Source organism: Melozone crissalis, unplaced genomic scaffold (genome assembly GCF_028551555.1).
Source record: "Melozone crissalis strain CALT ecotype California unplaced genomic scaffold, PUWL_Pcris_2 ptg000005l_1, whole genome shotgun sequence".
NCBI lineage: Eukaryota > Metazoa > Chordata > Aves > Passeriformes > Passerellidae > Melozone > Melozone crissalis.
In genome coordinates this window covers 51,761,897-51,832,834 of record NW_026535783.1, presented here as the reverse complement: position 1 = coordinate 51,832,834, position 70,938 = coordinate 51,761,897, and positions in this window count along the sequence as shown.

The window sequence follows — 70,938 nt, the reverse complement described above, 5'->3', positions numbered from 1 at the left end:
CTTTGTTGAGACACAATCTGTCTTTATCATTAAACCATGTTTCTTCCACTTTGTCTTTTGGTCTGTGTGAAATCACTCCGGCAATCAAACACGCCACTTGCCCTGAGAGGAGAATCTGGGCACGCACCACCTCCCCCAGGCCCAGCCCCTTGCTCAGCTGGCAGGACTGGCAAAGGCGTGTCTCCTTTACTGCCAGGGAAATAACGCTGGCGCTTCATCCTTTGATTCCTAAAAATCTCAGCTGCGAGTGGAAAGGGAGGCTTTGTTTAATTCAATGAATTGGATCCAAATGACTTGTCTGCTCTCACCATCTTTTCTGGCCTAAAAGCAACGGCTTTAGTCCTTTTTGTAGCCCAGCAACATAACTTTGTTTCATTTTGGGGGACTGATGCACCTGACCACCTTGGAGGACGTTTCTAGAAGCCCTGCCATTCTATCCAATTCATATCCACCTGCACCACAAAGGCATCAGCAGTTCAGTTTCAGTTTCTCTTGAAAGGACCCCTCTCCCGCTCGTGGCCTCCACCCATCTCCTTAGCTAAAGCAGAGCGCCTGGCATCATTATCCTCTCTCTGGCTTCCCACAGCTTAGGTATTTGCACCAAAGAAGAAGCAAAGTCCCTCTTTCATCTAGCCCAGCAAATGGCACTGCCCAGCAAGGCTTTGGTGGCAGGGGCTGTGCAGGGTGGAGAGGGGGCCAGGCAGGGGGCGATTGCCAGGCTGCTTCTGGGAAGCCCAGGGAAGCTTGCCCTTGTCTGATGGAGCCAGTGCAGCTGGCCTTTGGAGCCTACAAAGGATCTGCCTTGCAGTGGCACTTGTTACAGCTGCCCCCTCACTTTGCTGCCCTGTGGCCAACATGCAGCCTGGCAAGGAAGCAAGATTGGCACTGAAGCAAGATTTGCTTTGCCTTAACAATAGGCCGGAAAGCAGCAAAACTGGCTGGCTTTTGTCCTATCTGGCATCTAAGTATTAAAAGAAACGCAAAGGCCATCAGTGTGGAAAGGTAATTCCATCAGTGTTCCTTTCTTAGAGGAATCCCTGAGTCTTTTTCGACAAACAGCTACTTTCTCCAAGGCAGCTGGAAGAGACATATAGAAATTCTGCATTAATGTTTGCTACAGAAATGCCACTCTGCTGTCCCTGTCTCTGTGTCCCCATCAGTTCCCCTGAGAAACATCCTCTTTCTCTAAGTTTCAAGGAAGGAGTGATGAGGTGAGTGACCAGCTCAGAGGCCCAAAGGAGGGAAAACATCAAGTGACATTATTGGGCACCAAAAGGAGATGTGAGAAAGGGGGCAGCATGAATGCCTCCACTTTGAGAGGAAGCTTTGGAGTTGGCTCTCGGCTGAACAACTTGCAAATTCTAGCTCCTCTCAGAGCTGCAGGAGAGCCAGTGGCAGCAGTCCTGCTGGTTCTCCAGGCCAGGAGATGACGTTCTGGGCCCTTGGACACAGCCAGGCTCCTGGGCACGTTCAGCTGGAGACACCTTGCAGAGAAGCACCCAGAAGAGCCAGGGCTGTCCCTGCACTGCTTTTGCCCGTCTCCTCAGACGACTCAGGAGAAAAGCCCAATGGCAAGGCTCTCAGAGCAAGCTTGCAGCAGCAGAAGTAAAAGGGCCAGAGGTGGCCCATGCCTCTTTCTGTCCCATGGCTCCCCTGGGCTTCTACATGGAATGTTGGGCTGTGCCCATAGCAACGGTCGTTGTCTCCTGCTCCTGCGGCACTTGGTGGAAAGGCTGGTGGAGCAGCGCTGGAGCAGCAGCTGCAGGATCAGCTCCTGGACTGTCCCTGACCAGTCACCTCCCGCACTCAGCGCCACACCCGGCCTCTGCACCCACATCCTCGTCTCCTCGGCTGCCTCCAGGCATCCCCACAGCACTTGGGCACCGTCAAAGGTAAGAAAATCCCTGTTTGCCCTCAAAGCACTAACACAAGGGCACGAGGCTCCAGCTGCCTCTCCCACCAACCACCACACACAGCCTGCGTGCTCACTTTCCCCAGACCAGGTTCCACCTCAAAGCGGGCTGCACCTTCCAAAGGAGTCATCTTGCCTCCCGGGCAAACACAGACCTTTCCATAGGGGATGTAGAGAGCTGTCGCAGTGCACTTGCCGATCCTCCTCCACACATCACCTGCTTCAAAGTTCTTGCCACCCATTTCAGTCCTAAACCTAGCTTGTGCTGACCCCAAAACAAATTCTTCATGGCTGAGCACTTCAGGGCTTCAGTGTCAACAAATCCCCTTATGCCCTGACTCAGCTCACACCTGCTCCAAAGCTGCAAAAACCAGAAGGATGGCACTTCTCCTCTGGGATCCCTCTCATTCAGCCCATGGAGCCATTTGACTGGGCTTGTCCTCAAACACACGTGTTCAACTTCAAAAATGATCTGGTATCAGCAATCCTTATGTGCTTCCATAGTTACATCTCTGATAGATACATTCTAGTTTCATATCCTATAGATACTTTTTTCAATGCATGCTGGGCTGCTTCTACCTCATGCTCAGGGGCAGCTGTCAAATGCCATCTTCTCAAGAACACAATCACAGTACCAGAGAATTTTCTGCCTTGCAAGGGATTCTCAAAGATCACTGAGCCCAACTCCAGGGCCTGCCCAGGGCAGCCTCAACAATCACACCCTGTGCCCAAGAGCGCTGTCCAAACACTTTTGCAGCTCAGTCAGCCTTGGTGCTCTCACCCCTTCCCTGCAGAGCCTGTTCCAGTGGCCAAGCAGCCTCTGCGTGAAGAGCCTTTTCCTTCTATCCACCCTAAGCCTGCACTGCCACATCTTGCAGGCCATTCTCTTGCCTCTTGCCAGTGGCCCCAGGACTGAAGACAGTAGTGCATGGCCTTCTGCTTCCCCTCCTGAGGAAGCTGCTGACTGCTAGAGGCCACTGCCTAGGCAATTCCACCTCAAAACCACGGCAATGACAGCAAACAGAAAGGAGCTGGGACAGAGGAGCTCAGGGTTTGCAACCATGAGGTTGAGAAGGAAGCCTACTGACACATCCTTGGCGGAACCATTTCTAACTGGAGCATTCTTTGGATCTTTTTCAGGTGGAAAGGGGAGGCACAATGAAAAGGAAAGCAAGAGCCAACAATCAGCCGTGAGTTTTGGCCTAGGCTTAAAGGACAGCAAACTGGAGCAATGGCCACGAGGAGAGCTGCTCTTTCAGAGTCAGCCTGGGATTGCTTCAAGCCTGTGCATCCACAGGAAGGCTCTCTCCAGCACTTGCCTTTCTTACCTCCACCTCTTTCTTCCTTTAGACACATCAATGTTGGCAGCGACTTTCAGGCTGAGCTGCCAGAGCTGCAGAGCAGAGCACCAAGTGAGGATGAAGAGCCTGCAAGCCTGCTCTGGAAGCCCTGGCGGGAAGATGACTCTGACATGGAGAAACCTGACCGAGGTAGCTTCTCTTCAAGCTTTTCTTCCACCCCTGACATACTTGGATCTTTCCAAGTCTCCTTTTGCATAGAAAGGCAGCTTTTTGCAGCCTCCGCTTCTCTCCCTGTCTCGCCCATCTTCCCATCTACAAGTCTTAGAGGCAAGGAGAATGCTCTGCTTCTGCAGCAGAGCAGGAAAAAGAGCAAGCATCTTGCTCTCCAAATTGCTCAGGCCCATTTGCCACTGGAAGAGGGGACATTGGCCTCCACTTCTTCTTCCACAAGCTGCTTTGAAGGGAGAGCCAGCACTGCGGGGGCCCTTGCTTCAGCTGGCCCTGTCTTTGCTCTCCTTTTCATGCTCTCCAAGCTGCTGCCTTTAGCTCCTGGCCTTTCCTTCCGCCTTGCATGGCAACCTTTGCCCTTGCTGGCCTCAAGCCTGACTTTGCCTGGGTTTTTCTTCTGCTTGCAGTAAGAGAACTGCTGGACATGGCCAGCTCCCGTGGCATTCCCGGGCCAGCAGCTGACCTGGAGCGCGCCCTGCACTGCCTGCACCAGGCACGCGGCAGCCTTCCGGTAAGAAGCGGCTCTGTGGGCGCACACAACAGGGCACAGGGAATGCACAAGGCCCGGCCACTGGCACAGCCTTTCCTGCCTGCTCCTTGATGAAGGCTCTTAACAGGGAGCAGAGCACGTGCTGCCTCCTGGGTCTCCTCCAGCTGCGTCACGGCTGAGCCCAAACGCCTCCAGCAGGGAGAATCTCCCTCCTGGAGGCGGCGGCGCAAGCTCCTGCAGCCTGCTGCCTTGGAAATGGCCTGCACCTCTGGCTTCTCTAAGACATTTGGAGGGGAAATTCCCAGAAGCCTCAGTCAGCTGAGGCCATTCTGGCTCAGGAGCCGCAAAATCATTGGGTTGGTGAGCAAAATGCCACTCTTGGGGACCAGCATCAAAGGGCGCGGCAGCAAAAACTAGGCACTGGGATCAAATCCCAGGCTTTCACCCACATGGCATACAGTTGCTTGAAGGTCTGAAGAGGCAAAGTAGCTGAAAGGCAGCATCTGTGATTTTTGGCTCATTTTGGATGTGGTGGGGCGGCTAAAGCCTTTTCCCCTTGCATCTTGCAGGAGGCTCTGGAGATGTTGCTCTCGGGGGGGCCTGCAACACCTCAAGGCCATCCCTTGGCTGGTTATCATTACGCAGGTAAGCAAAGCAGAGCTTCTTCCTTCACTCACAGATGCTGCCGTCCCCTTCAGTGTTGCGGCATGCGTTTCTGCTTCAACAAATTGTGCTTAACACCAGCACAAGCTCTTGTCTTCTCGCGGGCTGGGGAAAGCACCAGCATCTAGTCCTTCAGCTTGACTTCTATTCCAATCCTTTGCCCTGGGCAATGCCTGCTCTTGTCTTCATCACCTTCTCAGGGACCAGACATCTACTCACACGTCAATGATGGCCTGCCACCATTTGCTTTCGGCAGCCAGTGCGATCTACTTCATGTGCATCGAGGGATCCATTTACCTGCTGCTTTTTATTGCCAGGCTCTGACAGATGGACACCTGAGGAGAAGGACTCCTTCCAAAAGGCTTTCCACACCTACGGCAAGGATTTTCATCTCATCCAGAAGCAGGTAAAGCCGCAGCACATTCTTTACCTGAGCAGATCATCACGAGGAAAGCTTGCTTCTATCTGCTAACAAACACTGGGCTTCCGTCTCTCTCTTCTCAAGTACCAAAACTGCTCAAGTAGGAACAAAACGGGACATCAAAGGCCTGTGTCAAAAGGATCATCCTGTCTCTCCAGCCCTTTTCTCCAAGCTCCTTTGCAATATGATGATTTCTTCTCCCAGACTTGTCGCACAGCTCTGCTGGTGCTCCCACAAGACATTGTGCTGCCATAACTGGAGTGAACCCGGGAAAGAAGACCTGTGCTAGATGCATTTGTTGTTGATCTGTGCATTACCTGTGTTACCACCTAGCATGATACACGGTTTACTACATTGCATGATGCCTCTCTTTCTCCATCTGGATTTCATTTTACACCCTACTCCATTTACTTCATGATTTTACTTCCTAGTTTACTCCATCTTCTACTTTTTCCCCAATGCACCCTACCAAGGAAGTTTAGATTCCTTCTTTTTCTCTTCACAACAGATCCAGACTAAGACCGTGGCACAGTGTGTGGAATACTACTACACCTGGAAAAAGGAGCATAAAATTGCCAGCACTCTTGCTCAGGTGAGGGGGAAGAAAATCCAGGCCTGCCAGCAGGGTGCAGAAACTGGGAGAAGGGGAGAAAACCTGCTGGCCAGCCATGCCAGGCGCCACTTTGCCACCATCACATCGTCCCATGCGCTGGGAAAGGCGCAGCAGATGCTGCCCAGGCCTTCCTTGTGCTGCTGCCCTGAAATACGCCATTCTGGAGCCTAACTTGGAGCCAAGAAAGCCGCACCACCACCCAAATGGGCTTTGACTCTCTACAGATGGCTTTCTCAAGGGCTGCCACCTTTGCTGACTCCAGTCACACCCTTCATTCCCCACTTCACTCCTCCTGACATCAGCAATCCCTGTCTTCAGGGAGATGTTGCAGATTTGCAGGCACTTTTTGCAGCATCCCAGCATACTCCCCAAGAAGGAGCTGCCAGTGCTGTGGCTCCCCTCAGACTTTCCTTACCAGCAAAGAGCAATTCCGTTGGCAATAGTGAGAGAGAGAGAGAGAAAGAGAGAGAGAGAGATTCTTCTGGCTTGTATAAAACGTAGAACCATCTGTCTTCCCTAATTTGACTGCATTTCCATCCCATTCCCTAGACTTTTCTGGAGGAAAACCCGAGGGAAATAGATGTTAGGCAGTGAGGTAGAAATAAGAAATGTAGAATTCTAGAGAGCCACACATTTATCCCACCCCTTTGGCCAGTAGAAAAGAGGAGCATTTCCCTTCAACCTCTGCCTTGGCAGCCCGCCGCAGCCCGCTGGCAAAGGCAGCCGTTTCCTCAGCGCTTGAGGATTTGGAAGGATTTGCTTAGGCCAAGAGATTTTTGTGCTGGACGCAGGCATCTCCAGCTTTCTGAGGGGAAGGAAACATTGAAACAGCATTCTTTGATTTCCAGGCTGTGAGCGAAGCCAAGAGGAGCAAAAGCCCCCCCAGAAAGGAGGATGGGCAGACAGGGAAGAGAAGCCGCAAGAGGGCTGGCAGCGCCCAGTGTCCCTGCTGCCAACCGCGCCAGACGCCCCCTTCGGCGGGAGGCCCCTTTCCCTGCGGCCAGTGCAAACGGTGCGCAAGTTCCTGCTCTTTCTGCTCCAACCTGCGCCTTGGCACTAAAACAGCCAGACCCTTTGCAAAGGCGCCGCAGGGCGACCTCAGGCCGCTTGCACCATCGCCCCTCGCAGCCCTGCTCAAGCTTACAACCCACCTCAAACCCAAACAGCTCCCTTAAAACCCAGCGTTCACAATGAAACCTTGCCCTGCCCCAACAACAACACACACTGCATACAAGTAGGAACAGATCCATCAAAGCTTGCTTTGATGCTGCTGATCAAATTCCAAAGAGGATGCAGCAAAAGGAGGAAGACATTTCAAGGCATTGAAACAAGAAAGATCGGACTCATGCTCTGATCAATTCACAACGTGCCACTGCCCAAAAAGACAGAAATTCATACTAAAAGGGAGATCTTGCCGCTTGCTTTAATGGTGTGTACTCCATTGACCAATGGATGGTTTCTTTCCTATCTTCCAGGCTGTTTGAAACCATGAAGGAAAGGAACAAACACAGGAGAAGACATCGCCCTCGCAAAGAAGCAGAGCCTCTCCCCAAGAAGAAAAGACCAAATTAGACAAGCCTGCAGCTTTAACAGGCAGGCCTAGCAAGGGTTAGGCGTCAATAGGACTAGATAGGAATAGGACTGCTTTTTAAGCTTTCACACTGCTTGAAATTCTATTTAGTTAGTTTACATGATAGGAATCTCCTCAATTTCTTAGTTAAGCTAGATGAGTATTATTCAAGATTCATTAGTAGTATTAGATTTATCAGGAAATGTTAGAGGCTTGGTGTTGGCTATGCTCCGACTTTTGTCATTTTGCCTTTGTTGAGACACAATCTGTCTTTATCATTAAACCATGTTTCTTCCACTTTGTCTTTTGGTCTGTGTGAAATCACTCCGGCAATCAAACACGCCACTTGCCCTGAGAGGAGAATCTGGGCACGCACCACCTCCCCCAGGCCCAGCCCCTTGCTCAGCTGGCAGGACTGGCAAAGGCGTGTCTCCTTTACTGCCAGGGAAATAACGCTGGCGCTTCATCCTTTGATTCCTAAAAATCTCAGCTGCGAGTGGAAAGGGAGGCTTTGTTTAATTCAATGAATTGGATCCAAATGACTTGTCTGCTCTCACCATCTTTTCTGGCCTAAAAGCAACGGCTTTAGTCCTTTTTGTAGCCCAGCAACATAACTTTGTTTCATTTTGGGGGACTGATGCACCTGACCACCTTGGAGGACGTTTCTAGAAGCCCTGCCATTCTATCCAATTCATATCCACCTGCACCACAAAGGCATCAGCAGTTCAGTTTCAGTTTCTCTTGAAAGGACCACTCTCCCGCTCTGGGCCTCCACCCATCTCCTTAGCTAAAGCAGAGCGCCTGGCATCATTATCCTCTCTCTGGCTTCCCACAGCTTAGGTATTTGCACCAAAGAAGAAGCAAAGTCCCTCTTTCATCTAGCCCAGCAAATGGCACTGCCCAGCAAGGCTTTGGTGGCAGGGGCTGTGCAGGGTGGAGAGGGGGCCAGGCAGGGGGCGATTGCCAGGCTGCTTCTGGGAAGCCCAGGGAAGCTTGACCTTGTCTGATGGAGCCAGTGCAGCTGGCCTTTGGAGCCTACAAAGGATCTGCCTTGCAGTGGCACTTGTTACAGCTGCCCCCTCACTTTGCTGCCCTGTGGCCAACATGCAGCCTGGCAAGGAAGCAAGATTGGCACTGAAGCAAGATTTGCTTTGCCTTAACAATAGGCCGGAAAGCAGCAAAACTGGCTGGCTTTTGTCCTATCTGGCATCTAAGTATTAAAAGAAACGCAAAGGCCATCAGTGTGGAAAGGTAATTCCATCAGTGTTCCTTTCTTAGAGGAATCCCTGAGTCTTTTTCGACAAACAGCTACTTTCTCCAAGGCAGCTGGAAGAGACATATAGAAATTCTGCATTAATGTTTGCTACAGAAATGCCACTCTGCTGTCCCTGTCTCTGTGTCCCCATCAGTTCCCCTGAGAAACATCCTCTTTCTCTAAGTTTCAAGGAAGGAGTGATGAGGTGAGTGACCAGCTCAGAGGCCCAAAGGAGGGAAAACATCAAGTGACATTATTGGGCACCAAAAGGAGATGGGAGAAAGGGGGCAGCATGAATGCCTCCACTTTGAGAGGAAGCTTTGGAGTTGGCTCTCGGCTGAACAACTTGCAAATTCTAGCTCCTCTCAGAGCTGCAGGAGAGCCAGTGGCAGCAGTCCTGCTGGTTCTCCAGGCCAGGAGATGACGTTCTGGGCCCTTGGACACAGCCAGGCTCCTGGGCACGTTCAGCTGGAGACACCTTGCAGAGAAGCACCCAGAAGAGCCAGGGCTGTCCCTGCACTGCTTTTGCCCGTCTCCTCAGACGACTCAGGAGAAAAGCCCAATGGCAAGGCTCTCAGAGCAAGCTTGCAGCAGCAGAAGTAAAAGGGCCAGAGGTGGCCCACGCCTCTTTCTGTCCCATGGCTCCCCTGGGCTTCTACATGGAATGTTGGGCTGTGCCCATAGCAACGGTCGTTGTCTCCTGCTCCTGCGGCACTTGGTGGAAAGGCTGGTGGAGCAGCGCTGGAGCAGCAGCTGCAGGATCAGCTCCTGGACTGTCCCTGACCAGTCACCTCCCGCACTCAGCGCCACACCCGGCCTCTGCACCCACATCCTCGTCTCCTCGGCTGCCTCCAGGCATCCCCACAGCACTTGGGCACCGTCAAAGGTAAGAAAATCCCTGTTTGCCCTCAAAGCACTAACACAAGGGCACGAGGCTCCAGCTGCCTCTCCCACCAACCACCACACACAGCCTGCGTGCTCACTTTCCCCAGACCAGGTTCCACCTCAAAGCGGGCTGCACCTTCCAAAGGAGTCATCTTGCCTCCCGGGCAAACACAGACCTTTCCATAGGGGATGTAGAGAGCTGTCGCAGTGCACTTGCCGATCCTCCTCCACACATCACCTGCTTCAAAGTTTTTGCCACCCATTTCAGTCCTAAACCTAGCTTGTGCTGACCCCAAAACAAATTCTTCATGGCTGAGCACTTCAGGGCTTCAGTGTCAACAAATCCCCTTATGCCCTGACTCAGCTCACACCTGCTCCAAACCTGCAAAAACCAGAAGGATGGAACTTCTCCTCTGGGATCCCTCTCATTCAGCCCATGGAGCCATTTGACTGGGCTTGTCCTCAAACACACGTGTTCAACTTCAAAAATGATCTGGTATCAGCAATCCTTATGTGCTTCCATAGTTACATCTCTGATAGATACATTCTAGTTTCATATCCTATAGATACTTTTTTCAATGCATGCTGGGCTGCTTCTACCTCATGCTCAGGGGCAGCTGTCAAATGCCATCTTCTCAAGAACACAATCACAGTACCAGAGAATTTTCTGCCTTGCAAGGGATTCTCAAAGATCACTGAGCCCAACTCCAGGGCCTGCCCAGGGCAGCCTCAACAATCACACCCTGTGCCCAAGAGCGCTGTCCAAACACTTTTGCAGCTCAGTCAGCCTTGGTGCTCTCACCCCTTCCCTGCAGAGCCTGTTCCAGTGGCCAAGCAGCCTCTGCGTGAAGAGCCTTTTCCTTCTATCCACCCTAAGCCTGCACTGCCACATCTTGCAGGCCATTCTCTTGCCTCTTGCCAGTGGCCCCAGGACTGAAGACAGTAGTGCATGGCCTTCTGCTTCCCCTCCTGAGGAAGCTGCTGACTGCTAGAGGCTCCTGCCTAGGCAATTCCACCTCAAAACCACGGCAATGACAGCAAACAGAAAGGAGCTGGCACAGAGGAGCTCAGGGTTTGCAACCATGAGGTTGAGAAGGAAGCCTACTGACACATCCTTGGCGGAACCATTTCTAACTGGAGCATTCTTTGGATCTTTTTCAGGTGGAAAGGGGAGGCACAATGAAAAGGAAAGCAAGAGCCAACAATCAGCCGTGAGTTTTGGCCTAGGCTTAAAGGACAGCAAACTGGAGCAATGGCCACGAGGAGAGCTGCTCTTTCAGAGTCAGCCTGGGATTGCTTCAAGCCTGTGCATCCACAGGAAGGCTCTCTCCAGCACTTGCCTTTCTTACCTCCACCTCTTTCTTCCTTTAGACACATCAATGTTGGCAGCGACTTTCAGGCTGAGCTGCCAGAGCTGCAGAGCAGAGCACCAAGTGAGGATGAAGAGCCTGCAAGCCTGCTCTGGAAGCCCTGGCGGGAAGATGACTCTGACATGGAGAAACCTGACCGAGGTAGCTTCTCTTCAAGCTTTTCTTCCACCCCTGACATACTTGGATCTTTCCAAGTCTCCTTTTGCATAGAAAGGCAGCTTTTTGCAGCCTCCGCTTCTCTCCCTGTCTCGCCCATCTTCCCATCTACAAGTCTTAGAGGCAAGGAGAATGCTCTGCTTCTGCAGCAGAGCAGGAAAAAGAGCAAGCATCTTGCTCTCCAAATTGCTCAGGCCCATTTGCCACTGGAAGAGGGGACATTGGCCTCCACTTCTTCTTCCACAAGCTGCTTTGAAGGGAGAGCCAGCACTGCGGGGGCCCTTGCTTCAGCTGGCCCTGTCTTTGCTCTCCTTTTCATGCTCTCCAAGCTGCTGCCTTTAGCTCCTGGCCTTTCCTTCCGCCTTGCATGGCAACCTTTGCCCTTGCTGGCCTCAAGCCTGACTTTGCCTGGGTTTTTCTTCTGCTTGCAGTAAGAGAACTGCTGGACATGGCCAGCTCCCGTGGCATTCCCGGGCCAGCAGCTGACCTGGAGCGCGCCCTGCACTGCCTGCACCAGGCACGCGGCAGCCTTCCGGAAAGAAGCGGCTCTGTGGGCGCACACAACAGGGCACAGGGAATGCACAAGGCCCGGCCACTGGCACAGCCTTTCCTGCCTGCTCCTTGATGAAGGCTCTTAACAGGGAGCAGAGCACGTGCTGCCTCCTGGGTCTCCTCCAGCTGCGTCACGGCTGAGCCCAAACGCCTCCAGCAGGGAGAATCTCCCTCCTGGAGGCGGCGGCGCAAGCTCCTGCAGCCTGCTGCCTTGGAAATGGCCTGCACCTCTGGCTTCTCTAAGACATTTGGAGGGGAAATTCCCAGAAGCCTCAGTCAGCTGAGGCCATTCTGGCTCAGGAGCCGCAAAATCATTGGGTTGGTGAGCAAAATGCCACTCTTGGGGACCAGCATCAAAGGGCGCGGCAGCAAAAACTAGGCACTGGGATCAAATCCCAGGCTTTCACCCACATGGCACACAGTTGCTTGAAGGTCTGAAGAGGCAAAGTAGCTGAAAGGCAGCATCTGTGATTTTTGGCTCATTTTGGATGTGGTGGGGCGGCTAAAGCCTTTTCCCCTTGCATCTTGCAGGAGGCTCTGGAGATGTTGCTCTCGGGGGGGCCTGCAACACCTCAAGGCCATCCCTTGGCTGGTTATCATTACGCAGGTAAGCAAAGCAGAGCTTCTTCCTTCACTCACAGATGCTGCCGTCCCCTTCAGTGTTACGGCATGCGTTTCTGCTTCAACAAATTGTGCTTAACACCAGCACAAGCTCTTGTCTTCTCGCGGGCTGGGGAAAGCACCAGCATCTAGTCCTTCAGCTTGACTTCTTTTCCAATCCTTTGCCCTGGGCAATGCCTGCTCTTGTCTTCATCACCTTCTCAGGGACCAGACATCTACTCACACGTCAATGATGGCCTGCCACCATTTGCTTTCGGCAGCCAGTGCGATCTACTTCATGTGCATCGAGGGATCCATTTACCTGCTGCTTTTTATTGCCAGGCTCTGACAGATGGACACCTGAGGAGAAGGACTCCTTCCAAAAGGCTTTCCACACCTACGGCAAGGATTTTCATCTCATCCAGAAGCAGGTCAAGCCGCAGCACATTCTTTACCTGAGCAGATCATCACGAGGAAAGCTTGCTTCTATCTGCTAACAAACACTGGGCTTCCGTCTCTCTCTTCTCAAGTACCAAAACTGCTCAAGTAGGAACAAAACGGGACATCAAAGGCCTGTGTCAAAAGGATCATCCTGTCTCTCCAGCCCTTTTCTCCAAGCTCCTTTGCAATATGATGATTTCTTCTCCCAGACTTGTCGCACAGCTCTGCTGGTGCTCCCACAAGACATTGTGCTGCCATAACTGGAGTGAACCCGGGAAAGAAGACCTGTGCTAGATGCATTTGTTGTTGATCTGTGCATTACCTGTGTTACCACCTAGCATGATACACGGTTTACTACATTGCATGATGCCTCTCTTTCTCCATCTGGATTTCATTTTACACCCTACTCCATTTACTTCATGATTTTACTTCCTAGTTTACTCCATCTTCTACTTTTTCCCCAATGCACCCTACCAAGGAAGTTTAGATTCCTTCTTTTTCTCTTCACAACAGATCCAGACTAAGACCGTGGCACAGTGTGTGGAATACTACTACACCTGGAAAAAGGAGCATAAAATTGCCAGCACTCTTGCTCAGGTGAGGGGGAAGAAAATCCAGGCCTGCCAGCAGGGTGCAGAAACTGGGAGAAGGGGAGAAAACCTGCTGGCCAGCCATGCCAGGCGCCACTTTTCCGCAATCACATCGTCCCATGCGCTGGGAAAGGCGCAGCAGATGCTGCCCAGGCCTTCCTTGCGCTGCTGCCCTGAAATACGCCATTCTGGAGCCTAACTTGGAGCCAAGAAAGCCGCACCACCACCCAAATGGGCTTTGACTCTCTACAGATGGCTTTCTCAAGGGCTGCCACCTTTGCTGACTCCAGTCACACCCTTCATTCCCCACTTCACTCCTCCTGACATCAGCAATCCCTGTCTTCAGGGAGATGTTGCAGATTTGCAGGCACTTTTTGCAGCATCCCAGCATACTCCCCAAGAAGGAGCTGCCAGTGCTGTGGCTCCCCTCAGACTTTCCTTACCAGCAAAGAGCAATTCCATTGGCAATAGTGAGAGAGAGAGAGAGAGAGAGAGAAAGAGAGAGAGAGAGATTCTTCTGGCTTGTATAAAACGTAGAACCATCTGTCTTCCCTAATTTGACTGCATTTCCATCCCATTCCCTAGACTTTTCTGGAGGAAAACCCGAGGGAAATAGATGTTAGGCAGTGAGGTAGAAATAAGAAATGTAGAATTCTAGAGAGCCACACATTTATCCCACCCCTTTGGCCAGTAGAAAAGAGGAGCATTTCCCTTCAACCTCTGCCTTGGCAGCCCGCCGCAGCCCGCTGGCAAAGGCAGCCGTTTCCTCAGCGCTTGAGGATTTGGAAGGATTTGCTTAGGCCAAGAGATTTTTGTGCTGGACGCAGGCATCTCCAGCTTTCTGAGGGGAAGGAAACATTGAAACAGCATTCTTTGATTTCTAGGCTGTGAGCGAAGCCAAGAGGAGCAAAAGCCCCCCCAGAAAGGAGGATGGGCAGACAGGGAAGAGAAGCCGCAAGAGGGCTGGCAGCGCCCAGTGTCCCTGCTGCCAACCGCGCCAGACGCCCCCTTCGGCGGGAGGCCCGTTTTCCTGCGGCCAGTGCAAACGGTGCGCAAGTTCCTGCTCTTTCTGCTCCAACCTGCGCCTTGGCACTAAAACAGCCAGACCCTTTGCAAAGGCGCCGCAGGGCGACCTCAGGCCGCTTGCACCATCGCCCCTCGCAGCTCTGCTCAAGCTTACAACCCACCTCAAACCCAAACAGCTCCCTTAAAACCCAGCGTTCACAATGAAACCTTGCCCTGCCCCAACAACAAGACACACTGCATACAAGTAGGAACAGATCCATCAAAGCTTGCTTTGATGCTGCTGATCAAATTCCAAAGAGGATGCAGCAAAAGGAGGAAGATATTTCAAGGCATTGAAACAAGAAAGATCGGACTCATGCTCTGATCAATTCACAACGTGCCACTGCCCAAAAAGACAGAAATTCATACTAAAAGGGAGATCTTGCCGCTTGCTTCAATGGTGTGTACTCCATTGACCAATGGATGGTTTCTTTCCTATCTTCCAGGGTGTTTGAAACCATGAAGGAAAGGAACAAACACAGGAGAAGACATCGCCCTCGCAAAGAAGCAGAGCCTCTCCCCAAGAAGAAAAGACCAAATTAGACAAGCCTGCAGCTTTAACAGGCAGGCCTAGCAAGGGTTAGGCGTCAATAGGACTAGATAGGAATAGGACTGCTTTTTAAGCTTTCACACTGCTTGAAATTCTATTTAGTTAGTTTACATGATAGGAATCTCCTCAATTTCTTAGTTAAGCTAGATGAGTATTATTCAAGATTCATTAGTAGTATTAGATTTATCAGGAAATGTTAGAGGCTTGGTGCTGGCTATGCTCCGACTTTTGTCATTTTGCCTTTGTTGAGACACAATCTGTCTTTATCATTAAACCATGTTTCTTCCACTTTGTCTTTTGGTCTGTGTGAAATCACTCTGGCAATCAAACACGCCACTTGCCCTGAGAGCAGAATCTGGGCACGCACCACCTCCCCCAGGCCCAGCCCCTTGCTCAGCTGGCAGGACTGGCAAAGGCGTGTCTCCTTTACTGCCAGGGAAATAACGCTGGCGCTTCATCCTTTGATTCCTAAAAATCTCAGCTGCGAGTGGAAAGGGAGGCTTTGTTTAATTCAATGAATTGGATCCAAATGACTTGTCTGCTCTCACCATCTTTTCTGGCCTAAAAGCAACGGCTTTAGTCCTTTTTGTAGCCCAGCAACATAACTTTGTTTCATTTTGGGGGACTGATGCACCTGACCACCTTGGAGGACGTTTCTAGAAGCCCTGCCATTCTATCCAATTCATATCCACCTGCACCACAAAGGCATCAGCAGTTCAGTTTCAGTTTCTCTTGAAAGGACCACTCTCCCGCTCTGGGCCTCCACCCATCTCCTTAGCTAAAGCAGAGCGCCTGGCATCATTATCCTCTCTCTGGCTTCCCACAGCTTAGGTATTTGCACCAAAGAAGAAGCAAAGTCCCTCTTTCATCTAGCCCAGCAAATGGCACTGCCCAGCAAGGCTTTGGTGGCAGGGGCTGTGCAGGGTGGAGAGGGGGCCAGGCAGGGGGCGATTGCCAGGCTGCTTCTGGGAAGCCCAGGGAAGCTTGCCCTTGTCTGATGGAGCCAGTGCAGCTGGCCTTTGGAGCCTACAAAGGATCTGCCTTGCAGTGGCACTTGTTACAGCTGCCCCCTCACTTTGCTGCCCTGTGGCCAACATGCAGCCTGGCAAGGAAGCAAGATTGGCACTGAAGCAAGATTTGCTTTGCCTTAACAATAGGCCGGAAAGCAGCAAAACTGGCTGGCTTTTGTCCTATCTGGCATCTAAGTATTAAAAGAAACGCAAAGGCCATCAGTGTGGAAAGGTAATTCCATCAGTGTTCCTTTCTTAGAGGAATCCCTGAGTCTTTTTCGACAAACAGCTACTTTCTCCAAGGCAGTTGGAAGAGACATATAGAAATTCTGCATTAATGTTTGCTACAGAAATGCCACTCTGCTGTCCCTGTCTCTGTGTCCCCATCAGTTCCCCTGAGAAACATCCTCTTTCTCTAAGTTTCAAGGAAGGAGTGATGAGGTGAGTGACCAGCTCAGAGGCCCAAAGGAGGGAAAACATCAAGTGACATTATTGGGCACCAAAAGGAGATGTGAGAAAGGGGGCAGCATGAATGCCTCCACTTTAAGAGGAAGCTTTGGAGTTGGCTCTCGGCTGAACAACTTGCAAATTCTAGCTCCTCTCAGAGCTGCAGGAGAGCCAGTGGCAGCAGTCCTGCTGGTTCTCCAGGCCAGGAGATGACGTTCTGGGCCCTTGGACACAGCCAGGCTCCTGGGCACGTTCAGCTGGAGACACCTTGCAGAGAAGCACCCAGAAGAGCCAGGGCTGTCCCTGCACTGCTTTTGCCCGTCTCCTCAGACGACTCAGGAGAAAAGCCCAATGGCAAGGCTCTCAGAGCAAGCTTGCAGCAGCAGAAGTAAAAGGGCCAGAGGTGGCCCACGCCTCTTTCTGTCCCATGGCTCCCCTGGGCTTCTACATGGAATGTTGGGCTGTGCCCATAGCAACGGTCGTTGTCTCCTGCTCCTGCGGCACTTGGTGGAAAGGCTGGTGGAGCAGCGCTGGAGCAGCAGCTGCAGGATCAGCTCCTGGACTGTCCCTGACCAGTCACCTCCCGCACTCAGTGCCACACCCGGCCTCTGCACCCACATCCTCGTCTCCTCGGCTGCCTCCAGGCATCCCCACAGCACTTGGGCACCGTCAAAGGTAAGAAAATCCCTGTTTGCCCTCAAAGCACTAACACAAGGGCACGAGGCTCCAGCTGCCTCTCCCACCAACCACCACACACAGCCTGCGTGCTCACTTTCCCCAGACCAGGTTCCACCTCAAAGCGGGCTGCACCTTCCAAAGGAGTCATCTTGCCTCCCGGGCAAACACAGACCTTTCCATAGGGGATGTAGAGAGCTGTCACAGTGCACTTGCCGATCCTCCTCCACACATCACCTGCTTCAAAGTTCTTGCCACCCATTTCAGTCCTAAACCTAGCTTGTGCTGACCCCAAAACAAATTCTTCATGGCTGAGCACTTCAGGGCTTCAGTGTCAACAAATCCCCTTATGCCCTGACTCAGCTCACACCTGCTCCAAACCTGCAAAAACCAGAAGGATGGCACTTCTCCTCTGGGATCCCTCTCATTCAGCCCATGGAGCCATTTGACTGGGCTTGTCCTCAAACACACGTGTTCAACTTCAAAAATGATCTGGTATCAGCAATCCTTATGTGCTTCCATAGTTACATCTCTGATAGATACATTCTAGTTTCATATCCTATAGATACTTTTTTCAATGCATGCTGGGCTGCTTCTACCTCATGCTCAGGGGCAGCTGTCAAATGCCATCTTCTCAAGAACACAATCACAGTACCAGAGAATTTTCTGCCTTGCAAGGGATTCTCAAAGATCACTGAGCCCAACTCCAGGGCCTGCCCAGGGCAGCCTCAACAATCACACCCTGTGCCCAAGAGCGCTGTCCAAACACTTTTGCAGCTCAGTCAGCCTTGGTGCTCTCACCCCTTCCCTGCAGAGCCTGTTCCAGTGGCCAAGCAGCCTCTGCGTGAAGAGCCTTTTCCTTCTATCCACCCTAAGCCTGCACTGCCACATCTTGCAGGCCATTCTCTTGCCTCTTGCCAGTGGCCCCAGGACTGAAGACAGTAGTGCATGGCCTTCTGCTTCCCCTCCTGAGGAAGCTGCTGACTGCTAGAGGCTCCTGCCTAGGCAATTCCACCTCAAAACCACGGCAATGACAGCAAACAGAAAGGAGCTGGCACAGAGGAGCTCAGGGTTTGCAACCATGAGGTTGAGAAGGAAGCCTACTGACACATCCTTGGCGGAACCATTTCTAACTGGAGCATTCTTTGGATCTTTTTCAGGTGGAAAGGGGAGGCACAATGAAAAGGAAAGCAAGAGCCAACAATCAGCCGTGAGTTTTGGCCTAGGCTTAAAGGACAGCAAACTGGAGCAATGGCCACGAGGAGAGCTGCTCTTTCAGAGTCAGCCTGGGATTGCTTCAAGCCTGTGCATCCACAGGAAGGCTCTCTCCAGCACTTGCCTTTCTTACCTCCACCTCTTTCTTCCTTTAGACACATCAATGTTGGCAGCGACTTTCAGGCTGAGCTGCCAGAGCTGCAGAGCAGAGCACCAAGTGAGGATGAAGAGCCTGCAAGCCTGCTCTGGAAGCCCTGGCGGGAAGATGACTCTGACATGGAGAAACCTGACCGAGGTAGCTTCTCTTCAAGCTTTTCTTCCACCCCTGACATACTTGGATCTTTCCAAGTCTCCTTTTGCATAGAAAGGCAGCTTTTTGCAGCCTCCGCTTCTCTCCCTGTCTCGCCCATCTTCCCATCTACAAGTCTTAGAGGCAAGGAGAATGCTCTGCTTCTGCAGCAGAGCAGGAAAAAGAGCAAGCATCTTGCTCTCCAAATTGCTCAGGCCCATTTGCCACTGGAAGAGGGGACATTGGCCTCCACTTCTTCTTCCACAAGCTGCTTTGAAGGGAGAGCCAGCACTGCGGGGGCTCTTGCTTCAGCTGGCCCTGTCTTTGCTCTCCTTTTCATGCTCTCCAAGCTGCTGCCTTTAGCTCCTGGCCTTTCCTTCCGCCTTGCATGGCAACCTTTGCCCTTGCTGGCCTCAAGCCTGACTTTGCCTGGGTTTTTCTTCTGCTTGCAGTAAGAGAACTGCTGGACATGGCCAGCTCCCGTGGCATTCCCGGGCCAGCAGCTGACCTGGAGCGCGCCCTGCACTGCCTGCACCAGGCACGCGGCAGCCTTCCGGTAAGAAGCGGCTCTGTGGGCGCACACAACAGGGCACAGGGAATGCACAAGGCCCGGCCACTGGCACAGCCTTTCCTGCCTGCTCCTTGATGAAGGCTCTTAACAGGGAGCAGAGCACGTGCTGCCTCCTGGGTCTCCTCCAGCTGCGTCACGGCTGAGCCCAAACGCCTCCAGCAGGGAGAATCTCCCTCCTGGAGGCGGCGGCGCAAGCTCCTGCAGCCTGCTGCCTTGGAAATGGCCTGCACCTCTGGCTTCTCTAAGACATTTGGAGGGGAAATTCCCAGAAGCCTCAGTCAGCTGAGGCCATTCTGGCTCAGGAGCCGCAAAATCATTGGGTTGGTGAGCAAAATGCCACTCTTGGGGACCAGCATCAAAGGGCGCGGCAGCAAAAACTAGGCACTGGGATCAAATCCCAGGCTTTCACCCACATGGCACACAGTTGCTTGAAGGTCTGAAGAGGCAAAGTAGCTGAAAGGCAGCATCTGTGATTTTTGGCTCATTTTGGATGTGGTGGGGCGGCTAAAGCCTTTTCCCCTTGCATCTTGCAGGAGGCTCTGGAGATGTTGCTCTCGGGGGGGCCTGCAACACCTCAAGGCCATCCCTTGGCTGGTTATCATTACGCAGGTAAGCAAAGCAGAGCTTCTTCCTTCACTCACAGATGCTGCCGTCCCCTTCAGTGTTACGGCATGCGTTTCTGCTTCAACAAATTGTGCTTAACACCAGCACAAGCTCTTGTCTTCTCGCGGGCTGGGGAAAGCACCAGCATCTAGTCCTTCAGCTTGACTTCTTTTCCAATCCTTTGCCCTGGGCAATGCCTGCTCTTGTCTTCATCACCTTCTCAGGGACCAGACATCTACTCACACGTCAATGATGGCCTGCCACCATTTGCTTTCGGCAGCCAATGCGATCTACTTCATGTGCATCGAGGGATCCATTTACCTGCTGCTTTTTATTGCCAGGCTCTGACAGATGGACACCTGAGGAGAAGGACTCCTTCCAAAAGGCTTTCCACACCTACGGCAAGGATTTTCATCTCATCCAGAAGCAGGTAAAGCCGCAGCACATTCTTTACCTGAGCAGATCATCACGAGGAAAGCTTGCTTCTATCTGCTAACAAACACTGGGCTTCCGTCTCTCTCTTCTCAAGTACCAAAACTGCTCAAGTAGGAACAAAACGGGACATCAAAGGCCTGTGTCAAAAGGATCATCCTGTCTCTCCAGCCCTTTTCTCCAAGCTCCTTTGCAATATGATGATTTCTTCTCCCAGACTTGTCGCACAGCTCTGCTGGTGCTCCCACAAGACATTGTGCTGCCATAACTGGAGTGAACCCGGGAAAGAAGACCTGTGCTAGATGCATTTGTTGTTGATCTGTGCATTACCTGTGTTACCACCTAGCATGATACACGGTTTACTACATTGCATGATGCCTCTCTTTCTCCATCTGGATTTCATTTTACACCCTACTCCATTTACTTCATGATTTTACTTCCTAGTTTACTCCATCTTCTACTTTTTCCCCAATGCACCCTACCAAGGAAGTTTAGATTCCTTCTTTTTCTCTTCACAACAGATCCAGACTAAGACCGTGGCACAGTGTGTGGAATACTACTACACCTGGAAAAAGGAGCATAAAATTGCCAGCACTCTTGCTCAGGTGAGGGGGAAGAAAATCCAGGCCTGCCAGCAGGGTGCAGAAACTGGGAGAAGGGGAGAAAACCTGCTGGCCAGCCATGCCAGGCGCCACTTTTCCGCAATCACATCGTCCCATGCGCTGGGAAAGGCGCAGCAGATGCTGCCCAGGCCTTCCTTGTGCTGCTGCCCTGAAATACGCCATTCTGGAGCCTAACTTGGAGCCAAGAAAGCCGCACCACCACCCAAATGGGCTTTGACTCTCTACAGATGGCTTTCTCAAGGGCTGCCACCTTTGCTGACTCCAGTCACACCCTTCATTCCCCACTTCACTCCTCCTGACATCAGCAATCCCTGTCTTCAGGGAGATGTTGCAGATTTGCAGGCACTTTTTGCAGCATCCCAGCATACTCCCCAAGAAGGAGCTGCCAGTGCTGTGGCTCCCCTCAGACTTTCCTTACCAGCAAAGAGCAATTCCATTGGCAATAGTGAGAGAGAGAGAGAGAGAGAGAGAGAAAGAGAGAGAGAGAGATTCTTCTGGCTTGTATAAAACGTAGAACCATCTGTCTTCCCTAATTTGACTGCATTTCCATCCCATTCCCTAGACTTTTCTGGAGGAAAACCCGAGGGAAATAGATGTTAGGCAGTGAGGTAGAAATAAGAAATGTAGAATTCTAGAGAGCCACACATTTATCCCACCCCTTTGGCCAGTAGAAAAGAGGAACATTTCCCTCCAAGCTCTGCCTTGGCAGCCCGCCGCAGCCCGCTGGCAAAGGCAGCCGTTTCCTCAGCGCTTGAGGATTTGGAAGGATTTGCTTAGGCCAAGAGATTTTTGTGCTGGACGCAGGCATCTCCAGCTTTCTGAGGGGAAGGAAACATTGAAACAGCATTCTTTGATTTCTAGGCTGTGAGCGAAGCCAAGAGGAGCAAAAGCCCCCCCAGAAAGGAGGATGGGCAGACAGGGAAGAGAAGCCGCAAGAGGGCTGGCAGCGCCCAGTGTCCCTGCTGCCAACCGCGCCAGACGCCCCCTTCGGCGGGAGGCCCCTTTCCCTGCGGCCAGTGCAAACGGTGCGCAAGTTCCTGCTCTTTCTGCTCCAACCTGCGCCTTGGCACTAAAACAGCCAGACCCTTTGCAAAGGCGCCGCAGGGCGACCTCAGGCCGCTTGCACCATCGCCCCTCGCAGCCCTGCTCAAGCTTACAACCCACCTCAAACCCAAACAGCTCCCTTAAAACCCAGCGTTCACAATGAAACCTTGCCCTGCCCCAACAACAACACACACTGCATACAAGTAGGAACAGATCCATCAAAGCTTGCTTTGATGCTGCTGATCAAATTCCAAAGAGGATGCAGCAAAAGGAGGAAGATATTTCAAGGCATTGAAACAAGAAAGATCGGACTCATGCTCTGATCAATTCACAACGTGCCACTGCCCAAAAAGACAGAAATTCATACTAAAAGGGAGATCTTGCTGCTTGCTTTAATGGTGTGTACTCCATTGACCAATGGATGGTTTCTTTCCTATCTTCCAGGCTGTTTGAAACCATGAAGGAAAGGAACAAACACAGGAGAAGACATCGCCCTCGCAAAGAAGCAGAGCCTCTCCCCAAGAAGAAAAGACCAAATTAGACAAGCCTGCAGCTTTAACAGGCAGGCCTAGCAAGGGTTAGGCGTCAATAGGACTAGATAGGAATAGGACTGCTTTTTAAGCTTTTACACTGCTTGAAATTCTATTTAGTTAGTTTACATGATAGGAATCTCCTCAATTTCTTAGTTAAGCTAGATGAGTATTATTCAAGATTCATTAGTAGTATTACATTTATCAGGAAATGTTAGGGTCTTGGTGTTGGCTATGCTCTGACTTTTGTCATTTTGCCTTTGTTGAGACACAATCTGTCTTTATCATTAAACCATGTTTCTTCCACTTTGTCTTTTGGTCTGTGTGAAATCACTCTGGCAATCAAACACGCCACTTGCCCTGAGAGGAGAATCTGGGCACGCACCACCTCCCCCAGGCCCAGCCCCTTGCTCAGCTGGCAGGACTGGCAAAGGCGTGTCTCCTTTACTGCCAGGGAAATAACGCTGGCGCTTCATCCTTTGATTCCTAAAAATCTCAGCTGCGAGTGGAAAGGGAGGCTTTGTTTAATTCAATGAATTGGATCCAAATGACTTGTCTGCTCTCACCATCTTTTCTGGCCTAAAAGCAACGGCTTTAGTCCTTTTTGTAGCCCAGCAACATAACTTTGTTTCATTTTGGGGGACTGATGCACCTGACCACCTTGGAGGACGTTTCTAGAAGCCCTGCCATTCTATCCAATTCATATCCACCTGCACCACAAAGGCATCAGCAGTTCAGTTTCAGTTTCTCTTGAAAGGACCCCTCTCCCGCTCGTGGCCTCCACCCATCTCCTTAGCTAAAGCAGAGCGCCTGGCATCATTATCCTCTCTCTGGCTTCCCACAGCTTAGGTATTTGCACCAAAGAAGAAGCAAAGTCCCTCTTTCATCTAGCCCAGCAAATGGCACTGCCCAGCAAGGCTTTGGTGGCAGGGGCTGTGCAGGGTGGAGAGGGGGCCAGGCAGGGGGCGATTGCCAGGCTGCTTCTGGGAAGCCCAGGGAAGCTTGCCCTTGTCTGATGGAGCCAGTGCAGCTGGCCTTTGGAGCCTACAAAGGATCTGCCTTGCAGTGGCACTTGTTACAGCTGCCCCCTCACTTTGCTGCCCTGTGGCCAACATGCAGCCTGGCAAGGAAGCAAGATTGGCACTGAAGCAAGATTTGCTTTGCCTTAACAATAGGCCGGAAAGCAGCAAAACTGGCTGGCTTTTGTCCTATCTGGCATCTAAGTATTAAAAGAAACGCAAAGGCCATCAGTGTGGAAAGGTAATTCCATCAGTGTTCCTTTCTTAGAGGAATCCCTGAGTCTTTTTCGACAAACAGCTACTTTCTCCAAGGCAGCTGGAAGAGACATATAGAAATTCTGCATTAATGTTTGCTACAGAAATGCCACTCTGCTGTCCCTGTCTCTGTGTCCCCATCAGTTCCCCTGAGAAACATCCTCTTTCTCTAAGTTTCAAGGAAGGAGTGATGAGGTGAGTGACCAGCTCAGAGGCCCAAAGGAGGGAAAACATCAAGTGACATTATTGGGCACCAAAAGGAGATGTGAGAAAGGGGGCAGCATGAATGCCTCCACTTTGAGAGGAAGCTTTGGAGTTGGCTCTCGGCTGAACAACTTGCAAATTCTAGCTCCTCTCAGAGCTGCAGGAGAGCCAGTGGCAGCAGTCCTGCTGGTTCTCCAGGCCAGGAGATGACGTTCTGGGCCCTTGGACACAGCCAGGCTCCTGGGCACGTTCAGCTGGAGACACCTTGCAGAGAAGCACCCAGAAGAGCCAGGGCTGTCCCTGCACTGCTTTTGCCCGTCTCCTCAGACGACTCAGGAGAAAAGCCCAATGGCAAGGCTCTCAGAGCAAGCTTGCAGCAGCAGAAGTAAAAGGGCCAGAGGTGGCCCACGCCTCTTTCTGTCCCATGGCTCCCCTGGGCTTCTACATGGAATGTTGGGCTGTGCCCATAGCAACGGTCGTTGTCTCCTGCTCCTGCGGCACTTGGTGGAAAGGCTGGTGGAGCAGCGCTGGAGCAGCAGCTGCAGGATCAGCTCCTGGACTGTCCCTGACCAGCCACCTCCCGCACTCAGCGCCACACCCGGCCTCTGCACCCACATCCTCGTCTCCTCGGCTGCCTCCAGGCATCCCCACAGCACTTGGGCACCGTCAAAGGTAAGAAAATCCCTGTTTGCCCTCAAAGCACTAACACAAGGGCACGAGGCTCCAGCTGCCTCTCCCACCAACCACCACACACAGCCTGCGTGCTCACTTTCCCCAGACCAGGTTCCACCTCAAAGCGGGCTGCACCTTCCAAAGGAGTCATCTTGCCTCCCGGGCAAACACAGACCTTTCCATAGGGGATGTAGAGAGCTGTCACAGTGCACTTGCCGATCCTCCTCCACACATCACCTGCTTCAAAGTTCTTGCCACCCATTTCAGTCCTAAACCTAGCTTGTGCTGACCCCAAAACAAATTCTTCATGGCTGAGCACTTCAGGGCTTCAGTGTCAACAAATCCCCTTATGCCCTGACTCAGCTCACACCTGCTCCAAACCTGCAAAAACCAGAAGGATGGCACTTCTCCTCTGGGATCCCTCTCATTCAGCCCATGGAACCATTTGACTGGGCTTGTCCTCAAACACACGTGTTCAACTTCAAAAATGATCTGGTATCAGCAATCCTTATGTGCTTCCATAGTTACATCTCTGATAGATACATTCTAGTTTCATATCCTATAGATACTTTTTTCACTGCATGCTGGGCTGCTTCTACCTCATGCTCAGGGGCAGCTGTCAAATGCCATCTTCTCAAGAACACAATCACAGTACCAGAGAATTTTCTGCCTTGCAAGGGATTCTCAAAGATCACTGAGCCCAACTCCAGGGCCTGCCCAGGGCAGCCTCAACAATCACACCCTGTGCCCAAGAGCGCTGTCCAAACACTTTTGCAGCTCAGTCAGCCTTGGTGCTCTCACCCCTTCCCTGCAGAGCCTGTTCCAGTGGCCAAGCAGCCTCTGCGTGAAGAGCCTTTTCCTTCTATCCACCCTAAGCCTGCACTGCCACATCTTGCAGGCCATTCTCTTGCCTCTTGCCAGTGGCCCCAGGACTGAAGACAGTAGTGCATGGCCTTCTGCTTCCCCTCCTGAGGAAGCTGCTGACTGCTAGAGGCTCCTGCCTAGGCAATTCCACCTCAAAACCACGGCAATGACAGCAAACAGAAAGGAGCTGGCACAGAGGAGCTCAGGGTTTGCAACCATGAGGTTGAGAAGGAAGCCTACTGACACATCCTTGGCGGAACCATTTCTAACTGGAGCATTCTTTGGATCTTTTTCAGGTGGAAAGGGGAGGCACAATGAAAAGGAAAGCAAGAGCCAACAATCAGCCGTGAGTTTTGGCCTAGGCTTAAAGGACAGCAAACTGGAGCAATGGCCACGAGGAGAGCTGCTCTTTCAGAGTCAGCCTGGGATTGCTTCAAGCCTGTGCATCCACAGGAAGGCTCTCTCCAGCACTTGCCTTTCTTACCTCCACCTCTTTCTTCCTTTAGACACATCAATGTTGGCAGCGACTTTCAGGCTGAGCTGCCAGAGCTGCAGAGCAGAGCACCAAGTGAGGATGAAGAGCCTGCAACCCTGCTCTGGAAGCCCTGGCGGGAAGATGACTCTGACATGGAGAAACCTGACCGAGGTAGCTTCTCTTCAAGCTTTTCTTCCACCCCTGACATACTTGGATCTTTCCAAGTCTCCTTTTGCATAGAAAGGCAGCTTTTTGCAGCCTCCGCTTCTCTCCCTGTCTCGCCCATCTTCCCATCTACAAGTCTTAGAGGCAAGGAGAATGCTCTGCTTCTGCAGCAGAGCAGGAAAAAGAGCAAGCATCTTGCTCTCCAAATTGCTCAGGCCCATTTGCCACTGGAAGAGGGGACATTGGCCTCCACTTCTTCTTCCACAAGCTGCTTTGAAGGGAGAGCCAGCACTGCGGGGGCTCTTGCTTCAGCTGGCCCTGTCTTTGCTCTCCTTTTCATGCTCTCCAAGCTGCTGCCTTTAGCTCCTGGCCTTTCCTTCCGCCTTGCATGGCAACCTTTGCCCTTGCTGGCCTCAAGCCTGACTTTGCCTGGGTTTTTCTTCTGCTTGCAGTAAGAGAACTGCTGGACATGGCCAGCTCCCGTGGCATTCCCGGGCCAGCAGCTGACCTGGAGCGCGCCCTGCACTGCCTGCACCAGGCACGCGGCAGCCTTCCGGTAAGAAGCGGCTCTGTGGGCGCACACAACAGGGCACAGGGAATGCACAAGGCCCGGCCACTGGCACAGCCTTTCCTGCCTGCTCCTTGATGAAGGCTCTTAACAGGGAGCAGAGCACGTGCTGCCTCCTGGGTCTCCTCCAGCTGCGTCACGGCTGAGCCCAAACGCCTCCAGCAGGGAGAATCTCCCTCCTGGAGGCGGCGGCGCAAGCTCCTGCAGCCTGCTGCCTTGGAAATGGCCTGCACCTCTGGCTTCTCTAAGACATTTGGAGGGGAAATTCCCAGAAGCCTCAGTCAGCTGAGGCCATTCTGGCTCAGGAGCCGCAAAATCATTGGGTTGGTGAGCAAAATGCCACTCTTGGGGACCAGCATCAAAGGGCGCGGCAGCAAAAACTAGGCACTGGGATCAAATCCCAGGCTTTCACCCACATGGCACACAGTTGCTTGAAGGTCTGAAGAGGCAAAGTAGCTGAAAGGCAGCATCTGTGATTTTTGGCTCATTTTGGATGTGGTGGGGCGGCTAAAGCCTTTTCCCCTTGCATCTTGCAGGAGGCTCTGGAGATGTTGCTCTCGGGGGGGCCTGCAACACCTCAAGGCCATCCCTTGGCTGGTTATCATTACGCAGGTAAGCAAAGCAGAGCTTCTTCCTTCACTCACAGATGCTGCCGTCCCCTTCAGTGTTACGGCATGCGTTTCTGCTTCAACAAATTGTGCTTAACACCAGCACAAGCTCTTGTCTTCTCGCGGGCTGGGGAAAGCACCAGCATCTAGTCCTTCAGCTTGACTTCTTTTCCAATCCTTTGCCCTGGGCAATGCCTGCTCTTGTCTTCATCACCTTCTCAGGGACCAGACATCTACTCACACGTCAATGATGGCCTGCCACCATTTGCTTTCGGCAGCCAATGCGATCTACTTCATGTGCATCGAGGGATCCATTTACCTGCTGCTTTTTATTGCCAGGCTCTGACAGATGGACACCTGAGGAGAAGGACTCCTTCCAAAAGGCTTTCCACACCTACGGCAAGGATTTTCATCTCATCCAGAAGCAGGTAAAGCCGCAGCACATTCTTTACCTGAGCAGATCATCACGAGGAAAGCTTGCTTCTATCTGCTAACAAACACTGGGCTTCCGTCTCTCTCTTCTCAAGTACCAAAACTGCTCAAGTAGGAACAAAACGGGACATCAAAGGCCTGTGTCAAAAGGATCATCCTGTCTCTCCAGCCCTTTTCTCCAAGCTCCTTTGCAATATGATGATTTCTTCTCCCAGACTTGTCGCACAGCTCTGCTGGTGCTCCCACAAGACATTGTGCTGCCATAACTGGAGTGAACCCGGGAAAGAAGACCTGTGCTAGATGCATTTGTTGTTGATCTGTGCATTACCTGTGTTACCACCTAGCATGATACACGGTTTACTACATTGCATGATGCCTCTCTTTCTCCATCTGGATTTCATTTTACACCCTACTCCATTTACTTCATGATTTTACTTCCTAGTTTACTCCATCTTCTACTTTTTCCCCAATGCACCCTACCAAGGAAGTTTAGATTCCTTCTTTTTCTCTTCACAACAGATCCAGACTAAGACCGTGGCACAGTGTGTGGAATACTACTACACCTGGAAAAAGGAGCATAAAATTGCCAGCACTCTTGCTCAGGTGAGGGGGAAGAAAATCCAGGCCTGCCAGCAGGGTGCAGAAACTGGGAGAAGGGGAGAAAACCTGCTGGCCAGCCATGCCAGGCGCCACTTTTCCGCAATCACATCGTCCCATGCGCTGGGAAAGGCGCAGCAGATGCTGCCCAGGCCTTCCTTGTGCTGCTGCCCTGAAATACGCCATTCTGGAGCCTAACTTGGAGCCAAGAAAGCCGCACCACCACCCAAATGGGCTTTGACTCTCTACAGATGGCTTTCTCAAGGGCTGCCACCTTTGCTGACTCCAGTCACACCCTTCATTCCCCACTTCACTCCTCCTGACATCAGCAATCCCTGTCTTCAGGGAGATGTTGCAGATTTGCAGGCACTTTTTGCAGCATCCCAGCATACTCCCCAAGAAGGAGCTGCCAGTGCTGTGGCTCCCCTCAGACTTTCCTTACCAGCAAAGAGCAATTCCATTGGCAATAGTGAGAGAGAGAGAGAGAGAGAGAGAGAAAGAGAGAGAGAGAGATTCTTCTGGCTTGTATAAAACGTAGAACCATCTGTCTTCCCTAATTTGACTGCATTTCCATCCCATTCCCTAGACTTTTCTGGAGGAAAACCCGAGGGAAATAGATGTTAGGCAGTGAGGTAGAAATAAGAAATGTAGAATTCTAGAGAGCCACACATTTATCCCACCCCTTTGGCCAGTAGAAAAGAGGAACATTTCCCTCCAAGCTCTGCCTTGGCAGCCCGCCGCAGCCCGCTGGCAAAGGCAGCCGTTTCCTCAGCGCTTGAGGATTTGGAAGGATTTGCTTAGGCCAAGAGATTTTTGTGCTGGACGCAGGCATCTCCAGCTTTCTGAGGGGAAGGAAACATTGAAACAGCATTCTTTGATTTCCAGGCTGTGAGCGAAGCCAAGAGGAGCAAAAGCCCCCCCAGAAAGGAGGATGGGCAGACAGGGAAGAGAAGCCGCAAGAGGGCTGGCAGCGCCCAGTGTCCCTGCTGCCAACCGCGCCAGACGCCCCCTTCGGCGGGAGGCCCCTTTCCCTGCGGCCAGTGCAAACGGTGCGCAAGTTCCTGCTCTTTCTGCTCCAACCTGCGCCTTGGCACTAAAACAGCCAGACCCTTTGCAAAGGCGCCGCAGGGAGACCTCAGGCCGCTTGCACCATCGCCCCTCGCAGCCCTGCTCAAGCTTACAACCCACCTCAAACCCAAACAGCTCCCTTAAAACCCAGCGTTCACAATGAAACCTTGCCCTGCCCCAACAACAACACACACTGCATACAAGTAGGAACAGATCCATCAAAGCTTGCTTTGATGCTGCTGATCAAATTCCAAAGAGGATGCAGCAAAAGGAGGAAGATATTTCAAGGCATTGAAACAAGAAAGATCGGACTCATGCTCTGATCAATTCACAACGTGCCACTGCCCAAAAAGACAGAAATTCATACTAAAAGGGAGATCTTGCTGCTTGCTTTAATGGTGTGTACTCCATTGACCAATGGATGGTTTCTTTCCTATCTTCCAGGCTGTTTGAAACCATGAAGGAAAGGAACAAACACAGGAGAAGACATCGCCCTCGCAAAGAAGCAGAGCCTCTCCCCAAGAAGAAAAGACCAAATTAGACAAGCCTGCAGCTTTAACAGGCAGGCCTAGCAAGGGTTAGGCGTCAATAGGACTAGATAGGAATAGGACTGCTTTTTAAGCTTTTACACTGCTTGAAATTCTATTTAGTTAGTTTACATGATAGGAATCTCCTCAATTTCTTAGTTAAGCTAGATGAGTATTATTCAAGATTCATTAGTAGTATTACATTTATCAGGAAATGTTAGGGTCTTGGTGTTGGCTATGCTCTGACTTTTGTCATTTTGCCTTTGTTGAGACACAATCTGTCTTTATCATTAAACCATGTTTCTTCCACTTTGTCTTTTGGTCTGTGTGAAATCACTCTGGCAATCAAACACGCCACTTGCCCTGAGAGGAGAATCTGGGCACGCACCACCTCCCCCAGGCCCAGCCCCTTGCTCAGCTGGCAGGACTGGCAAAGGCGTGTCTCCTTTACTGCCAGGGAAATAACGCTGGCGCTTCATCCTTTGATTCCTAAAAATCTCAGCTGCGAGTGGAAAGGGAGGCTTTGTTTAATTCAATGAATTGGATCCAAATGACTTGTCTGCTCTCACCATCTTTTCTGGCCTAAAAGCAACGGCTTTAGTCCTTTTTGTAGCCCAGCAACATAACTTTGTTTCATTTTGGGGGACTGATGCACCTGACCACCTTGGAGGACGTTTCTAGAAGCCCTGCCATTCTATCCAATTCATATCCACCTGCACCACAAAGGCATCAGCAGTTCAGTTTCAGTTTCTCTTGAAAGGACCCCTCTCCCGCTCGTGGCCTCCACCCATCTCCTTAGCTAAAGCAGAGCGCCTGGCATCATTATCCTCTCTCTGGCTTCCCACAGCTTAGGTATTTGCACCAAAGAAGAAGCAAAGTCCCTCTTTCATCTAGCCCAGCAAATGGCACTGCCCAGCAAGGCTTTGGTGGCAGGGGCTGTGCAGGGTGGAGAGGGGGCCAGGCAGGGGGCGATTGCCAGGCTGCTTCTGGGAAGCCCAGGGAAGCTTGCCCTTGTCTGATGGAGCCAGTGCAGCTGGCCTTTGGAGCCTACAAAGGATCTGCCTTGCAGTGGCACTTGTTACAGCTGCCCCCTCACTTTGCTGCCCTGTGGCCAACATGCAGCCTGGCAAGGAAGCAAGATTGGCACTGAAGCAAGATTTGCTTTGCCTTAACAATAGGCCGGAAAGCAGCAAAACTGGCTGGCTTTTGTCCTATCTGGCATCTAAGTATTAAAAGAAACGCAAAGGCCATCAGTGTGGAAAGGTAATTCCATCAGTGTTCCTTTCTTAGAGGAATCCCTGAGTCTTTTTCGACAAACAGCTACTTTCTCCAAGGCAGCTGGAAGAGACATATAGAAATTCTGCATTAATGTTTGCTACAGAAATGCCACTCTGCTGTCCCTGTCTCTGTGTCCCCATCAGTTCCCCTGAGAAACATCCTCTTTCTCTAAGTTTCAAGGAAGGAGTGATGAGGTGAGTGACCAGCTCAGAGGCCCAAAGGAGGGAAAACATCAAGTGACATTATTGGGCACCAAAAGGAGATGTGAGAAAGGGGGCAGCATGAATGCCTCCACTTTGAGAGGAAGCTTTGGAGTTGGCTCTCGGCTGAACAACTTGCAAATTCTAGCTCCTCTCAGAGCTGCAGGAGAGCCAGTGGCAGCAGTCCTGCTGGTTCTCCAGGCCAGGAGATGACGTTCTGGGCCCTTGGACACAGCCAGGCTCCTGGGCACGTTCAGCTGGAGACACCTTGCAGAGAAGCACCCAGAAGAGCCAGGGCTGTCCCTGCACTGCTTTTGCCCGTCTCCTCAGACGACTCAGGAGAAAAGCCCAATGGCAAGGCTCTCAGAGCAAGCTTGCAGCAGCAGAAGTAAAAGGGCCAGAGGTGGCCCACGCCTCTTTCTGTCCCATGGCTCCCCTGGGCTTCTACATGGAATGTTGGGCTGTGCCCATAGCAACGGTCGTTGTCTCCTGCTCCTGCGGCACTTGGTGGAAAGGCTGGTGGAGCAGCGCTGGAGCAGCAGCTGCAGGATCAGCTCCTGGACTGTCCCTGACCAGCCACCTCCCGCACTCAGCGCCACACCCGGCCTCTGCACCCACATCCTCGTCTCCTCGGCTGCCTCCAGGCATCCCCACAGCACTTGGGCACCGTCAAAGGTAAGAAAATCCCTGTTTGCCCTCAAAGCACTAACACAAGGGCACGAGGCTCCAGCTGCCTCTCCCACCAACCACCACACACAGGCTGCGTGCTCACTTTCCCCAGACCAGGTTCCACCTCAAAGCGGGCTGCACCTTCCAAAGGAGTCATCTTGCCTCCCGGGCAAACACAGACCTTTCCATAGGGGATGTAGAGAGCTGTCACAGTGCACTTGCCGATCCTCCTCCACACATCACCTGCTTCAAAGTTCTTGCCACCCATTTCAGTCCTAAACCTAGCTTGTGCTGACCCCAAAACAAATTCTTCATGGCTGAGCAGTTCAGGGCTTCAGTGTCAACAAATCCCCTTATGCCCTGACTCAGCTCACACCTGCTCCAAACCTGCAAAAACCAGAAGGATGGCACTTCTCCTCTGGGATCCCTCTCATTCAGCCCATGGAACCATTTGACTGGGCTTGTCCTCAAACACACGTGTTCAACTTCAAAAATGATCTGGTATCAGCAATCCTTATGTGCTTCCATAGTTACATCTCTGATAGATACATTCTAGTTTCATATCCTATAGATACTTTTTTCACTGCATGCTGGGCTGCTTCTACCTCATGCTCAGGGGCAGCTGTCAAATGCCATCTTCTCAAGAACACAATCACAGTACCAGAGAATTTTCTGCCTTGCAAGGGATTCTCAAAGATCACTGAGCCCAACTCCAGGGCCTGCCCAGGGCAGCCTCAACAATCACACCCTGTGCCCAAGAGCGCTGTCCAAACACTTTTGCAGCTCAGTCAGCCTTGGTGCTCTCACCCCTTCCCTGCAGAGCCTGTTCCAGTGGCCAAGCAGCCTCTGCGTGAAGAGCCTTTTCCTTCTATCCACCCTAAGCCTGCACTGCCACATCTTGCAGGCCATTCTCTTGCCTCTTGCCAGTGGCCCCAGGACTGAAGACAGTAGTGCATGGCCTTCTGCTTCCCCTCCTGAGGAAGCTGCTGACTGCTAGAGGCTCCTGCCTAGGCAATTCCACCTCAAAACCACGGCAATGACAGCAAACAGAAAGGAGCTGGCACAGAGGAGCTCAGGGTTTGCAACCATGAGGTTGAGAAGGAAGCCTACTGACACATCCTTGGCGGAACCATTTCTAACTGGAGCATTCTTTGGATCTTTTTCAGGTGGAAAGGGGAGGCACAATGAAAAGGAAAGCAAGAGCCAACAATCAGCCGTGAGTTTTGGCCTAGGCTTAAAGGACAGCAAACTGGAGCAATGGCCACGAGGAGAGCTGCTCTTTCAGAGTCAGCCTGGGATTGCTTCAAGCCTGTGCATCCACAGGAAGGCTCTCTCCAGCACTTGCCTTTCTTACCTCCACCTCTTTCTTCCTTTAGACACATCAATGTTGGCAGCGACTTTCAGGCTGAGCTGCCAGAGCTGCAGAGCAGAGCACCAAGTGAGGATGAAGAGCCTGCAAGCCTGCTCTGGAAGCCCTGGCGGGAAGATGACTCTGACATGGAGAAACCTGACCGAGGTAGCTTCTCTTCAAGCTTTTCTTCCACCCCTGACATACTTGGATCTTTCCAAGTCTCCTTTTGCATAGAAAGGCAGCTTTTTGCAGCCTCCGCTTCTCTCCCTGTCTCGCCCATCTTCCCATCTACAAGTCTTAGAGGCAAGGAGAATGCTCTGCTTCTGCAGCAGAGCAGGAAAAAGAGCAAGCATCTTGCTCTCCAAATTGCTCAGGCCCATTTGCCACTGGAAGAGGGGACATTGGCCTCCACTTCTTCTTCCACAAGCTGCTTTGAAGGGAGAGCCAGCACTGCGGGGGCCCTTGCTTCAGCTGGCCCTGTCTTTGCTCTCCTTTTCATGCTCTCCAAGCTGCTGCCTTTAGCTCCTGGCCTTTCCTTCCGCCTTGCATGGCAACCTTTGCCCTTGCTGGCCTCAAGCCTGACTTTGCCTGGGTTTTTCTTCTGCTTGCAGTAAGAGAACTGCTGGACATGGCCAGCTCCCGTGGCATTCCCGGGCCAGCAGCTGACCTGGAGCGCGCCCTGCACTGCCTGCACCAGGCACGCGGCAGCCTTCCGGTAAGAAGCGGCTCTGTGGGCGCACACAACAGGGCACAGGGAATGCACAAGGCCCGGCCACTGGCACAGCCTTTCCTGCCTGCTCCTTGATGAAGGCTCTTAACAGGGAGCAGAGCACGTGCTGCCTCCTGGGTCTCCTCCAGCTGCGTCACGGCTGAGCCCAAACGCCTCCAGCAGGGAGAATCTCCCTCCTGGAGGCGGCGGCGCAAGCTCCTGCAGCCTGCTGCCTTGGAAATGGCCTGCACCTCTGGCTTCTCTAAGACATTTGGAGGGGAAATTCCCAGAAGCCTCAGTCAGCTGAGGCCATTCTGGCTCAGGAGCCGCAAAATCATTGGGTTGGTGAGCAAAATGCCACTCTTGGGGACCAGCATCAAAGGGCGCGGCAGCAAAAACTAGGCACTGGGATCAAATCCCAGGCTTTCACCCACATGGCACACAGTTGCTTGAAGGTCTGAAGAGGCAAAGTAGCTGAAAGGCAGCATCTGTGATTTTTGGCTCATTTTGGATGTGGTGGGGCGGCTAAAGCCTTTTCCCCTTGCATCTTGCAGGAGGCTCTGGAGATGTTGCTCTCGGGGGGGCCTGCAACACCTCAAGGCCATCCCTTGGCTGGTTATCATTACGCAGGTAAGCAAAGCAGAGCTTCTTCCTTCACTCACAGATGCTGCCGTCCCCTTCAGTGTTGCGGCATGCGTTTCTGCTTCAACAAATTGTGCTTAACACCAGCACAAGCTCTTGTCTTCTCGCGGGCTGGGGAAAGCACCAGCATCTAGTCCTTCAGCTTGACTTCTTTTCCAATCCTTTGCCCTGGGCAATGCCTGCTCTTGTCTTCATCACCTTCTCAGGGACCAGACATCTACTCACACGTCAATGATGGCCTGCCACCATTTGCTTTCGGCAGCCAGTGCGATCTACTTCATGTGCATCGAGGGATCCATTTACCTGCTGCTTTTTATTGCCAGGCTCTGACAGATGGACACCTGAGGAGAAGGACTCCTTCCAAAAGGCTTTCCACACCTACGGCAAGGATTTTCATCTCATCCAGAAGCAGGTCAAGCCGCAGCACATTCTTTACCTGAGCAGATCATCACGAGGAAAGCTTGCTTCTATCTGCTAACAAACACTGGGCTTCCGTCTCTCTCTTCTCAAGTACCAAAACTGCTCAAGTAGGAACAAAACGGGACATCAAAGGCCTGTGTCAAAAGGATCATCCTGTCTCTCCAGCCCTTTTCTCCAAGCTCCTTTGCAATATGATGATTTCTTCTCCCAGACTTGTCGCACAGCTCTGCTGGTGCTCCCACAAGACATTGTGCTGCCATAACTGGAGTGAACCCGGGAAAGAAGACCTGTGCTAGATGCATTTGTTGTTGATCTGTGCATTACCTGTGTTACCACCTAGCATGATACACGGTTTACTACATTGCATGATGCCTCTCTTTCTCCATCTGGATTTCATTTTACACCCTACTCCATTTACTTCATGATTTTACTTCCTAGTTTACTCCATCTTCTACTTTTTCCCCAATGCACCCTACCAAGGAAGTTTAGATTCCTTCTTTTTCTCTTCACAACAGATCCAGACTAAGACCGTGGCACAGTGTGTGGAATACTACTACACCTGGAAAAAGGAGCATAAAATTGCCAGCACTCTTGCTCAGGTGAGGGGGAAGAAAATCCAGGCCTGCCAGCAGGGTGCAGAAACTGGGAGAAGGGGAGAAAACCTGCTGGCCAGCCATGCCAGGCGCCACTTTGCCACCATCACATCGTCCCATGCGCTGGGAAAGGCGCAGCAGATGCTGCCCAGGCCTTCCTTGTGCTGCTGCCCTGAAATACGCCATTCTGGAGCCTAACTTGGAGCCAAGAAAGCCGCACCACCACCCAAATGGGCTTTGACTCTCTACAGATGGCTTTCTCAAGGGCTGCCACCTTTGCTGACTCCAGTCACACCCTTCATTCCCCACTTCACTCCTCCTGACATCAGCAATCCCTGTCTTCAGGGAGATGTTGCAGATTTGCAGGCACTTTTTGCAGCATCCCAGCATACTCCCCAAGAAGGAGCTGCCAGTGCTGTGGCTCCCCTCAGACTTTCCTTACCAGCAAAGAGCAATTCCGTTGGCAATAGTGAGAGAGAGAGAGAGAAAGAGAGAGAGAGAGATTCTTCTGGCTTGTATAAAACGTAGAACCATCTGTCTTCCCTAATTTGACTGCATTTCCATCCCATTCCCTAGACTTTTCTGGAGGAAAACCCGAGGGAAATAGATGTTAGGCAGTGAGGTAGAAATAAGAAATGTAGAATTCTAGAGAGCCACACATTTATCCCACCCCTTTGGCCAGTAGAAAAGAGGAGCATTTCCCTTCAACCTCTGCCTTGGCAGCCCGCCGCAGCCCGCTGGCAAAGGCAGCCGTTTCCTCAGCGCTTGAGGATTTGGAAGGATTTGCTTAGGCCAAGAGATTTTTGTGCTGGACGCAGGCATCTCCAGCTTTCTGAGGGGAAGGAAACATTGAAACAGCATTCTTTGATTTCCAGGCTGTGAGCGAAGCCAAGAGGAGCAAAAGCCCCCCCAGAAAGGAGGATGGGCAGACAGGGAAGAGAAGCCGCAAGAGGGCTGGCAGCGCCCAGTGTCCCTGCTGCCAACCGCGCCAGACGCCCCCTTCGGCGGGAGGCCCCTTTCCCTGCGGCCAGTGCAAACGGTGCGCAAGTTCCTGCTCTTTCTGCTCCAACCTGCGCCTTGGCACTAAAACAGCCAGACCCTTTGCAAAGGCGCCGCAGGGCGACCTCAGGCCGCTTGCACCATCGCCCCTCGCAGCCCTGCTCAAGCTTACAACCCACCTCAAACCCAAACAGCTCCCTTAAAACCCAGCGTTCACAATGAAACCTTGCCCTGCCCCAACAACAACACACACAACATACAAGTAGGAACAGATCCATCAAAGCTTGCTTTGATGCTGCTGATCAAATTCCAAAGAGGATGCAGCAAAAGGAGGAAGATATTTCAAGGCATTGAAACAAGAAAGATCGGACTCATGCTCTGATCAATTCACAACGTGCCACTGCCCAAAAAGACAGAAATTCATACTAAAAGGGAGATCTTGCCGCTTGCTTCAATGGTGTGTACTCCATTGACCAATGGATGGTTTCTTTCCTATCTTCCAGGCTGTTTGAAACCATGAAGGAAAGGAACAAACACAGGAGAAGACATCGCCCTCGCAAAGAAGCAGAGCCTCTCCCCAAGAAGAAAAGACCAAATTAGACAAGCCTGCAGCTTTAACAGGCAGGCCTAGCAAGGGTTAGGCGTCAATAGGACTAGATAGGAATAGGACTGCTTTTTAAGCTTTCACACTGCTTGAAATTCTATTTAGTTAGTTTACATGATAGGAATCTCCTCAATTTCTTAGTTAAGCTAGATGAGTATTATTCAAGATTCATTAGTAGTATTAGATTTATCAGGAAATGTTAGAGGCTTGGTGTTGGCTATGCTCCGACTTTTGTCATTTTGCCTTTGTTGAGACACAATCTGTCTTTATCATTAAACCATGTTTCTTCCACTTTGTCTTTTGGTCTGTGTGAAATCACTCCGGCAATCAAACACGCCACTTGCCCTGAGAGGAGAATCTGGGCACGCACCACCTCCCCCAGGCCCAGCCCCTTGCTCAGCTGGCAGGACTGGCAAAGGCGTGTCTCCTTTACTGCCAGGGAAATAACGCTGGCGCTTCATCCTTTGATTCCTAAAAATCTCAGCTGCGAGTGGAAAGGGAGGCTTTGTTTAATTCAATGAATTGGATCCAAATGACTTGTCTGCTCTCACCATCTTTTCTGGCCTAAAAGCAACGGCTTTAGTCCTTTTTGTAGCCCAGCAACATAACTTTGTTTCATTTTGGGGGACTGATGCACCTGACCACCTTGGAGGACGTTTCTAGAAGCCCTGCCATTCTATCCAATTCATATCCACCTGCACCACAAAGGCATCAGCAGTTCAGTTTCAGTTTCTCTTGAAAGGACCACTCTCCCGCTCTGGGCCTCCACCCATCTCCTTAGCTAAAGCAGAGCGCCTGGCATCATTATCCTCTCTCTGGCTTCCCACAGCTTAGGTATTTGCACCAAAGAAGAAGCAAAGTCCCTCTTTCATCTAGCCCAGCAAATGGCACTGCCCAGCAAGGCTTTGGTGGCAGGGGCTGTGCAGGGTGGAGAGGGGGCCAGGCAGGGGGCGATTGCCAGGCTGCTTCTGGGAAGCCCAGGGAAGCTTGCCCTTGTCTGATGGAGCCAGTGCAGCTGGCCTTTGGAGCCTACAATGGATCTGCCTTGCAGTGGCACTTGTTACAGCTGCCCCCTCACTTTGCTGCCCTGTGGCCAACATGCAGCCTGGCAAGGAAGCAAGATTGGCACTGAAGCAAGATTTGCTTTGCCTTAACAATAGGCCGGAAAGCAGCAAAACTGGCTGGCTTTTGTCCTATCTGGCATCTAAGTATTAAAAGAAACGCAAAGGCCATCAGTGTGGAAAGGTAATTCCATCAGTGTTCCTTTCTTAGAGGAATCCCTGAGTCTTTTTCGACAAACAGCTACTTTCTCCAAGGCAGCTGGAAGAGACATATAGAAATTCTGCATTAATGTTTGCTACAGAAATGCCACTCTGCTGTCCCTGTCTCTGTGTCCCCATCAGTTCCCCTGAGAAACATCCTCTTTCTCTAAGTTTCAAGGAAGGAGTGATGAGGTGAGTGACCAGCTCAGAGGCCCAAAGGAGGGAAAACATCAAGTGACATTATTGGGCACCAAAAGGAGATGTGAGAAAGGGGGCAGCATGAATGCCTCCACTTTGAGAGGAAGCTTTGGAGTTGGCTCTCGGCTGAACAACTTGCAAATTCTAGCTCCTCTCAGAGCTGCAGGAGAGCCAGTGGCAGCAGTCCTGCTGGTTCTCCAGGCCAGGAGATGACGTTCTGGGCCCTTGGACACAGCCAGGCTCCTGGGCACGTTCAGCTGGAGACACCTTGCAGAGAAGCACCCAGAAGAGCCAGGGCTGTCCCTGCACTGCTTTTGCCCGTCTCCTCAGACGACTCAGGAGAAAAGCCCAATGGCAAGGCTCTCAGAGCAAGCTTGCAGCAGCAGAAGTAAAAGGGCCAGAGGTGGCCCACGCCTCTTTCTGTCCCATGGCTCCCCTGGGCTTCTACATGGAATGTTGGGCTGTGCCCATAGCAACGGTCGTTGTCTCCTGCTCCTGCGGCACTTGGTGGAAAGGCTGGTGGAGCAGCGCTGGAGCAGCAGCTGCAGGATCAGCTCCTGGACTGTCCCTGACCAGTCACCTCCCGCACTCAGCGCCACACCCGGCCTCTGCACCCACATCCTCGTCTCCTCGGCTGCCTCCAGGCATCCCCACAGCACTTGGGCACCGTCAAAGGTAAGAAAATCCCTGTTTGCCCTCAAAGCACTAACACAAGGGCACGAGGCTCCAGCTGCCTCTCCCACCAACCACCACACACAGCCTGCGTGCTCACTTTCCCCAGACCAGGTACCACCTCAAAGCGGGCTGCACCTTCCAAAGGAGTCATCTTGCCTCCCGGGCAAACACAGACCTTTCCATAGGGGATGTAGAGAGCTGTCACAGTGCACTTGCCGATCCTCCTCCACACATCACCTGCTTCAAAGTTCTTGCCACCCATTTCAGTCCTAAACCTAGCTTGTGCTGACCCCAAAACAAATTCTTCATGGCTGAGCACTTCAGGGCTTCAGTGTCAACAAATCCCCTTATGCCCTGACTCAGCTCACACCTGCTCCAAACCTGCAAAAACCAGAAGGATGGCACTTCTCCTCTGGGATCCCTCTCATTCAGCCCATGGAGCCATTTGACTGGGCTTGTCCTCAAACACACGTGTTCAACTTCAAAAATGATCTGGTATCAGCAATCCTTATGTGCTTCCATAGTTACATCTCTGATAGATACATTCTAGTTTCATATCCTATAGATACTTTTTTCACTGCATGCTGGGCTGCTTCTACCTCATGCTCAGGGGCAGCTGTCAAATGCCATCTTCTCAAGAACACAATCACAGTACCAGAGAATTTTCTGCCTTGCAAGGGATTCTCAAAGATCACTGAGCCCAACTCCAGGGCCTGCCCAGGGCAGCCTCAACAATCACACCCTGTGCCCAAGAGCGCTGTCCAAACACTTTTGCAGCTCAGTCAGCCTTGGTGCTCTCACCCCTTCCCTGCAGAGCCTGTTCCAGTGGCCAAGCAGCCTCTGCGTGAAGAGCCTTTTCCTTCTATCCACCCTAAGCCTGCACTGCCACATCTTGCAGGCCATTCTCTTGCCTCTTGCCAGTGGCCCCAGGACTGAAGACAGTAGTGCATGGCCTTCTGCTTCCCCTCCTGAGGAAGCTGCTGACTGCTAGAGGCTCCTGCCTAGGCAATTCCACCTCAAAACCACGGCAATGACAGCAAACAGAAAGGAGCTGGGACAGAGGAGCTCAGGGTTTGCAACCATGTGGTTGAGAAGGAAGGCTACTGACACATCCTTGGCGGAACCATTTCTAACTGGAGCATTCTTTGGATCTTTTTCAGGTGGAAAGGGGAGGCACAATGAAAAGGAAAGCAAGAGCCAACAATCAGCCGTGAGTTTTGGCCTAGGCTTAAAGGACAGCAAACTGGAGCAATGGCCACGAGGAGAGCTGCTCTTTCAGAGTCAGCCTGGGATTGCTTCAAGCCTGTGCATCCACAGGAAGGCTCTCTCCAGCACTTGCCTTTCTTACCTCCACCTCTTTCTTCCTTTAGACACATCAATGTTGGCAGCGACTTTCAGGCTGAGCTGCCAGAGCTGCAGAGCAGAGCACCAAGTGAGGATGAAGAGCCTGCAAGCCTGCTCTGGAAGCCCTGGCGGGAAGATGACTCTGACATGGAGAAACCTGACCGAGGTAGCTTCTCTTCAAGCTTTTCTTCCACCCCTGACATACTTGGATCTTTCCAAGTCTCCTTTTGCATAGAAAGGCAGCTTTTTGCAGCCTCCGCTTCTCTCCCCGTCTCGCCCATCTTCCCATCTACAAGTCTTAGAGGCAAGGAGAATGCTCTGCTTCTGCAGCAGAGCAGGAAAAAGAGCAAGCATCTTGCTCTCCAAATTGCTCAGGCCCATTTGCCACTGGAAGAGGGGACATTGGCCTCCACTTCTTCTTCCACAAGCTGCTTTGAAGGGAGAGCCAGCACTGCGGGGGCCCTTGCTTCAGCTGGCCCTGTCTTTGCTCTCCTTTTCATGCTCTCCAAGCTGCTGCCTTTAGCTCCTGGCCTTTCCTTCCGCCTTGCATGGCAACCTTTGCCCTTGCTGGCCTCAAGCCTGACTTTGCCTGGGTTTTTCTTCTGCTTGCAGTAAGAGAACTGCTGGACATGGCCAGCTCCCGTGGCATTCCCGGGCCAGCAGCTGACCTGGAGCGCGCCCTGCACTGCCTGCACCAGGCACGCGGCAGCCTTCCGGTAAGAAGCGGCTCTGTGGGCGCACACAACAGGGCACAGGGAATGCACAAGGCCCGGCCACTGGCACAGCCTTTCCTGCCTGCTCCTTGATGAAGGCTCTTAACAGGGAGCAGAGCACGTGCTGCCTCCTGGGTCTCCTCCAGCTGCGTCACGGCTGAGCCCAAACGCCTCCAGCAGGGAGAATCTCCCTCCTGGAGGCGGCGGCGCAAGCTCCTGCAGCCTGCTGCCTTGGAAATGGCCTGCACCTCTGGCTTCTCTAAGACATTTGGAGGGGAAATTCCCAGAAGCCTCAGTCAGCTGAGGCCATTCTGGCTCAGGAGCCGCAAAATCATCGGGTTGGTGAGCAAAATGCCACTCTTGGGGACCAGCATCAAAGGGCGCGGCAGCAAAAACTAGGCACTGGGATCAAATCCCAGGCTTTCACCCACATGGCATACAGTTGCTTGAAGGTCTGAAGAGGCAAAGTAGCTGAAAGGCAGCATCTGTGATTTTTGGCTCATTTTGGATGTGGTGGGGCGGCTAAAGCCTTTTCCCCTTGCATCTTGCAGGAGGCTCTGGAGATGTTGCTCTCGGGGGGGCCTGCAACACCTCAAGGCCATCCCTTGGCTGGTTATCATTACGCAGGTAAGCAAAGCAGAGCTTCTTCCTTCACTCACAGATGCTGCCGTCCCCTTCAGTGTTGCGGCATGCGTTTCTGCTTCAACAAATTGTGCTTAACACCAGCACAAGCTCTTGTCTTCTCGCGGGCTGGGGAAAGCACCAGCATCTAGTCCTTCAGCTTGACTTCTTTTCCAATCCTTTGCCCTGGGCAATGCCTGCTCTTGTCTTCATCACCTTCTCAGGGACCAGACATCTACTCACATGTCAATGATGGCCTGCCACCATTTGCTTTCGGCAGCCAGTGCGATCTACTTCATGTGCATCGAGGGATCCATTTACCTGCTGCTTTTTATTGCCAGGCTCTGACAGATGGACACCTGAGGAGAAGGACTCCTTCCAAAAGGCTTTCCACACCTACGGCAAGGATTTTCATCTCATCCAGAAGCAGGTAAAGCCGCAGCACATTCTTTACCTGAGCAGATCATCACGAGGAAAGCTTGCTTCTATCTGCTAACAAACACTGGGCTTCCGTCTCTCTCTTCTCAAGTACCAAAACTGCTCAAGTAGGAACAAAACGGGACATCAAAGGCCTGTGTCAAAAGGATCATCCTGTCTCTCCAGCCCTTTTCTCCAAGCTCCTTTGCAATATGATGATTTCTTCTCCCAGACTTGTCGCACAGCTCTGCTGGTGCTCCCACAAGACATTGTGCTGCCATAACTGGAGTGAACCCGGGAAAGAAGACCTGTGCTAGATGCATTTGTTGTTGATCTGTGCATTACCTGTGTTACCACCTAGCATGATACACGGTTTACTACATTGCATGATGCCTCTCTTTCTCCATCTGGATTTCATTTTACACCCTACTCCATTTACTTCATGATTTTACTTCCTAGTTTACTCCATCTTCTACTTTTTCCCCAATGCACCCTACCAAGGAAGTTTAGATTCCTTCTTTTTCTCTTCACAACAGATCCAGACTAAGACCGTGGCACAGTGTGTGGAATACTACTACACCTGGAAAAAGGAGCATAAAATTGCCAGCACTCTTGCTCAGGTGAGGGGGAAGAAAATCCAGGCCTGCCAGCAGGGTGCAGAAACTGGGAGAAGGGGAGAAAACCTGCTGGCCAGCCATGCCAGGCGCCACTTTGCCACCATCACATCGTCCCATGCGCTGGGAAAGGCGCAGCAGATGCTGCCCAGGCCTTCCTTGTGCTGCTGCCCTGAAATACGCCATTCTGGAGCCTAACTTGGAGCCAAGAAAGCCGCACCACCACCCAAATGGGCTTTGACTCTCTACAGATGGCTTTCTCAAGGGCTGCCACCTTTGCTGACTCCAGTCACACCCTTCATTCCCCACTTCACTCCTCCTGACATCAGCAATCCCTGTCTTCAGGGAGATGTTGCAGATTTGCAGGCACTTTTTGCAGCATCCCAGCATACTCCCCAAGAAGGAGCTGCCAGTGCTGTGGCTCCCCTCAGACTTTCCTTACCAGCAAAGAGCAATTCCGTTGGCAATAGTGAGAGAGAGAGAGAGAAAGAGAGAGAGAGAGATTCTTCTGGCTTGTATAAAACGTAGAACCATCTGTCTTCCCTAATTTGACTGCATTTCCATCCCATTCCCTAGACTTTTCTGGAGGAAAACCCGAGGGAAATAGATGTTAGGCAGTGAGGTAGAAATAAGAAATGTAGAATTCTAGAGAGCCACACATTTATCCCACCCCTTTGGCCAGTAGAAAAGAGGAGCATTTCCCTTCAACCTCTGCCTTGGCAGCCCGCCGCAGCCCGCTGGCAAAGGCAGCCGTTTCCTCAGCGCTTGAGGATTTGGAAGGATTTGCTTAGGCCAAGAGATTTTTGTGCTGGACGCAGGCATCTCCAGCTTTCTGAGGGGAAGGAAACATTGAAACAGCATTCTTTGATTTCCAGGCTGTGAGCGAAGCCAAGAGGAGCAAAAGCCCCCCCAGAAAGGAGGATGGGCAGACAGGGAAGAGAAGCCGCAAGAGGGCTGGCAGCGCCCAGTGTCCCTGCTGCCAACCGCGCCAGACGCCCCCTTCGGCGGGAGGCCCCTTTCCCTGCGGCCAGTGCAAACGGTGCGCAAGTTCCTGCTCTTTCTGCTCCAACCTGCGCCTTGGCACTAAAACAGCCAGACCCTTTGCAAAGGCGCCGCAGGGCGACCTCAGGCCGCTTGCACCATCGCCCCTCGCAGCCCTGCTCAAGCTTACAACCCACCTCAAACCCAAACAGCTCCCTTAAAACCCAGCGTTCACAATGAAACCTTGCCCTGCCCCAACAACAACACACACAACATACAAGTAGGAACAGATCCATCAAAGCTTGCTTTGATGCTGCTGATCAAATTCCAAAGAGGATGCAGCAAAAGGAGGAAGATATTTCAAGGCATTGAAACAAGAAAGATCGGACTCATGCTCTGATCAATTCACAACGTGCCACTGCCCAAAAAGACAGAAATTCATACTAAAAGGGAGATCTTGCCGCTTGCTTCAATGGTGTGTACTCCATTGACCAATGGATGGTTTCTTTCCTATCTTCCAGGCTGTTTGAAACCATGAAGGAAAGGAACAAACACAGGAGAAGACATCGCCCTCGCAAAGAAGCAGAGCCTCTCCCCAAGAAGAAAAGACCAAATTAGACAAGCCTGCAGCTTTAACAGGCAGGCCTAGCAAGGGTTAGGCGTCAATAGGACTAGATAGGAATAGGACTGCTTTTTAAGCTTTCACACTGCTTGAAATTCTATTTAGTTAGTTTACATGATAGGAATCTCCTCAATTTCTTAGTTAAGCTAGATGAGTATTATTCAAGATTCATTAGTAGTATTAGATTTATCAGGAAATGTTAGAGGCTTGGTGTTGGCTATGCTCCGACTTTTGTCATTTTGCCTTTGTTGAGACACAATCTGTCTTTATGATTAAACCATGTTTCTTCCACTTTGTCTTTTGGTCTGTGTGAAATCACTCCGGCAATCAAACACGCCACTTGCCCTGAGAGGAGAATCTGGGCACGCACCACCTCCCCCAGGCCCAGCCCCTTGCTCAGCTGGCAGGACTGGCAAAGGCGTGTCTCCTTTACTGCCAGGGAAATAACGCTGGCGCTTCATCCTTTGATTCCTAAAAATCTCAGCTGCGAGTGGAAAGGGAGGCTTTGTTTAATTCAATGAATTGGATCCAAATGACTTGTCTGCTCTCACCATCTTTTCTGGCCTAAAAGCAACGGCTTTAGTCCTTTTTGTAGCCCAGCAACATAACTTTGTTTCATTTTGGGGGACTGATGCACCTGACCACCTTGGAGGACGTTTCTAGAAGCCCGGCCATTCTATCCAATTCATATCCACCTGCACCACAAAGGCATCAGCAGTTCAGTTTCAGTTTCTCTTGAAAGGACCACTCTCCCGCTCTGGGCCTCCACCCATCTCCTTAGCTAAAGCAGAGCGCCTGGCATCATTATCCTCTCTCTGGCTTCCCACAGCTTAGGTATTTGCACCAAAGAAGAAGCAAAGTCCCTCTTTCATCTAGCCCAGCAAATGGCACTGCCCAGCAAGGCTTTGGTGGCAGGGGCTGTGCAGGGTGGAGAGGGGGCCAGGCAGGGGGCGATTGCCAGGCTGCTTCTGGGAAGCCCAGGGAAGCTTGCCCTTGTCTAATGGAGCCAGTGCAGCTGGCCTTTGGAGCCTACAAAGGATCTGCCTTGCAGTGGCACTTGTTACAGCTGCCCCCTCACTTTGCTGCCCTGTGGCCAACATGCAGCCTGGCAAGGAAGCAAGATTGGCACTGAAGCAAGATTTGCTTTGCCTTAACAATAGGCCGGAAAGCAGCAAAACTGGCTGGCTTTTGTCCTATCTGGCATCTAAGTATTAAAAGAAACGCAAAGGCCATCAGTGTGGAAAGGTAATTCCATCAGTGTTCCTTTCTTAGAGGAATCCCTGAGTCTTTTTCGACAAACAGCTACTTTCTCCAAGGCAGCTGGAAGAGACATATAGAAATTCTGCATTAATGTTTGCTACAGAAATGCCACTCTGCTGTCCCTGTCTCTGTGTCCCCATCAGTTCCCCTGAGAAACATCCTCTTTCTCTAAGTTTCAAGGAAGGAGTGATGAGGTGAGTGACCAGCTCAGAGGCCCAAAGGAGGGAAAACATCAAGTGACATTATTGGGCACCAAAAGGAGATGGGAGAAAGGGGACAGCATGAATGCCTCCACTTTGAGAGGAAGCTTTGGAGTTGGCTCTCGGCTGAACAACTTGCAAATTCTAGCTCCTCTCAGAGCTGCAGGAGAGCCAGTGGCAGCAGTCCTGCTGGTTCTCCAGGCCAGGAGATGACGTTCTGGGCCCTTGGACACAGCCAGGCTCCTGGGCACGTTCAGCTGGAGACACCTTGCAGAGAAGCACCCAGAAGAGCCAGGGCTGTCCCTGCACTGCTTTTGCCCGTCTCCTCAGACGACTCAGGAGAAAAGCCCAATGGCAAGGCTCTCAGAGCAAGCTTGCAGCAGCAGAAGTAAAAGGGCCAGAGGTGGCCCACGCCTCTTTCTGTCCCATGGCTCCCCTGGGCTTCTACATGGAATGTTGGGCTGTGCCCATAGCAACGGTCGTTGTCTCCTGCTCCTGCGGCACTTGGTGGAAAGGCTGGTGGAGCAGCGCTGGAGCAGCAGCTGCAGGATCAGCTCCTGGACTGTCCCTGACCAGTCACCTCCCGCACTCAGCGCCACACCCGGCCTCTGCACCCACATCCTCGTCTCCTCGGCTGCCTCCAGGCATCCCCACAGCACTTGGGCACCGTCAAAGGTAAGAAAATCCCTGTTTGCCCTCAAAGCACTAACACAAGGGCACGAGGCTCCAGCTGCCTCTCCCACCAACCACCACACACAGCCTGCGTGCTCACTTTCCCCAGACCAGGTACCACCTCAAAGCGGGCTGCACCTTCCAAAGGAGTCATCTTGCCTCCCGGGCAAACACAGACCTTTCCATAGGGGATGTAGAGAGCTGTCACAGTGCACTTGCCGATCCTCCTCCACACATCACCTGCTTCAAAGTTCTTGCCACCCATTTCAGTCCTAAACCTAGCTTGTGCTGACCCCAAAACAAATTCTTCATGGCTGAGCACTTCAGGGCTTCAGTGTCAACAAATCCCCTTATGCCCTGACTCAGCTCACACCTGCTCCAAACCTGCAAAAACCAGAAGGATGGCACTTCTCCTCTGGGATCCCTCTCATTCAGCCCATGGAGCCATTTGACTGGGCTTGTCCTCAAACACACGTGTTCAACTTCAAAAATGATCTGGTATCAGCAATCCTTATGTGCTTCCATAGTTACATCTCTGATAGATACATTCTAGTTTCATATCCTATAGATACTTTTTTCACTGCATGCTGGGCTGCTTCTACCTCATGCTCAGGGGCAGCTGTCAAATGCCATCTTCTCAAGAACACAATCACAGTACCAGAGAATTTTCTGCCTTGCAAGGGATTCTCAAAGATCACTGAGCCCAACTCCAGGGCCTGCCCAGGGCAGCCTCAACAATCACACCCTGTGCCCAAGAGCGCTGTCCAAACACTTTTGCAGCTCAGTCAGCCTTGGTGCTCTCACCCCTTCCCTGCAGAGCCTGTTCCAGTGGCCAAGCAGCCTCTGCGTGAAGAGCCTTTTCCTTCTATCCACCCTAAGCCTGCACTGCCACATCTTGCAGGCCATTCTCTTGCCTCTTGCCAGTGGCCCCAGGACTGAAGACAGTAGTGCATGGCCTTCTGCTTCCCCTCCTGAGGAAGCTGCTGACTGCTAGAGGCTCCTGCCTAGGCAATTCCACCTCAAAACCACGGCAATGACAGCAAACAGAAAGGAGCTGGGACAGAGGAGCTCAGGGTTTGCAACCATGTGGTTGAGAAGGAAGGCTACTGACACATCCTTGGCGGAACCATTTCTAACTGGAGCATTCTTTGGATCTTTTTCAGGTGGAAAGGGGAGGCACAATGAAAAGGAAAGCAAGAGCCAACAATCAGCCGTGAGTTTTGGCCTAGGCTTAAAGGACAGCAAACTGGAGCAATGGCCACGAGGAGAGCTGCTCTTTCAGAGTCAGCCTGGGATTGCTTCAAGCCTGTGCATCCACAGGAAGGCTCTCTCCAGCACTTGCCTTTCTTACCTCCACCTCTTTCTTCCTTTAGACACATCAATGTTGGCAGCGACTTTCAGGCTGAGCTGCCAGAGCTGCAGAGCAGAGCACCAAGTGAGGATGAAGAGCCTGCAAGCCTGCTCTGGAAGCCCTGGCGGGACGATGACTCTGACATGGAAAAACCTGACCGAGGTAGCTTCTCTTCAAGCTTTTCTTCCACCCCTGACATACTTGGATCTTTCCAAGTCTCCTTTTGCATAGAAAGGCAGCTTTTTGCAGCCTCCGCTTCTCTCCCTGTCTCGCCCATCTTCCCATCTACAAGTCTTAGAGGCAAGGAGAATGCTCTGCTTCTGCAGCAGAGCAGGAAAAAGAGCAAGCATCTTGCTCTCCAAATTGCTCAGGCCCATTTGCCACTGGAAGAGGGGACATTGGCCTCCACTTCTTCTTCCACAAGCTGCTTTGAAGGGAGAGCCAGCACTGCGGGGGCCCTTGCTTCAGCTGGCCCTGTCTTTGCTCTCCTTTTCATGCTCTCCAAGCTGCTGCCTTTAGCTCCTGGCCTTTCCTTCCGCCTTGCATGGCAACCTTTGCCCTTGCTGGCCTCAAGCCTGACTTTGCCTGGGTTTTTCTTCTGCTTGCAGTAAGAGAACTGCTGGACATGGCCAGCTCCCGTGGCATTCCCGGGCCAGCAGCTGACCTGGAGCGCGCCCTGCACTGCCTGCACCAGGCACGCGGCAGCCTTCCGGTAAGAAGCGGCTCTGTGGGCGCACACAACAGGGCACAGGGAATGCACAAGGCCCGGCCACTGGCACAGCCTTTCCTGCCTGCTCCTTGATGAAGGCTCTTAACAGGGAGCAGAGCACGTGCTGCCTCCTGGGTCTCCTCCAGCTGCGTCACGGCTGAGCCCAAACGCCTCCAGCAGGGAGAATCTCCCTCCTGGAGGCGGCGGCGCAAGCTCCTGCAGCCTGCTGCCTTGGAAATGGCCTGCACCTCTGGCTTCTCTAAGACATTTGGAGGGGAAATTCCCAGAAGCCTCAGTCAGCTGAGGCCATTCTGGCTCAGGAGCCGCAAAATCATTGGGTTGGTGAGCAAAATGCCACTCTTGGGGACCAGCATCAAAGGGCGCGGCAGCAAAAACTAGGCACTGGGATCAAATCCCAGGCTTTCACCCACATGGCATACAGTTGCTTGAAGGTCTGAAGAGGCAAAGTAGCTGAAAGGCAGCATCTGTGATTTTTGGCTCATTTTGGATGTGGTGGGGCGGCTAAAGCCTTTTCCCCTTGCATCTTGCAGGAGGCTCTGGAGATGTTGCTCTCGGGGGGGCCTGCAACACCTCAAGGCCATCCCTTGGCTGGTTATCATTACGCAGGTAAGCAAAGCAGAGCTTCTTCCTTCACTCACAGATGCTGCCGTCCCCTTCAGTGTTGCGGCATGCGTTTCTGCTTCAACAAATTGTGCTTAACACCAGCACAAGCTCTTGTCTTCTCGCGGGCTGGGGAAAGCACCAGCATCTAGTCCTTCAGCTTGACTTCTTTTCCAATCCTTTGCCCTGGGCAATGCCTGCTCTTGTCTTCATCACCTTCTCAGGGACCAGACATCTACTCACACGTCAATGATGGCCTGCCACCATTTGCTTTCGGCAGCCAGTGCGATCTACTTCATGTGCATCGAGGGATCCATTTACCTGCTGCTTTTTATTGCCAGGCTCTGACAGATGGACACCTGAGGAGAAGGACTCCTTCCAAAAGGCTTTCCACACCTACGGCAAGGATTTTCATCTCATCCAGAAGCAGGTAAAGCCGCAGCACATTCTTTACCTGAGCAGATCATCACGAGGAAAGCTTGCTTCTATCTGCTAACAAACACTGGGCTTCCGTCTCTCTCTTCTCAAGTACCAAAACTGCTCAAGTAGGAACAAAACGGGACATCAAAGGCCTGTGTCAAAAGGATCATCCTGTCTCTCCAGCCCTTTTCTCCAAGCTCCTTTGCAATATGATGATTTCTTCTCCCAGACTTGTCGCACAGCTCTGCTGGTGCTCCCACAAGACATTGTGCTGCCATAACTGGAGTGAACCCGGGAAAGAAGACCTGTGCTAGATGCATTTGTTGTTGATCTGTGCATTACCTGTGTTACCACCTAGCATGATACACGGTTTACTACATTGCATGATGCCTCTCTTTCTCCATCTGGATTTCATTTTACACCCTACTCCATTTACTTCATGATTTTACTTCCTAGTTTACTCCATCTTCTACTTTTTCCCCAATGCACCCTACCAAGGAAGTTTAGATTCCTTCTTTTTCTCTTCACAACAGATCCAGACTAAGACCGTGGCACAGTGTGTGGAATACTACTACACCTGGAAAAAGGAGCATAAAATTGCCAGCACTCTTGCTCAGGTGAGGGGGAAGAAAATCCAGGCCTGCCAGCAGGGTGCAGAAACTGGGAGAAGGGGAGAAAACCTGCTGGCCAGCCATGCCAGGCGCCACTTTGCCACCATCACATCGTCCCATGCGCTGGGAAAGGCGCAGCAGATGCTGCCCAGGCCTTCCTTGTGCTGCTGCCCTGAAATACGCCATTCTGGAGCCTAACTTGGAGCCAAGAAATCCGCACAACCACCCAAATGGGCTTTGACTCTCTACAGATGGCTTTCTCAAGGGCTGCCACCTTTGCTGACTCCAGTCACACCCTTCATTCCCCACTTCACTCCTCCTGACATCAGCAATCCCTGTCTTCAGGGAGATGTTGCAGATTTGCAGGCACTTTTTGCAGCATCCCAGCATACTCCCCAAGAAGGAGCTGCCAGTGCTGTGGCTCCCCTCAGACTTTCCGTACCAGCAAAGAGCAATTCCATTGGCAATAGTGAGAGAGAGAGAGAGAGAGAGAGAAAGAGAGAGAGAGAGATTCTTCTGGCTTGTATAAAACGTAGAACCATCTGTCTTCCCTAATTTGACTGCATTTCCATCCCATTCCCTAGACTTTTCTGGAGGAAAACCCGAGGGAAATAGATGTTAGGCAGTGAGGTAGAAATAAGAAATGTAGAATTCTAGAGAGCCACACATTTATCCCACCCCTTTGGCCAGTAGAAAAGAGGAGCATTTCCCTTCAACCTCTGCCTTGGCAGCCCGCCGCAGCCCGCTGGCAAAGGCAGCCGTTTCCTCAGCGCTTGAGGATTTGGAAGGATTTGCTTAGGCCAAGAGATTTTTGTGCTGGACGCAGGCATCTCCAGCTTTCTGAGGGGAAGGAAACATTGAAACAGCATTCTTTGATTTCCAGGCTGTGAGCGAAGCCAAGAGGAGCAAAAGCCCCCCCAGAAAGGAGGATGGGCAGACAGGGAAGAGAAGCCGCAAGAGGGCTGGCAGTGCCCAGTGTCCCTGCTGCCAACCGCGCCAGACGCCCCCTTCGGCGGGAGGCCCCTTTCCCTGCGGCCAGTGCAAACGGTGCGCAAGTTCCTGCTCTTTCCGCTCCAACCTGCGCCTTGGCACTAAAACAGCCAGACCCTTTGCAAAGGCGCCGCAGGGCGACCTCAGGCCGCTTGCACCATCGCCCCTCACAGCCCTGCTCAAGCTTACAACCCACCTCAAACCCAAACAGCTCCCTTAAAACCCAGCGTTCACAATGAAACCTTGCCCTGCCCCAACAACAACACACACTGCATACAAGTAGGAACAGATCCATCAAAGCTTGCTTTGATGCTGCTGATCAAATTCCAAAGAGGATGCAGCAAAAGGAGGAAGATATTTCAAGGCATTGAAACAAGAAAGATCGGACTCATGCTCTGATCAATTCACAACATGCCACTGCCCAAAAAGACAGAAATTCATACTAAAAGGGAGATCTTGCCGCTTGCTTCAATGGTGTGTACTCCATTGACCAATGGATGGTTTCTTTCCTATCTTCCAGGGTGTTTGAAACCATGAAGGAAAGGAACAAACACAGGAGAAGACATCGCCCTCGCAAAGAAGCAGAGCCTCTCCCCAAGAAGAAAAGACCAAATTAGACAAGCCTGCAGCTTTAACAGGCAGGCCTAGCAAGGGTTAGGCGTCAATAGGACTAGATAGGAATAGGACTGCTTTTTAAGCTTTTACACTGCTTGAAATTCTATTTAGTTAGTTTACATGATAGGAATCTCCTCAATTTCTTAGTTAAGCTAGATGAGTATTATTCAAGATTCATTAGTAGTATTAGATTTATCAGGAAATGTTAGAGGCTTGGTGCTGGCTATGCTCCGACTTTTGTCATTTTGCCTTTGTTGAGACACAATCTGTCTTTATCATTAAACCATGTTTGTTCCACTTTGTCTTTTGGTCTGTGTGAAATCACTCTGGCAATCAAACACGCCACTTGCCCTGAGAGGAGAATCTGGGCACGCACCACCTCCCCCAGGCCCAGCCCCTTGCTCAGCTGGCAGGACTGGCAAAGGCGTGTCTCCTTTACTGCCAGGGAAATAACGCTGGCGCTTCATCCTTTGATTCCTAAAAATCTCAGCTGCGAGTGGAAAGGGAGGCTTTGTTTAATTCAATGAATTGGATCCAAATGACTTGTCTGCTCTCACCATCTTTTCTGGCCTAAAAGCAATGGCTTTAGTCCTTTTTGTAGCCCAGCAACATAACTTTGTTTCATTTTGGGGGACTGATGCACCTGACCACCATGGAGGACGTTTCTAGAAGCCCTGCCATTCTATCCAATTCATATCCACCTGCACCACAAAGGCATCAGCAGTTCAGTTTCAGTTTCTCTTGAAAGGACCACTCTCCCGCTCTGGGCCTCCACCCATCTCCTTAGCTAAAGCAGAGCGCCTGGCATCATTATCCTCTCTCTGGCTTCCCACAGCTTAGGTATTTGCACCAAAGAAGAAGCAAAGTCCCTCTTTCATCTAGCCCAGCAAATGGCACTGCCCAGCAAGGCTTTGGTGGCAGGGGCTGTGCAGGGTGGAGAGGGGGCCAGGCAGGGGGCGATTGCCAGGCTGCTTCTGGGAAGCCCAGGGAAGCTTGCCCTTGTCTGATGGAGCCAGTGCAGCTGGCCTTTGGACCCTACAAAGGATCTGCCTTGCAGTGGCACTTGTTACAGCTGCCCCCTCACTTTGCTGCCCTGTGGCCAACATGCAGCCTGGCAAGGAAGCAAGATTGGCACTGAAGCAAGATTTGCTTTGCCTTAACAATAGGCCGGAAAGCAGCAAAACTGGCTGGCTTTTGTCCTATCTGGCATCTAAGTATTAAAAGAAACGCAAAGGCCATCAGTGTGGAAAGGTAATTCCATCAGTGTTCCTTTCTTAGAGGAATCCCTGAGTCTTTTTTGACAAACAGCTACTTTCTCCAAGGCAGCTGGAAGAGACATATAGAAATTCTGCATTAATGTTTGCTACAGAAATGCCACTCTGCTGTCCCTGTCTCTGTGTCCCCATCAGTTCCCCTGAGAAACATCCTCTTTCTCTAAGTTTCAAGGAAGGAGTGATGAGGTGAGTGACCAGCTCAGAGGCCCAAAGGAGGGAAAACATCAAGTGACATTATTGGGCACCAAAAGGAGATGGGAGAAAGGGGGCAGCATGAATGCCTCCACTTTGAGAGGAAGCTTTGGAGTTGGCTCTCGGCTGAACAACTTGCAAATTCTAGCTCCTCTCAGAGCTGCAGGAGAGCCAGTGGCAGCAGTCCTGCTGGTTCTCCAGGCCAGGAGATGACGTTCTGGGCCCTTGGACACAGCCAGGCTCCTGGGCACGTTCAGCTGGAGACACCTTGCAGAGAAGCACCCAGAAGAGCCAGGGCTGTCCCTGCACTGCTTTTGCCCGTCTCCTCAGACGACTCAGGAGAAAAGCCCAATGGCAAGGCTCTCAGAGCAAGCTTGCAGCAGCAGAAGTAAAAGGGCCAGAGGTGGCCCACGCCTCTTTCTGTCCCATGGCTCCCCTGGGCTTCTACATGGAATGTTGGGCTGTGCCCATAGCAACGGTCGTTGTCTCCTGCTCCTGCGGCACTTGGTGGAAAGGCTGGTGGAGCAGCGCTGGAGCAGCAGCTGCAGGATCAGCTCCTGGACTGTCCCTGACCAGTCACCTCCCGCACTCAGCGCCACACCCGGCCTCTGCACCCACATCCTCGTCTCCTCGGCTGCCTCCAGGCATCCCCACAGCACTTGGGCACCGTCAAAGGTAAGAAAATCCCTGTTTGCCCTCAAAGCACTAACACAAGGGCACGAGGCTCCAGCTGCCTCTCCCACCAACCACCACACACAGCCTGCGTGCTCACTTTCCCCAGACCAGGTTCCACCTCAAAGCGGGCTGCACCTTCCAAAGGAGTCATCTTGCCTCCCGGGCAAACACAGACCATTCCATAGGGGATGTAGAGAGCTGTCACAGTGCACTTGCCGATCCTCCTCCACACATCACCTGCTTCAAAGTTCTTGCCACCCATTTCAGTCCTAAACCTAGCTTGTGCTGACCCCAAAACAAATTCTTCATGGCTGAGCACTTCAGGGCTTCAGTGTCAACAAATCCCCTTATGCCCTGACTCAGCTCACACCTGCTCCAAAGCTGCAAAAACCAGAAGGATGGCACTTCTCCTCTGGGATCCCTCTCATTCAGCCCATGGAACCATTTGACTGGGCTTGTCCTCAAACACACGTGTTCAACTTCAAAAATGATCTGGTATCAGCAATCCTTATGTGCTTCCATAGTTACATCTCTGATAGATACATTCTAGTTTCATATCCTATAGATACTTTTTTCACTGCATGCTGGGCTGCTTCTACCTCATGCTCAGGGGCAGCTGTCAAATGCCATCTTCTCAAGAACACAATCACAGTACCAGAGAATTTTCTGCCTTGCAAGGGATTCTCAAAGATCACTGAGCCCAACTCCAGGGCCTGCCCAGGGCAGCCTCAACAATCACACCCTGTGCCCAAGAGCGCTGTCCAAACACTTTTGCAGCTCAGTCAGCCTTGGTGCTCTCACCCCTTCCCTGCAGAGCCTGTTCCAGTGGCCAAGCAGCCTCTGCGTGAAGAGCCTTTTCCTTCTATCCACCCTAAGCCTGCACTGCCACATCTTGCAGGCCATTCTCTTGCCTCTTGCCAGTGGCCCCAGGACTGAAGACAGTAGTGCATGGCCTTCTGCTTCCCCTCCTGAGGAAGCTGCTGACTGCTAGAGGCCACTGCCTAGGCAATTCCACCTCAAAACCACGGCAATGACAGCAAACAGAAAGGAGCTGGGACAGAGGAGCTCAGGGTTTGCAACCATGAGGTTGAGAAGGAAGCCTACTGACACATCCTTGGCGGAACCATTTCTAACTGGAGCATTCTTTGGATCTTTTTCAGGTGGAAAGGGGAGGCACAATGAAAAGGAAAGCAAGAGCCAACAATCAGCCGTGAGTTTTGGCCTAGGCTTAAAGGACAGCAAACTGGAGCAATGGCCACGAGGAGAGCTGCTCTTTCAGAGTCAGCCTGGGATTGCTTCAAGCCTGTGCATCCACAGGAAGGCTCTCTCCAGCACTTGCCTTTCTTACCTCCACCTCTTTCTTCCTTTAGACACATCAATGTTGGCAGCGACTTTCAGGCTGAGCTGCCAGAGCTGCAGAGCAGAGCACCAAGTGAGGATGAAGAGCCTGCAAGCCTGCTCTGGAAGCCCTGGCGGGAAGATGACTCTGACATGGAGAAACCTGACCGAGGTAGCTTCTCTTCAAGCTTTTCTTCCACCCCTGACATACTTGGATCTTTCCAAGTCTCCTTTTGCATAGAAAGGCAGCTTTTTGCAGCCTCCGCTTCTCTCCCCGTCTCGCCCATCTTCCCATCTACAAGTCTTAGAGGCAAGGAGAATGCTCTGCTTCTGCAGCAGAGCAGGAAAAAGAGCAAGCATCTTGCTCTCCAAATTGCTCAGGCCCATTTGCCACTGGAAGAGGGGACATTGGCCTCCACTTCTTCTTCCACAAGCTGCTTTGAAGGGAGAGCCAGCACTGCGGGGGCCCTTGCTTCAGCTGGCCCTGTCTTTGCTCTCCTTTTCATGCTCTCCAAGCTGCTGCCTTTAGCTCCTGGCCTTTCCTTCCGCCTTGCATGGCAACCTTTGCCCTTGCTGGCCTCAAGCCTGACTTTGCCTGGGTTTTTCTTCTGCTTGCAGTAAGAGAACTGCTGGACATGGCCAGCTCCCGTGGCATTCCCGGGCCAGCAGCTGACCTGGAGCGCGCCCTGCACTGCCTGCACCAGGCACGCGGCAGCCTTCCGGTAAGAAGCGGCTCTGTGGGCGCACACAACAGGGCACAGGGAATGCACAAGGCCCGGCCACTGGCACAGCCTTTCCTGCCTGCTCCTTGATGAAGGCTCTTAACAGGGAGCAGAGCACGTGCTGCCTCCTGGGTCTCCTCCAGCTGCGTCACGGCTGAGCCCAAACGCCTCCAGCAGGGAGAATCTCCCTCCTGGAGGCGGCGGCGCAAGCTCCTGCAGCCTGCTGCCTTGGAAATGGCCTGCACCTCTGGCTTCTCTAAGACATTTGGAGGGGAAATTCCCAGAAGCCTCAGTCAGCTGAGGCCATTCTGGCTCAGGAGCCGCAAAATCATTGGGTTGGTGAGCAAAATGCCACTCTTGGGGACCAGCATCAAAGGGCGCGGCAGCAAAAACTAGGCACTGGGATCAAATCCCAGGCTTTCACCCACATGGCATACAGTTGCTTGAAGGTCTGAAGAGGCAAAGTAGCTGAAAGGCAGCATCTGTGATTTTTGGCTCATTTTGGATGTGGTGGGGCGGCTAAAGCCTTTTCCCCTTGCATCTTGCAGGAGGCTCTGGAGATGTTGCTCTCGGGGGGGCCTGCAACACCTCAAGGCCATCCCTTGGCTGGTTATCATTACGCAGGTAAGCAAAGCAGAGCTTCTTCCTTCACTCACAGATGCTGCCGTCCCCTTCAGTGTTGCGGCATGCGTTTCTGCTTCAACAAATTGTGCTTAACACCAGCACAAGCTCTTGTCTTCTCGCGGGCTGGGGAAAGCACCAGCATCTAGTCCTTCAGCTTGACTTCTTTTCCAATCCTTTGCCCTGGGCAATGCCTGCTCTTGTCTTCATCACCTTCTCAGGGACCAGACATCTACTCACACGTCAATGATGGCCTGCCACCATTTGCTTTCGGCAGCCAGTGCGATCTACTTCATGTGCATCGAGGGATCCATTTACCTGCTGCTTTTTATTGCCAGGCTCTGACAGATGGACACCTGAGGAGAAGGACTCCTTCCAAAAGGCTTTCCACACCTACGGCAAGGATTTTCATCTCATCCAGAAGCAGGTAAAGCCGCAGCACATTCTTTACCTGAGCAGATCATCACGAGGAAAGCTTGCTTCTATCTGCTAACAAACACTGGGCTTCCGTCTCTCTCTTCTCAAGTACCAAAACTGCTCAAGTAGGAACAAAACGGGACATCAAAGGCCTGTGTCAAAAGGATCATCCTGTCTCTCCAGCCCTTTTCTCCAAGCTCCTTTGCAATATGATGATTTCTTCTCCCAGACTTGTCGCACAGCTCTGCTGGTGCTCCCACAAGACATTGTGCTGCCATAACTGGAGTGAACCCGGGAAAGAAGACCTGTGCTAGATGCATTTGTTGTTGATCTGTGCATTACCTGTGTTACCACCTAGCATGATACACGGTTTACTACATTGCATGATGCCTCTCTTTCTCCATCTGGATTTCATTTTACACCCTACTCCATTTACTTCATGATTTTACTTCCTAGTTTACTCCATCTTCTACTTTTTCCCCAATGCACCCTACCAAGGAAGTTTAGATTCCTTCTTTTTCTCTTCACAACAGATCCAGACTAAGACCGTGGCACAGTGTGTGGAATACTACTACACCTGGAAAAAGGAGCATAAAATTGCCAGCACTCTTGCTCAGGTGAGGGGGAAGAAAATCCAGGCCTGCCAGCAGGGTGCAGAAACTGGGAGAAGGGGAGAAAACCTGCTGGCCAGCCATGCCAGGCGCCACTTTGCCACCATCACATCGTCCCATGCGCTGGGAAAGGCGCAGCAGATGCTGCCCAGGCCTTCCTTGTGCTGCTGCCCTGAAATACGCCATTCTGGAGCCTAACTTGGAGCCAAGAAATCCGCACCACCACCCAAATGGGCTTTGACTCTCTACAGATGGCTTTCTCAAGGGCTGCCACCTTTGCTGACTCCAGTCACACCCTTCATTCCCCACTTCACTCCTCCTGACATCAGCAATCCCTGTCTTCAGGGAGATGTTGCAGATTTGCAGGCACTTTTTGCAGCATCCCAGCATACTCCCCAAGAAGGAGCTGCCAGTGCTGTGGCTCCCCTCAGACTTTCCTTACCAGCAAAGAGCAATTCCGTTGGCAATAGTGAGAGAGAGAGAGAGAAAGAGAGAGAGAGAGATTCTTCTGGCTTGTATAAAACGTAGAACCATCTGTCTTCCCTAATTTGACTGCATTTCCATCCCATTCCCTAGACTTTTCTGGAGGAAAACCCGAGGGAAATAGATGTTAGGCAGTGAGGTAGAAATAAGAAATGTAGAATTCTAGAGAGCCACACATTTATCCCACCCCTTTGGCCAGTAGAAAAGAGGAGCATTTCCCTTCAACCTCTGCCTTGGCAGCCCGCCGCAGCCCGCTGGCAAAGGCAGCCGTTTCCTCAGCGCTTGAGGATTTGGAAGGATTTGCTTAGGCCAAGAGATTTTTGTGCTGGACGCAGGCATCTCCAGCTTTCTGAGGGGAAGGAAACATTGAAACAGCATTCTTTGATTTCCAGGCTGTGAGCGAAGCCAAGAGGAGCAAAAGCCCCCCCAGAAAGGAGGATGGGCAGACAGGGAAGAGAAGCCGCAAGAGGGCTGGCAGCGCCCAGTGTCCCTGCTGCCAACCGCGCCAGACGCCCCCTTCGGCGGGAGGCCCCTTTCCCTGCGGCCAGTGCAAACGGTGCGCAAGTTCCTGCTCTTTCTGCTCCAACCTGCGCCTTGGCACTAAAACAGCCAGACCCTTTGCAAAGGCGCCGCAGGGCGACCTCAGGCCGCTTGCACCATCGCCCCTCGCAGCCCTGCTCAAGCTTACAACCCACCTCAAACCCAAACAGCTCCCTTAAAACCCAGCGTTCACAATGAAACCTTGCCCTGCCCCAACAACAAGACACACTGCATACAAGTAGGAACAGATCCATCAAAGCTTGCTTTGATGCTGCTGATCAAATTCCAAAGAGGATGCAGCAAAAGGAGGAAGATATTTCAAGGCATTGAAACAAGAAAGATCGGACTCATGCTCTGATCAATTCACAACGTGCCACTGCCCAAAAAGACAGAAATTCATACTAAAAGGGAGATCTTGCTGCTTGCTTTAATGGTGTGTACTCCATTGACCAATGGATGGTTTCTTTCCTATCTTCCAGGCTGTTTGAAACCATGAAGGAAAGGAACAAACACAGGAGAAGACATCGCCCTCGCAAAGAAGCAGAGCCTCTCCCCAAGAAGAAAAGACCAAATTAGACAAGCCTGCAGCTTTAACAGGCAGGCCTAGAAAGGGTTAGGCGTCAATAGGACTAGATAGGAATAGGACTGCTTTTTAAGCTTTCACACTGCTTGAAATTCTATTTAGTTAGTTTACATGATAGGAATCTCCTCGATTTCTTAGTTAAGCTAGATGAGTATTATTCAAGATTCATTAGTAGTATTAGATTTATCAGGAAATGTTAGAGGCTTGGTGTTGGCTATGCTCCGACTTTTGTCATTTTGCCTTTGTTGAGACACAATCTGTCTTTATCATTAAACCATGTTTCTTCCACTTTGTCTTTTGGTCTGTGTGAAATCACTCCGGCAATCAAACACGCCACTTGCCCTGAGAGGAGAATCTGGGCACGCACCACCTCCCCCAGGCCCAGCCCCTTGCTCAGCTGGCAGGACTGGCAAAGGCGTGTCTCCTTTACTGCCAGGGAAATAACGCTGGCGCTTCATCCTTTGATTCCTAAAAATCTCAGCTGCGAGTGGAAAGGGAGGCTTTGTTTAATTCAATGAATTGGATCCAAATGACTTGTCTGCTCTCACCATCTTTTCTGGCCTAAAAGCAACGGCTTTAGTCCTTTTTGTAGCCCAGCAACATAACTTTGTTTCATTTTGGGGGACTGATGCACCTGACCACCTTGGAGGACGTTTCTAGAAGCCCTGCCATTCTATCCAATTCATATCCACCTGCACCACAAAGGCATCAGCAGTTCAGTTTCAGTTTCTCTTGAAAGGACCACTCTCCCGCTCTGGGCCTCCACCCATCTCCTTAGCTAAAGCAGAGCGCCTGGCATCATTATCCTCTCTCTGGCTTCCCACAGCTTAGGTATTTGCACCAAAGAAGAAGCAAAGTCCCTCTTTCATCTAGCCCAGCAAATGGCACTGCCCAGCAAGGCTTTGGTGGCAGGGGCTGTGCAGGGTGGAGAGGGGGCCAGGCAGGGGGCGATTGCCAGGCTGCTTCTGGGAAGCCCAGGGAAGCTTGCCCTTGTCTGATGGAGCCAGTGCAGCTGGCCTTTGGAGCCTACAAAGGATCTGCCTTGCAGTGGCACTTGTTACAGCTGCCCCCTCACTTTGCTGCCCTGTGGCCAACATGCAGCCGGGCAAGGAAGCAAGATTGGCACTGAAGCAAGATTTGCTTTGCCTTAACAATAGGCCGGAAAGCAGCAAAACTGGCTGGCTTTTGTCCTATCTGGCATCTAAGTATTAAAAGAAACGCAAAGGCCATCAGTGTGGAAAGGTAATTCCATCAGTGTTCCTTTCTTAGAGGAATCCCTGAGTCTTTTTCGACAAACAGCTACTTTCTCCAAGGCAGCTGGAAGAGACATATAGAAATTCTGCATTAATGTTTGCTACAGAAATGCCACTCTGCTGTCCCTGTCTCTGTGTCCCCATCAGTTCCCCTGAGAAACATCCTCTTTCTCTAAGTTTCAAGGAAGGAGTGATGAGGTGAGTGACCACCTCAGAGGCCCAAAGGAGGGAAAACATCAAGTGACATTATTGGGCACCAAAAGGAGATGGGAGAAAGGGGGCAGCATGAATGCCTCCACTTTGAGAGGAAGCTTTGGAGTTGGCTCTCGGCTGAACAACTTGCAAATTCTAGCTCCTCTCAGAGCTGCAGGAGAGCCAGTGGCAGCAGTCCTGCTGGTTCTCCAGGCCAGGAGATGACGTTCTGGGCCCTTGGACACAGCCAGGCTCCTGGGCACGTTCAGCTGGAGACACCTTGCAGAGAAGCACCCAGAAGAGCCAGGGCTGTCCCTGCACTGCTTTTGCCCGTCTCCTCAGACGACTCAGGAGAAAAGCCCAATGGCAAGGCTCTCAGAGCAAGCTTGCAGCAGCAGAAGTAAAAGGGCCAGAGGTGGCCCACGCCTCTTTCTGTCCCATGGCTCCCCTGGGCTTCTACATGGAATGTTGGGCTGTGCCCATAGCAACGGTCGTTGTCTCCTGCTCCTGCGGCACTTGGTGGAAAGGCTGGTGGAGCAGCGCTGGAGCAGCAGCTGCAGGATCAGCTCCTGGACTGTCCCTGACCAGTCACCTCCCGCACTCAGCGCCACACCCGGCCTCTGCACCCACATCCTCGTCTCCTCGGCTGCCTCCAGGCATCCCCACAGCACTTGGGCACCGTCAAAGGTAAGAAAATCCCTGTTTGCCCTCAAAGCACTAACACAAGGGCACGAGGCTCCAGCTGCCTCTCCCACCAACCACCACACACAGCCTGCGTGCTCACTTTCCCCAGACCAGGTACCACCTCAAAGCGGGCTGCACCTTCCAAAGGAGTCATCTTGCCTCCCGGGCAAACACAGACCTTTCCATAGGGGATGTAGAGAGCTGTCACAGTGCACTTGCCGATCCTCCTCCACACATCACCTGCTTCAAAGTTCTTGCCACCCATTTCAGTCCTAAACCTAGCTTGTGCTGACCCCAAAACAAATTCTTCATGGCTGAGCAGTTCAGGGCTTCAGTGTCAACAAATCCCCTTATGCCCTGACTCAGCTCACACCTGCTCCAAACCTGCAAAAACCAGAAGGATGGCACTTCTCCTCTGGGATCCCTCTCATTCAGCCCATGGAGCCATTTGACTGGGCTTGTCCTCAAACACACGTGTTCAACTTCAAAAATGATCTGGTATCAGCAATCCTTATGTGCTTCCATAGTTACATCTCTGATAGATACATTCTAGTTTCATATCCTATAGATACTTTTTTCACTGCATGCTGGGCTGCTTCTACCTCATGCTCAGGGGCAGCTGTCAAATGCCATCTTCTCAAGAACACAATCACAGTACCAGAGAATTTTCTGCCTTGCAAGGGATTCTCAAAGATCACTGAGCCCAACTCCAGGGCCTGCCCAGGGCAGCCTCAACAATCACACCCTGTGCCCAAGAGCGCTGTCCAAACACTTTTGCAGCTCAGTCAGCCTTGGTGCTCTCACCCCTTCCCTGCAGAGCCTGTTCCAGTGGCCAAGCAGCCTCTGCGTGAAGAGCCTTTTCCTTCTATCCACCCTAAGCCTGCACTGCCACATCTTGCAGGCCATTCTCTTGCCTCTTGCCAGTGGCCCCAGGACTGAAGACAGTAGTGCATGGCCTTCTGCTTCCCCTCCTGAGGAAGCTGCTGACTGCTAGAGGCTCCTGCCTAGGCAATTCCACCTCAAAACCACGGCAATGACAGCAAACAGAAAGGAGCTGGCACAGAGGAGCTCAGGGTTTGCAACCATGAAGTTGAGAAGGAAGCCTTCTGACACATCCTTGGCGGAACCATTTCTAACTGGAGCATTCTTTGGATCTTTTTCAGGTGGAAAGGGGAGGCACAATGAAAAGGAAAGCAAGAGCCAACAATCAGCCGTGAGTTTTGGCCTAGGCTTAAAGGACAGCAAACTGGAGCAATGGCCACGAGGAGAGCTGCTCTTTCAGAGTCAGCCTGGGATTGCTTCAAGCCTGTGCATCCACAGGAAGGCTCTCTCCAGCACTTGCCTTTCTTACCTCCACCTCTTTCTTCCTTTAGACACATCAATGTTGGCAGCGACTTTCAGGCTGAGCTGCCAGAGCTGCAGAGCAGAGCACCAAGTGAGGATGAAGAGCCTGCAAGCCTGCTCTGGAAGCCCTGGCGGGAAGATGACTCTGACATGGAGAAACCTGACCGAGGTAGCTTCTCTTCAAGCTTTTCTTCCACCCCTGACATACTTGGATCTTTCCAAGTCTCCTTTTGCATAGAAAGGCAGCTTTTTGCAGCCTCCGCTTCTCTCCCTGTCTCGCCCATCTTCCCATCTACAAGTCTTAGAGGCAAGGAGAATGCTCTGCTTCTGCAGCAGAGCAGGAAAAAGAGCAAGCATCTTGCTCTCCAAATTGCTCAGGCCCATTTGCCACTGGAAGAGGGGACATTGGCCTCCACTTCTTCTTCCACAAGCTGCTTTGAAGGGAGAGCCAGCACTGCGGGGGCCCTTGCTTCAGCTGGCCCTGTCTTTGCTCTCCTTTTCATGCTCTCCAAGCTGCTGCCTTTAGCTCCTGGCCTTTCCTTCCGCCTTGCATGGCAACCTTTGCCCTTGCTGGCCTCAAGCCTGACTTTGCCTGGGTTTTTCTTCTGCTTGCAGTAAGAGAACTGCTGGACATGGCCAGCTCCCGTGGCATTCCCGGGCCAGCAGCTGACCTGGAGCGCGCCCTGCACTGCCTGCACCAGGCACGCGGCAGCCTTCCGGTAAGAAGCGGCTCTGTGGGCGCACACAACAGGGCACAGGGAATGCACAAGGCCCGGCCACTGGCACAGCCTTTCCTGCCTGCTCCTTGATGAAGGCTCTTAACAGGGAGCAGAGCACGTGCTGCCTCCTGGGTCTCCTCCAGCTGCGTCACGGCTGAGCCCAAACGCCTCCAGCAGGGAGAATCTCCCTCCTGGAGGCGGCGGCGCAAGCTCCTGCAGCCTGCTGCCTTGGAAATGGCCTGCACCTCTGGCTTCTCTAAGACATTTGGAGGGGAAATTCCCAGAAGCCTCAGTCAGCTGAGGCCATTCTGGCTCAGGAGCCGCAAAATCATTGGGTTGGTGAGCAAAATGCCACTCTTGGGGACCAGCATCAAAGGGCGCGGCAGCAAAAACTAGGCACTGGGATCAAATCCCAGGCTTTCACCCACATGGCACACAGTTGCTTGAAGGTCTGAAGAGGCAAAGTAGCTGAAAGGCAGCATCTGTGATTTTTGGCTCATTTTGGATGTGGTGGGGCGGCTAAAGCCTTTTCCCCTTGCATCTTGCAGGAGGCTCTGGAGATGTTGCTCTCGGGGGGGCCTGCAACACCTCAAGGCCATCCCTTGGCTGGTTATCATTACGCAGGTAAGCAAAGCAGAGCTTCTTCCTTCACTCACAGATGCTGCCGTCCCCTTCAGTGTTGCGGCATGCGTTTCTGCTTCAACAAATTGTGCTTAACACCAGCACAAGCTCTTGTCTTCTCGCGGGCTGGGGAAAGCACCAGCATCTAGTCCTTCAGCTTGACTTCTTTTCCAATCCTTTGCCCTGGGCAATGCCTGCTCTTGTCTTCATCACCTTCTCAGGGACCAGACATCTACTCACACGTCAATGATGGCCTGCCACCATTTGCTTTCGGCAGCCAGTGCGATCTACTTCATGTGCATCGAGGGATCCATTTACCTGCTGCTTTTTATTGCCAGGCTCTGACAGATGGACACCTGAGGAGAAGGACTCCTTCCAAAAGGCTTTCCACACCTACGGCAAGGATTTTCATCTCATCCAGAAGCAGGTCAAGCCGCAGCACATTCTTTACCTGAGCAGATCATCACGAGGAAAGCTTGCTTCTATCTGCTAACAAACACTGGGCTTCCGTCTCTCTCTTCTCAAGTACCAAAACTGCTCAAGTAGGAACAAAACGGGACATCAAAGGCCTGTGTCAAAAGGATCATCCTGTCTCTCCAGCCCTTTTCTCCAAGCTCCTTTGCAATATGATGATTTCTTCTCCCAGACTTGTCGCACAGCTCTGCTGGTGCTCCCACAAGACATTGTGCTGCCATAACTGGAGTGAACCCGGGAAAGAAGACCTGTGCTAGATGCATTTGTTGTTGATCTGTGCATTACCTGTGTTACCACCTAGCATGATACACGGTTTACTACATTGCATGATGCCTCTCTTTCTCCATCTGGATTTCATTTTACACCCTACTCCATTTACTTCATGATTTTACTTCCTAGTTTACTCCATCTTCTACTTTTTCCCCAATGCACCCTACCAAGGAAGTTTAGATTCCTTCTTTTTCTCTTCACAACAGATCCAGACTAAGACCGTGGCACAGTGTGTGGAATACTACTACACCTGGAAAAAGGAGCATAAAATTGCCAGCACTCTTGCTCAGGTGAGGGGGAAGAAAATCCAGGCCTGCCAGCAGGGTGCAGAAACTGGGAGAAGGGGAGAAAACCTGCTGGCCAGCCATGCCAGGCGCCACTTTGCCACCATCACATCGTCCCATGCGCTGGGAAAGGCGCAGCAGATGCTGCCCAGGCCTTCCTTGTGCTGCTGCCCTGAAATACGCCATTCTGGAGCCTAACTTGGAGCCAAGAAAGCCGCACCACCACCCAAATGGGCTTTGACTCTCTACAGATGGCTTTCTCAAGGGCTGCCACCTTTGCTGACTCCAGTCACACCCTTCATTCCCCACTTCACTCCTCCTGACATCAGCAATCCCTGTCTTCAGGGAGATGTTGCAGATTTGCAGGCACTTTTTGCAGCATCCCAGCATACTCCCCAAGAAGGAGCTGCCAGTGCTGTGGCTCCCCTCAGACTTTCCTTACCAGCAAAGAGCAATTCCGTTGGCAATAGTGAGAGAGAGAGAGAGAAAGAGAGAGAGAGAGATTCTTCTGGCTTGTATAAAACGTAGAACCATCTGTCTTCCCTAATTTGACTGCATTTCCATCCCATTCCCTAGACTTTTCTGGAGGAAAACCCGAGGGAAATAGATGTTAGGCAGTGAGGTAGAAATAAGAAATGTAGAATTCTAGAGAGCCACACATTTATCCCACCCCTTTGGCCAGTAGAAAAGAGGAGCATTTCCCTTCAACCTCTGCCTTGGCAGCCCGCCGCAGCCCGCTGGCAAAGGCAGCCGTTTCCTCAGCGCTTGAGGATTTGGAAGGATTTGCTTAGGCCAAGAGATTTTTGTGCTGGACGCAGGCATCTCCAGCTTTCTGAGGGGAAGGAAACATTGAAACAGCATTCTTTGATTTCCAGGCTGTGAGCGAAGCCAAGAGGAGCAAAAGCCCCCCCAGAAAGGAGGATGGGCAGACAGGGAAGAGAAGCCGCAAGAGGGCTGGCAGCGCCCAGTGTCCCTGCTGCCAACCGCGCCAGACGCCCCCTTCGGCGGGAGGCCCCTTTCCCTGCGGCCAGTGCAAACGGTGCGCAAGTTCCTGCTCTTTCTGCTCCAACCTGCGCCTTGGCACTAAAACAGCCAGACCCTTTGCAAAGGCGCCGCAGGGCGACCTCAGGCCGCTTGCACCATCGCCCCTCACAGCCCTGCTCAAGCCTACAACCCACCTCAAACCCAAACAGCTCCCTTAAAACCCAGCGTTCACAATGAAACCTTGCCCTGCCCCAACAACAAGACACACTGCATACAAGTAGGAACAGATCCATCAAAGCTTGCTTTGATGCTGCTGATCAAATTCCAAAGAGGATGCAGCAAAAGGAGGAAGACATTTCAAGGCATTGAAACAAGAAAGATCGGACTCATGCTCTGATCAATTCACAACGTGCCACTGCCCAAAAAGACAGAAATTCATACTAAAAGGGAGATCTTGCCGCTTGCTTTAATGGTGTGTACTCCATTGACCAATGGATGGTTTCTTTCCTATCTTCCAGGCTGTTTGAAACCATGAAGGAAAGGAACAAACACAGGAGAAGACATCGCCCTCGCAAAGAAGCAGAGCCTCTCCCCAAGAAGAAAAGACCAAATTAGACAAGCCTGCAGCTTTAACAGGCAGGCCTAGCAAGGGTTAGGCGTCAATAGGACTAGATAGGAATAGGACTGCTTTTTAAGCTTTCACACTGCTTGAAATTCTATTTAGTTAGTTTACATGATAGGAATCTCCTCAATTTCTTAGTTAAGCTAGATGAGTATTATTCAAGATTCATTAGTAGTATTAGATTTATCAGGAAATGTTAGAGGCTTGGTGTTGGCTATGCTCCGACTTTTGTCATTTTGCCTTTGTTGAGACACAATCTGTCTTTATCATTAAACCATGTTTGTTCCACTTTGTCTTTTGGTCTGTGTGAAATCACTCCGGCAATCAAACACGCCACTTGCCCTGAGAGGAGAATCTGGGCACGCACCACCTCCCCCAGGCCCAGCCCCTTGCTCAGCTGGCAGGACTGGCAAAGGCGTGTCTCCTTTACTGCCAGGGAAATAACGCTGGCGCTTCATCCTTTGATTCCTAAAAATCTCAGCTGCGAGTGGAAAGGGAGGCTTTGTTTAATTCAATGAATTGGATCCAAATGACTTGTCTGCTCTCACCATCTTTTCTGGCCTAAAAGCAACGGCTTTAGTCCTTTTTGTAGCCCAGCAACATAACTTTGTTTCATTTTGGGGGACTGATGCACCTGACCACCATGGAGGACGTTTCTAGAAGCCCTGCCATTCTATCCAATTCATATCCACCTGCACCACAAAGGCATCAGCAGTTCAGTTTCAGTTTCTCTTGAAAGGACCACTCTCCCGCTCTGGGCCTCCACCCATCTCCTTAGCTAAAGCAGAGCGCCTGGCATCATTATCCTCTCTCTGGCTTCCCACAGCTTAGGTATTTGCACCAAAGAAGAAGCAAAGTCCCTCTTTCATCTAGCCCAGCAAATGGCACTGCCCAGCAAGGCTTTGGTGGCAGGGGCTGTGCAGGGTGGAGAGGGGGCCAGGCAGGGGGCGATTGCCAGGCTGCTTCTGGGAAGCCCAGGGAAGCTTGACCTTGTCTGATGGAGCCAGTGCAGCTGGCCTTTGGAGCCTACAAAGGATCTGCCTTGCAGTGGCACTTGTTACAGCTGCCCCCTCACTTTGCTGCCCTGTGGCCAACATGCAGCCTGGCAAGGAAGCAAGATTGGCACTGAAGCAAGATTTGCTTTGCCTTAACAATAGGCCGGAAAGCAGCAAAACTGGCTGGCTTTTGTCCTATCTGGCATCTAAGTATTAAAAGAAACGCAAAGGCCATCAGTGTGGAAAGGTAATTCCATCAGTGTTCCTTTCTTAGAGGAATCCCTGAGTCTTTTTCGACAAACAGCTACTTTCTCCAAGGCAGCTGGAAGAGACATATAGAAATTCTGCATTAATGTTTGCTACAGAAATGCCACTCTGCTGTCCCTGTCTCTGTGTCCCCATCAGTTCCCCTGAGAAACATCCTCTTTCTCTAAGTTTCAAGGAAGGAGTGATGAGGTGAGTGACCAGCTCAGAGGCCCAAAGGAGGGAAAACATCAAGTGACATTATTGGGCACCAAAAGGAGATGTGAGAAAGGGGGCAGCATGAATGCCTCCACTTTGAGAGGAAGCTTTGGAGTTGGCTCTCGGCTGAACAACTTGCAAATTCTAGCTCCTCTCAGAGCTGCAGGAGAGCCAGTGGCAGCAGTCCTGCTGGTTCTCCAGGCCAGGAGATGACGTTCTGGGCCCTTGGACACAGCCAGGCTCCTGGGCACGTTCAGCTGGAGACACCTTGCAGAGAAGCACCCAGAAGAGCCAGGGCTGTCCCTGCACTGCTTTTGCCCGTCTCCTCAGACGACTCAGGAGAAAAGCCCAATGGCAAGGCTCTCAGAGCAAGCTTGCAGCAGCAGAAGTAAAAGGGCCAGAGGTGGCCCACGCCTCTTTCTGTCCCATGGCTCCCCTGGGCTTCTACATGGAATGTTGGGCTGTGCCCATAGCAACGGTCGTTGTCTCCTGCTCCTGCGGCACTTGGTGGAAAGGCTGGTGGAGCAGCGCTGGAGCAGCAGCTGCAGGATCAGCTCCTGGACTGTCCCTGACCAGTCACCTCCCGCACTCAGCGCCACACCCGGCCTCTGCACCCACATCCTCGTCTCCTCGGCTGCCTCCAGGCATCCCCACAGCACTTGGGCACCGTCAAAGGTAAGAAAATCCCTGTTTGCCCTCAAAGCACTAACACAAGGGCACGAGGCTCCAGCTGCCTCTCCCACCAACCACCACACACAGCCTGCGTGCTCACTTTCCCCAGACCAGGTTCCACCTCAAAGCGGGCTGCACCTTCCAAAGGAGTCATCTTGCCTCCCGGGCAAACACAGACCTTTCCATAGGGGATGTAGAGAGCTGTCACAGTGCACTTGCCGATCCTCCTCCACACATCACCTGCTTCAAAGTTCTTGCCACCCATTTCAGTCCTAAACCTAGCTTGTGCTGACCCCAAAACAAATTCTTCATGGCTGAGCACTTCAGGGCTTCAGTGTCAACAAATCCCCTTATGCCCTGACTCAGCTCACACCTGCTCCAAAGCTGCAAAAACCAGAAGGATGGCACTTCTCCTCTGGGATCCCTCTCATTCAGCCCATGGAACCATTTGACTGGGCTTGTCCTCAAACACACGTGTTCAACTTCAAAAATGATCTGGTATCAGCAATCCTTATGTGCTTCCATAGTTACATCTCTGATAGATACATTCTAGTTTCATATCCTATAGATACTTTTTTCACTGCATGCTGGGCTGCTTCTACCTCATGCTCAGGGGCAGCTGTCAAATGCCATCTTCTCAAGAACACAATCACAGTACCAGAGAATTTTCTGCCTTGCAAGGGATTCTCAAAGATCACTGAGCCCAACTCCAGGGCCTGCCCAGGGCAGCCTCAACAATCACACCCTGTGCCCAAGAGCGCTGTCCAAACACTTTTGCAGCTCAGTCAGCCTTGGTGCTCTCACCCCTTCCCTGCAGAGCCTGTTCCAGTGGCCAAGCAGCCTCTGCGTGAAGAGCCTTTTCCTTCTATCCACCCTAAGCCTGCACTGCCACATCTTGCAGGCCATTCTCTTGCCTCTTGCCAGTGGCCCCAGGACTGAAGACAGTAGTGCATGGCCTTCTGCTTCCCCTCCTGAGGAAGCTGCTGACTGCTAGAGGCTCCTGCCTAGGCAATTCCACCTCAAAACCACGGCAATGACAGCAAACAGAAAGGAGCTGGGACAGAGGAGCTCAGGGTTTGCAACCATGAAGTTGAGAAGGAAGCCTTCTGACACATCCTTGGCGGAACCATTTCTAACTGGAGCATTCTTTGGATCTTTTTCAGGTGGAAAGGGGAGGCACAATGAAAAGGAAAGCAAGAGCCAACAATCAGCCGTGAGTTTTGGCCTAGGCTTAAAGGACAGCAAACTGGAGCAATGGCCACGAGGAGAGCTGCTCTTTCAGAGTCAGCCTGGGATTGCTTCAAGCCTGTGCATCCACAGGAAGGCTCTCTACAGCACTTGCCTTTCTTACCTCCACCTCTTTCTTCCTTTAGACACATCAATGTTGGCAGCGACTTTCAGGCTGAGCTGCCAGAGCTGCAGAGCAGAGCACCAAGTGAGGATGAAGAGCCTGCAAGCCTGCTCTGGAAGCCCTGGCGGGAAGATGACTCTGACATGGAGAAACCTGACCGAGGTAGCTTCTCTTCAAGCTTTTCTTCCACCCCTGACATACTTGGATCTTTCCAAGTCTCCTTTTGCATAGAAAGGCAGCTTTTTGCAGCCTCCGCTTCTCTCCCTGTCTCGCCCATCTTCCCATCTACAAGTCTTAGAGGCAAGGAGAATGCTCTGCTTCTGCAGCAGAGCAGGAAAAAGAGCAAGCATCTTGCTCTCCAAATTGCTCAGGCCCATTTGCCACTGGAAGAGGGGACATTGGCCTCCACTTCTTCTTCCACAAGCTGCTTTGAAGGGAGAGCCAGCACTGCGGGGGCCCTTGCTTCAGCTGGCCCTGTCTTTGCTCTCCTTTTCATGCTCTCCAAGCTGCTGCCTTTAGCTCCTGGCCTTTCCTTCCGCCTTGCATGGCAACCTTTGCCCTTGCTGGCCTCAAGCCTGACTTTGCCTGGGTTTTTCTTCTGCTTGCAGTAAGAGAACTGCTGGACATGGCCAGCTCCCG